Source organism: Pyrgilauda ruficollis, unplaced genomic scaffold (assembly GCF_017590135.1).
Source record: "Pyrgilauda ruficollis isolate IOZ18807 unplaced genomic scaffold, ASM1759013v1 scaffold10, whole genome shotgun sequence".
Lineage (NCBI taxonomy): Eukaryota > Metazoa > Chordata > Aves > Passeriformes > Passeridae > Pyrgilauda > Pyrgilauda ruficollis.
In genome coordinates, this window is record NW_024508101.1 from 1,713,123 (window position 1) to 1,774,070 (window position 60,948).

The 60,948-nt window shown below is 44.6% G+C and overlaps 3 protein-coding genes across 5 annotated transcripts; 2 read left to right on the forward strand and 1 right to left on the reverse strand.

The window, feature by feature from the left end:
• Nucleotides 1–18,407: 18,407 nt before the first annotated feature.
• Nucleotides 18,408–36,601, forward strand: CRBN (cereblon). Of its 3 annotated transcripts, none has more exons than XM_041460441.1 (11): nucleotides 18,410–18,674; nucleotides 21,988–22,097; nucleotides 22,646–22,848; nucleotides 23,693–23,842; nucleotides 25,193–25,355; nucleotides 26,600–26,662; nucleotides 27,070–27,154; nucleotides 27,305–27,420; nucleotides 29,938–30,002; nucleotides 31,178–31,309; nucleotides 32,864–36,596. In XM_041460441.1, exons 1-11 carry the CDS (start codon nucleotides 18,608–18,610, stop codon nucleotides 33,045–33,047), a joined length of 1,338 nt encoding a protein of 445 aa, XP_041316375.1. In that variant the 5' UTR covers nucleotides 18,410–18,607; the 3' UTR covers nucleotides 33,048–36,596. The 3 variants fall into 3 exon arrangements, with proteins under 3 accessions (XP_041316382.1, XP_041316375.1, XP_041316367.1); XM_041460433.1 differs by having other exon boundaries at nucleotides 18,412–18,674; nucleotides 21,985–22,097; nucleotides 32,864–36,592; XM_041460448.1 differs by lacking the exon at nucleotides 23,693–23,842 and having other exon boundaries at nucleotides 18,408–18,674; nucleotides 21,985–22,097; nucleotides 32,864–36,601.
• Nucleotides 36,602–37,289: 688 nt separating this feature from the next.
• On the reverse strand, nucleotides 37,290–42,661 carry TRNT1 (tRNA nucleotidyl transferase 1). The gene is made up of 7 exons (XM_041460459.1): nucleotides 42,403–42,661; nucleotides 41,418–41,611; nucleotides 40,768–40,906; nucleotides 40,435–40,561; nucleotides 39,995–40,188; nucleotides 39,576–39,826; nucleotides 37,290–38,419 (listed from the first exon to the last, which is right to left on the reverse strand). Exons 1-7 carry the CDS (start codon nucleotides 42,545–42,547, stop codon nucleotides 38,171–38,173), a joined length of 1,299 nt encoding a protein of 432 aa, XP_041316393.1. The 5' UTR covers nucleotides 42,548–42,661; the 3' UTR covers nucleotides 37,290–38,170.
• Nucleotides 42,662–44,707: 2,046 nt separating this feature from the next.
• Nucleotides 44,708–59,984, forward strand: IL5RA (interleukin 5 receptor subunit alpha). The gene is made up of 11 exons (XM_041464406.1): nucleotides 44,708–44,768; nucleotides 47,118–47,251; nucleotides 48,424–48,569; nucleotides 49,069–49,207; nucleotides 49,871–50,003; nucleotides 50,078–50,268; nucleotides 51,236–51,381; nucleotides 51,811–51,949; nucleotides 53,188–53,284; nucleotides 57,703–57,784; nucleotides 59,892–59,984. The coding sequence occupies exons 2-11, from the start codon at nucleotides 47,182–47,184 to the stop codon at nucleotides 59,982–59,984; spliced, it is 1,236 nt and encodes a 411-aa protein (XP_041320340.1). The 5' UTR covers nucleotides 44,708–44,768; nucleotides 47,118–47,181.
• Nucleotides 59,985–60,948: the final 964 nt, after the last annotated feature.

Below are 60,948 nucleotides of genomic sequence, written 5' to 3' on the forward strand. Positions count from 1 at the left end.
GAGGATTCACACAAACCAGGGCTCTGTTACCTCCAGGACCCTTTGGAAAGTCAAATCCTCTGTAAGAAATGACTATTTTTATTAATTATGTGGTCCTGGCACTTATGGCATGGATTTTGGGACCTGCTTCTCCCAGTGCCCCTCAGCAGCTGGAAGCTTTGGGGGCTTCAAGTGCTGCCTGTATCAAACCCAATCCTGGTAATCCAAGACCCAGCCTGTGTTGTGCTGAAATTCCCACATCCATGGCTGGAATTCTGCTTCCATTCCCATACCTACAGCTGGAATTCTGCTTCCATTCCCATATCTGCAGCTGGAATTCTGCTTCCATTCCCATATCTACGTCTGGAATTCCCAAATAAATGGAATGTTTCTGTTCCCATATAAATGGCTGAGCAGGGTGATAGGAACTGCTCAAGGGGCTCTTGGCAGTTGCTCTGCTCCCATCTTGGGAATCTCATTCTCATTGTGTGAAAATCAGGGACTGGGAAAATAAAAACTTAAGGGTTTTTTTTGCCTCTTAATGACAGGTAAAATGAGGGGAATAACGAGAGGAAGAATGACTGTAACATGCAGCATGTGAAGAAGACATTTGCATATCCCTCTCTCTTTTGGGTGGCTCAAGTGGACCTGTCTCCTTTGATGGAACAGGTACTGGGATTGGAGTTCTGAGGGAGATTTCATGGATTCAAACCCTCACATGGGTTTGAATAGGTGCAGGTATGGGTGCCCTGCTGCCCCTGGGCATTCCTGGCTCCACAGTCTCTCCAGAGGCAGAACCCCTGCTGTAATTCCCAGGCTGGGAGATGAATATCCCTTGGCAGCTTCCCACGAGTCCATATTGATCCGGGCAGCACTGCCCTTTTGTTTTGTGCTGAACAACCCAGTGTTTGCAACTGAGACCTGTCAGGAGCTGAGGGACTTAACAGGGCACGTTGGAAGGAACAGGGCCATAAATTTCCCAGGAATTCACGCCGTGGTTAACGCTGGGGAGGAACAGGCTGCACACAAACGGCCCTGCCATGCAAATCCCGATCGATGCGCTGACAAATATCCTGCTGCATCCTGCTGCCTCACTCAATATTTCTTCAAACAAACGGAATTCAGGAGGCAGGGAAAGGCAGAACGTTCCACCTGAAGTGGTGCATGGATGGGAGGTATTGTGGAACTAATCAGGAGTGGATGGATGAGCTTTGTGGCTGCCTCGCTGTTTATTTCCTATCTCTGCTGCTGAACTGTATTCAAAGGGCTCTAATTGAAAAGGGGGCTGCTTGACATGTAAAGCACCTTTTCTCCTCCAGTGTGTGTGTTCTGAAAAGGCAGTACAATATCTTTTCCTGGGGATAAATGCAGGAATTGACAGGAATCTAGGTCAATACATTGATGCAGGGAACAAGGAACTCTTCCAGAAATTTCCCCTCAAGCCCCACAACTCCACCAGGCACTGCCCAGCATCTCCACCTTTCCAAGGGCTCTTCTGGAGCATCCAGCTCTCTGTGCCCTGCATCTCCCTCAGCTCCTCAGGTGTCTCCAGCTCTCTGTCCTCTGCCACTGTCAGCCAGCTCAGCCTCAACACCCCCTGCTCCTCTGAGCAGAAGAAGGTGTCTGCAGAGGGGCAGAGCCTTCCAAAGCCTGGCCAAAGTGTTTTAATGTTGGGTGTCTTTGCTGGTTGGTGTTAGACAGGTGGGAAAATCAGGAAAAAAAGGAGATATTTGATGTGCAAAAGGAACTGTAAAGTAGGGTGCCCAGAGAAGCTGTGGCTGCCCCATCCCTGGAGGGTCCAGGGCCAGGTTGGATGAGACCTGGAACAACCTGGGATGGTGGAAGGTGTCAGGGGGTGGAACTGGATGAGCTTTAGCTGGAGGGGACCTCCCCACTTATGGACACTCCAGGAGGGAGCTGTTTTTACTGGAGAGGGATTCTCACTGAGCTCCCACTGCTGTGTGAGCTGGGAATTTGGGGGAGGTTTCGGGGGGGGGATGACAAATGCACACTGCAAGGAGAAACTTGGACTGACACTTGACAACTCCTCTGTTTTGTAAATTCCAGCGGAATTTGAATTGCATGGCATTTTTTCACTTGCTAATGTTGCAGACTTGTTATTTTTCCCTTTTCCACATGTTTTAAGCTTATGGCATTGCGTAATTTTTTATAACTCTGTCCTTGGGAAGGAACAAGCAGAGAGCAATATCTCAGGAATAATTCCCTTGCAACAGCAATCTGCTTTCGCCTGCAGACAAAAATAATCCAAACCACAAAATAATCCAAAACAATTAAACAGTTTTAATTTCCAGTCGTGTAAGAGCTGGTGCTTCTGGAAAGGTGATCTTTAAACCTGTGGTGAACTCAGGTGCCTCCAGAAGAGCTCTGTGGAAGCTCCAGGAGCAAAATACTGGAGCTACAAGCTTGTTTGGAAATACTTCATGGAAGAGCAACTGGAGTAACCAAAGCAGGTTTAATCTGAAAGGACTTTGGGGGGATTTGGTCCTGGGCTGTTTGAAGCTAAGGAAGGGCAGGAGAAGCCAAATGTTTGAGGAGGGCTGGAAGGGAATATCAGGCAATGGCAGGAGATGGTTAAACAGTAAACAACTGCTGAAGGCAGGGATTGAGAGTTGTAAAAAGAAATTAATGGGGGGGAAAGGGGTTGTAATGAAACTCTGAGAGGATGTGGTCAGCCTGGGCCAGTGGGATTAAGTTCTGTGCCATCGGGGTCAGTGGCTCATGGGACTGTCCCCAGCTCCTGAGGCAGGTGACATGCTCAGGCAGAGCCAGAAGCTGCTCCAAACTGGTGGTGGAAAACACAAGTAAAACTGAAACTCAAGAATGTTTTGGTGGGGAGGAGGAGAGAAGAAAATGTGGGTTTTTTTCTTAATGCCAGCTGGTGCATTTTCTTTCATGGAAGAGGAGGAGGAAGAGGAGGGAGGGAGGAGGTTGATTCTCCCATGGGAGAGGAGGAGGATGGAAAGTGCTGAGGAAACCATTGGATTTCCTGGCATGATGTGATGGGGGAATTTGACCATCCCTCGATAGCAACAAAAATGTCTTTGCACAAAATTCCATTTATTCCTGGTTCAGAGTAAGTCAGGAGAGCTGAGGGAGCTCTGTGCCCTCAGAGAGGAGTGGGAATAGCACAGGTGTGGCCTTTAGGGTCTTTGGAGGCAGGACAAGGTGAGAGGAGCATCCCTGCTCTGCATCCACCCCACGAGGTGAGGCAGGGACACAGAGGGACAGCACAGCAAAGCTCCCTGGAGCTGCTTTCCTTCTCTTCTCGTCATTGCCCTCCATCCCCACTGCAGGAAATGCTCTTAGGACACTGAAAATAAGCAGCATCTCTTTTCCTACCATTCCCAACAGCAGGACACTCCCAGTTTCTGGGAGCCTCTGCCCTTGCAGGAGTGCCAGGCCCTGGAGGTGCCCCCACACCTCTGCTGCTGCCTGGCCTTGGCATCCCAGGCTCCTGGCAATCCCCTCCAAATGGGGCTTTTCCCTCCATTTCTGTAGGAAAAGCCCCATTTCCCCTCCCTGCCCTGACTGCAGCTCTCCTGTTGATGGCCCCACTCCCATCTCTGTGCAGTATAAATCCCACTTTAGCTCTGTGAGATTCCTCTGGGCTCTGTGGGCTGCTGTGCAGTCACTCCACTGCTGCTGGGAGCATTTGGAGCCCTTCCTGTTATTTGTCTTTATTCTAGGGAATAAATGCTCGGCATTTGCTGCCCAAAAAATCCCCCTCAGCAGCAGAAATTAGTGCAGGCACAACAGGCAGAGGTGGAAACACTCTGGAAATGCCACACTGGCTTTTCCCAAAGGACAGTGGTGACATTTTGGATTGACAGGATCCAAACCACTGTGGGAGTGCTTCAGGCAGCACAGTGAGGGTGGGGTGTCCCTGCTCCTCAGCTTCCCAGCACTTGTTTTTCTGGATCTTCTGTGGCCAGGAGATTCCCCCCAGCTGCCACTCTGGCTGCTCTCTGGTGTTTTATTTAGAAAATTAAGTTGTTGTGCAGTGTCCAGTGATGGTGTTTAACCCTGGGATAACACTTAAATGTGGAACAGCAAAGCTGTTCCTGGGAGGAACCTCTCACAGTGAGGCGAGAGCACACTCATTTACAAAAGTACTTCAGTAGGAATTAAAATAAAATTTCCATTTTCTACACCCTCATTCTGATCCTCATTGTCATTAACTTACTCCAAACCCCAATTGGTATTTCAAACTGGAGTAAATCATTCTGTCTTCCAATTAACTTCCATCCTCCAGACAACATAATGGGACTGATTTCATTCAACTCTGTGGTTTAATAAACATCTAAACAATTCTTTATCTCTGAGCCACGCAGAAATGTGCACTTGTGGTGTACTGAGCACGAGGTAATGGGCAAGAGGAAAATTACTGGAGAGAATTCATCTTGGGTTTGGTTTCCCAGCTCACCCTGGGAGCAATGGGCAAGGCCAGGGAATGAGCTGCTCTCCCACAATATTTCCTTGGAGGAAGTGCTGCACTCCTGTTCCAAACCCTGGGGTTTTTGGCTGCCTAAGCAAAGGCACTGCAGGGGTCAGCTGGAGGCTCAGCAGCCCAGAGGAGGCAGGGATGCAGCAGAGACTATGAAATATGATTATTTCCATCACAGAGACAAGGCTGGGATGCTGGGATGCTGGGACAGGGGCTGGAGGACTCGGTGTTCTGGGATCAGCCATGGGCATGTGCAGAGGGCCCAGCTCAATTTGAGGAATAAAAGCCATCAAAGCGATGTGAGTTGAACAATACTGAACAGAAATGTGCTGTTAAATTATTCAGTGTTTAAAAACTGAGAACGTGGCTGAAGGGGCAGAGTTCTGCTGCCAGTGTCCCAGCACAGGGCAGCAACAGGACAGTGACCCCACTGAGGGTTCTGCTAAGAGGGGCAGGTTTGTACAACTGGCCCTGGGCACAAGGCTGGCAGCACCTTGTAAAAAGTGAATTATTCTGCTGCTGTCCCTGCAGAGGGCTCTGTGTGCTCCCAGGGTCCTGCATGGCCACTGTGGGACAGGGCTGAGTGCTGGTGGATGACCTGGAAAGGGAATGTTAACAGTGAGGAAATGGCATTGGGCCTGATTTTTCCTTTTGGATATTGTCTCCAGGAGAGCTTGAGCAGATGTGCAATCAGGGAGGAGAAAGAGTGTGGTGTCACTTATCACAGAATCAGAGTGGTTTGTGTTGAGAGGGACATTAAAACTCATCCTATCCCAGTGGAAGGGACACCTTCCCCTCTCCCAGGTGGCTCCAACCTTGCCTTGGGCTTTTCCAGGGATCCAGGGGCAGCCCCAGCTGCTCTGGGAACCTGTTCCAAACCAGCAACTAAACTGATGGCTCTTGAGTCTGGAATTTCAGCTTCTGTGGCCTTTTCCAGCCCAGCCTGTGAAATGAAATGGGCTAAATCCTTTCCAATAATGAATGTCTTTGAAGAAGACCATCTCCTCAAAGGATTCCTGGGGCAGGGAAGAAGAAAGACTGGATTCCTGAGCTCTTTGCTAATTACTGGCCTGGAGCTGGGCTGTGGTGTGTGAGCCCCAGGCTCTGAGGTGGAAGGTTCTGGTTGGCATCACCCACGATCAGGAGCCTTGGGCTGAGCACTGTGGAAATCCTTCTGCTCCATTTTATGCCTGACAGCAAAAAGGAGTGTTTATTCCTGAAGTAAGGAACTCCAGCCCTGCCTGAGCTGAGGGAAGGCATCTGCAGAGGCCAGGCTGCAGTGGAATGCAAACAGGGCCATATTGGCAAAAATGAGGAGTTAATTTAGTGGTGAATGCTCTGATGTTTTTTCCCAGATGTGTTTGCAGAGCCATTAAGAGCTGTGTTTAATCTCAGCTCCATTTGCAATCTGATGCACATTATGCTGCCTCCACACAGAGCAGCAGCAGTTAATGGCACTGGATGGCTCTGCCCCTCCAGGAGAGGCTGGAAGAGCTCTCTGTGTCCAGGCTGCTCTTCCAGGGCACTCTGGAGCCAGCTCTGACCCCAGCCCAGGGCTGAGGCTGTTCCCTGGCTGTGTGTGCCACACTTGCACGCCAGCATTTGGGACTGGATGAAAATTTCCCTGAATTAGTAATGACGTTTTTTAGTTTTAAGGGACTCAAGCGCAGGCAGCGCTTTAAAAAATGAATTTTAGGTGATTTCTTTCTGCTTGGATGCTCAGAGCTGCCTGAATATTGTCTGTTAAAGCTGCTGCAACTTGTGTCTCTAATGGAGGTGCTCACGCTCACTAAACTGTTTGGCAAACACTGGCTGTCGTGGCTCATCCTCCTGATTAAATCCCATATTTGCATTTCCTTGGATATACAAAGAAAAAGCAAATCAGCAATGAGCAGCACAGTTAGAGCAGGAATAAGCAAACAGGGATAGGGGAATAACTGCTGGTCTGGAGATGCCACACTGCAGAGCCAGCCATGCATGCAGGGCCTGTGCAGCAGAGCATCCCTGCATCCCTCAGAGCATCCCTGCATCCCTCAGAGCATCCTGCATCCCCCAGAGCATCCCTGCATCCCACACAGCATCCCCCAGAGCATCCCTGCATCCCTCAGAGCATCCTGCATCCTTCAGAGCATCCTGCATCCCTCAGAGCATCCCTCAGAGCATCCCTGCATCCCTCAGAGCATCCCTGCATCCTTCAGAGCATCCTGCATCCCTCAGAGCATCCCACAGAGCATCCCTGCATCCCTCAGAGCATCCCTGCATCCCTCAGAGCATCCTGCATCCTTCAGAGCATCCTGCATCCCTCAGAGCATCCCACAGAGCATCCCTACATCCCTCAGAGCATCCTGCATCCCTCAGAGCATCCCACAGAGCATCCCTGCACCCTTCAGAGCATCCTGCATCCCACAGAGCATCCCTGCATCCCTCAGAGCATGCCGAGCCACCCGGGGATCTGGGTGCTGCCAGAGGAGCAGGGTGGCCCTGCCCATTCCCTGCCAGCTGTCCCTGGGGATGCCCACATGGACACGAGCACTCCAGCTCAGCAGGGCTCAAGTGGAAAGTGCTGTGTGGGGTTTCTTTCTTTGTCCTTTTCCTTTATTTCATCAGAAGGATGGGAGGCAAAGTTTGATGTTTTAACACTTGGCCTACTATCAGCTGGGGAAATCTAGCAGATGTGCTTCATCATCTCAAAGATATGAGCAATCTCCAGCACTCTGGTATTAATGTGGGGAGATTGACTCAAAGTGTTTTGCTTCAATGGCTCTTAAGAAATTCACAGTTCATTTCCAATCATTAAAATAATTAGTGCTGTGCTCTTCCTCCTCTGAGGACAGAGCTGTAGGGCCAGCTGCCCTGGGTGGGAGTGAGGGCTGAGCTCCCTCCTCAGCCTGGCACTGGGACCATGCTGAACCTGCCTGGGGGACCCAGGGGAAGGCCCAGCTTAAAGGAGGACTTGGGGGCTTAAATGGCTTTGAGGGGCCCTGGCCCCAAAGGAGCACATGAAAAACTGCCCCATTTGTTCTAATGAGGCTGCTCCTGTGATAGAGAGAGTGCCATAAATAAGTGATTACAGGACTGAGCCAAAACCAATCACAAGGATTAGATCTGACTCTTGGGATCAAGAGAAGTCCTTGGTTTTACTGGAGGCAGGGGAAAAAGTCTGTTCTTTGATGGATCTCATTTCACTCTACAAAGAGGGCTTGGAAAATAGGAGTTAAGCCAGTGTTGCTGCTCAGGGGAGGGGAAGGATGTCAGGCACAGGGAGCTCTAGAACTGCACTTCTCTTTTAATATTGTTTCTGTAGCCAATTCTTATCTAAAAGTCTTTAATCTTTTTGGGAAAAGCAGAGATATTCTTGCAGTTCTGGTGTTTGGCAGCAAGATCTGGAAGGTATTTCTGTAAACAGGCTTGAAATGGATAGAATTTGGCTCAGGAGAATTGCTGAGCCAAAGCTTTTCTGTGCATTGGCAGTTTGGGGAGGTGAGGTTTGTAGGGTGGAGGTCTGCACAGTTTGGGATGGGCAGGAATGGGGTATTAGAGGCAGGGCAGTAGAACCACAATGCAAAGGGGCTTCAGGAGCATGCAGGGGGCTGGAAACCTGTCAGCTGTTGGGTTTGAACTCAACGCAAACATGAATCAAAATGAAAACCTCTCTGTTTGCCCCATGGCAATGCAGGATTGCCAGGACCAGGAGCCAGAATGACTCTGGAATGGGGGAATGGTTCTAAGCTGAGGAGTTCCATTGGATATTTGGGGGAAATCCATGGGCAGCCCTTGCACAGATACCCAGAGCAGCTGTGGCTGCCCCTGGATCCCTGGCAGTGCCCAAGGCCAGGTTAGACATTGGGGCTGGAGCACCTGGGACAGTGGGAGGTGTCCCTGCCATGGCAGGGGTGGAAGCAGAGGATCCACTCACTTTGAGGATTGAAGAATTCAGGTGTTTGGGTAAGTTTCCATTCACTATTCCCTTATTTAACTTGGATAAGTGTCACCCATTGGAGCTTTAGGAAGCCAGGCTGTGAGTGTGCCAGGAAAATAGGAAGCAATAAAAAAGGCTGTTGAGATACTTATCCAACGCTGAGGGAATTTTCAGAACAGCTGTAGTTGAGTAATTATGAGCAGAACCCTTGCTTCCACTGAAAATAATGTATATTAGATTATTCCCTAATGATAAAGATTATTTAAAAGACAAAAGCTATAGAATAATAGACATTAGCAGATGTATCTATTTCCAAAAATCCCTGAAACCAGACTTAAATCTTGGGAGTTATTCCTCACCTTTAGCAGAGCTCTCATCAGCTGCAGTGTAAGCCCCAGGGCTGACACTCCAGATAAGTACATGATATAGTTGAGCCCTAAAACTCTTAACAGAAAATACATCAGAACTTACTGTAAAATTTCATGGAGGATTAGAGAAAATATTAAGTCAATAGTTCTTTAGTTATGAGGGGCTTTTAAGGTAATCAATACTTTCCAGCCATGTTAGTGCCTACAATGATATAAGATGACATTAATATCCAACTTTTCTCTCTTTTTTTTTTTGGTGTATTTATGTATATCCTTCCTTTAGTCACTCCTGCTATAATCAATAGCTATACAAGGAATAGGGTTATTTTTAAATGGCATCAATATTGATTCACCTGAAACTGCCAGTTTCAGCTGGAACTTGATTTCAGGTAAAAAACCCTCACTTTTTCATACAAAGGGATTACCAAGCTCCCTAAATCTCTGGAGCACCCCTGCCTTTGCTTCTAGTGAATTCCACATTTAACAGTGTGCTAATGCAGCAGAAACTATTTTAGGATTAATAAATCCTAAAAATAGGATTAATGGGATTAATTCTAAAATTTCTTTGGAGTTACATGACATTTTATGTCCTCAAAGCATTGTGCAGATGGTAATTGAATTTAATTGATATCATTCAGTCCCCAAAGTTATATGCGTGCAGTTATTAATGGTTTAATTATTTTGCCAATGGAATAGATTCTTTGCTTTTGATTCTGCTTCAGGAGATCCAGACAGTCCTTAGGCTGAATCCTTTTTATTCAGGTGACTCAGTTGGTCCAAGGATAAAATTTTGCCCAGGGCATCCTCATGCAGGGATTTTCCCCCTGCTCAGCCCGAGGTCTGGAAGGGATGATTCCCTCCCAAGCAGTGGGCTCTGCACGTGGAATGTTTGGTAAATCCAGGTCAGGCTGTTCCTTCAGCCTGGGCAGGGATCTCTTGGAACCGTGGGATGGTTTGGGTTGGAAGGGAGCTTAGAGATCATCTCATTCCAGCTCCCTGGGACTGGGGCGCTCCATCATCCCAGGCTGCTCCCAGCCCTGTCCAGCCTGGCTTGGACACTCCCAGGGATCCAGGGGCAGCCACAGCTGCTCTGCTGCCTCCCCACCCTCACAGCAAAGGATTACAATTCAATTAGCATTAGAATTAAAGAAATAAAACGATCTCTGAAGAAAAAGCACACTGGCCAGTCCTCCCTCTGCAGCCCTGACCCCAGTGCCTCCCCAGGCTGGAGCTGTGACAGGGACAGGGCTGCACTCAGGGGAAGGATTTTCCCTGCAGCTCTGGGAAAGCTCTGCCATGATCTGAATTAACATCTGCAGTGAATGGCAGCAGCCTTTGGTTGTTTTGTAATTAACCAAACCTCCCCTCCGTTCAGGAGGGAGCTCTGCAGTGTTCCTGGGTGTTCCTGACTGCCAGGGGGTCTCGGGGTGACACAATTCCAGCAGGGTGCTGCATGGGGCAGTGTTCCTGGCTGAACCTGGCTTCTGCCACTTCCAGGGAAGTGCAGGTTTGTTCCATGGGGCGTTTGCTCAGCTCCCAGCAAGTGCCAGAGGGTGAGGAGAGGATACACTGAATTGATTGCACCCAGAACTGCCTTCTTTTGGCTGAATTTAAATAACGTTGGACTACCATTTTAATCTGGTTTTCAACCCACTTGTGTGGCTGAATACAGACTCCTACAGCAGTTGCCAGCTGGAATTTCCCCTGGAAATTAGCCCCCAGATGCCTTAAGATCAGCCAAGCTGTTCCATGTACAGTTTGTCCCTTTCTGACCCATTCGAAGAAGATGGAAGGAAATCTCTTGGGTTTGAAAATGAAAGAAACTCATCTTTAGAAATATCCCTGAATCCACTGCATTTAGAAGCTTTATTGAGAGATGTTGCAAAACTATTCCCAAAAATGGTTGGAAAGAGCAAGAGAGTGGATGCAGCAGGAAACCACTGAACCTTTTATGCTCAGACCAATTGCCCCAGTGGCTCTTAGGGCACGGAGCACTGGATTTGGAGTAAATCAGCCACAGCACACTCAGGGAGTTTCCAGCAGGGAAACCTGTGAGTTATGCCCAACTTCCTGGATGGTTAAAATCCCATTGTGTCACCTGTCACTTCTGCAGGAAGTGCCTTTTCCCTGGGAGCTGTAAGGATCTCTGGGATGGGGCAGGGTAAGGAGTCGATCCTGGTCCCTGTGCCTGTACGAGGAGGAGCACTCAGGGGACACCTGGCTCCTTCTCCAGCTCCCAATAAATAGGGCATTAAAAGGGAATTACTGAGTTTTGTATTTGAGAAAGTGGTTGGTTTTCTTCCAGTGGAGTGGCAGGCCCTAATGATGGAGGCAGTGCAAACATGTCTGGTCAGGCCTCTTCTCATTTCAATCCCAGCTTATCTGGGGGAAGAACAAGCCATAAAGAAACCACAGAAAACACTGAGCTGCCCTCCCACAACACATCATTTGTAAAGCTTTCACTCCAGCTTTCCAAAAGGCCATTTAGCTTAATAGTCTGTCCCATTTTTCATTTCCTCACGCTACAGGTGCTGGGGGGATGATTTACAAAAGAACAATGGAATGACATTTTACCTGACTTTGGAAATGAATTCCCAGCAGTCCCACGCCTTTTGTGCCTTGGATTTGCCTTCCATAACACGGAATGGGTGGTGAGATTCTGTAACAAAACAATAGGAGATTTAAAATGAGAGAATACATCCAATTTTCCATCCAGCCACGATCTTCCAGAACCATTAGTAAATTGTTTGTATGTCCATATTAGTAATAAAAGATGAATCGACTGATTGAATTTTCAGAAATTTAGGCAAAGGCCAAATGAATTGGCCTCCATTCTAGTGTAACTAAATGCCAAAAAAATTACATGTACAATATACATTATTTAAAAAACGCTCTGAAGAATACATGCCTGGCTGTATAATACATATTTCGACAATCTATATATTTAAACCCTCTAAGAACCTACAAAATTTGAAAGATATAGAATAGAATGAATGAAAAGGGGGAAAATCTATATCTCAGTTTGGTTGTTACTGTTCTTATTTCCACTGATCGTGGCAGGTCATTAAATGAAGGTCAGCTCCTTGTGGAATAGTTTGTTGGCTTCTTCAGGATCTTAAAACTTGTGAGGTGTGAAATCAATGCCAAATTTTCGGGCAGTATTAAGTGTTGTAAAATGGAGAGCTTCCAGTGATTCAGACCATTGTAGGAAATCACCTGTTGGGTGAATGGCCCACAAAATATGATTTATTGCTGAAAATCTCCTTAAACACTCAGCCCTTGGAGGAAATGAACTTTAAGTGGGACTTCTGTAGTAGAACTTCTGCTTTGATGAATTTGTCATGCTTGGTGGGTAGTGATATTCAACTAATAGCTTAATAACCTCACTATTTACAGGCAATTACCCCCATGAAGGGGCTCAGATGGGATGAAAACATCTGTTTCCTTCTGGAATCTGTGCACATCTGCCCTTAAACAAAGTGAAAATTTGGTGTGAGAACTCTTAAGGACTGAATTGCTGAGGTTTTTCTGCAGTGCTACCTTCTCTGCAATTAGATAACAGCTTAAAATCTGATTACTGAGTTATTTTTTACCTCTCAGAATGCAGAGGCACAAGCAAAGTCTCCGTTGAGAGCTGATTTGATGCCAGTTAAATATTCAGGTAGTCCTCTGAAGGCACTGGAAATCAAATACCCGAAACATCTTGTGCAGAGTGAGAATTTCCATGTTTCTGAATGTGTATTTCCCTGCCATTCCCAGTGGAGGTTCTCACTGTTGCTTTTCCCAAAGCCCTTTCAAGCTGTTAGTGAGTTCAGAGTTTCACTGGGACGTTCTCTCAGGCAGGGGAATCCTCTTGATGTGCTGGTTATGCTGGTAAAGAGAAAATGCAGCTCTGTGAGCAGTTTTGTACCTGAGAGAGGCGATCTGACAGAGGTTCCCTCACAGCAAGATCCTTTTTTCCTTCTAACATACACAAAATTGGCAGCTGGAAAGATTTGAAATGTGGGGGAGCTGAGGAATCTGAACATTTCTAAGGCTTTTTTCAGCTCCCAAAGGGATTGGGCTGTTCCAAGGGGATGGAGTGTCGTGGTTTAGGGCAAATTTGGGAGAAAACCTCCAGAGGGGTTCCTCTAGAAGGCAGGACATGGAGATTCAGGGTCTGCTACTGGGAAAGGCCACAGAGAGCACTGGGAAGGTCATGGATCTGCAGGGCTGGAATGTGTGTGACATCAGGGCCAGGCTGGACAGGGCTTGGGGAAGCCTGCGCTGGTGGAAAGTGTCCCTGCCCATGGCAGGGGCTGCAATGAGAGGATTTTTAACATTCCTTCCAACCAAACCATTTTATGCTTCTATGAAAATGAGAACTGCAAAAGCTTAAGAGCACACATAGAGAGTGGATTCCTCTGCTGCCTGAGGCAGAAATCCAGCAGGCTTTGCTGTTTATGACCATTACATGCAGTTTATGACCATTACATTTTAGCGTGTATTTTCTTCCCCTCATCTTTGCAGTGCACCCAGCTTTGGAGTGGAGTGATGCAAAACTCAGTGCCACTATTAAAAAGAGCTGGGGAATGATGTTAACAATTGTTATCTTTCAGCCCCAGAAATGGAGAACCCTAACTAAGCAGCCTGCAAACATGGTGTGCTCAGTCTCTACTAAAGTTTAGTAAGTTATCATGTGAACAAACCCAAAAAGGCCTTGATTTCCAAGCCTTTCTGTGTTCTTTCCCTCCCTGAGCTTTTCACTGCCATCATCTGCAGAGGTTACTGGGCTTCCTCCTCAAGACAAACTGCAGGCAAACTTCCAGGATAAATTCCCAAGATTAAGGCCAATATTGTTGTAAACGTGGCTGTATTAACTCTTCTCAAGCTCCCCGAGTTCCAAGTGGTTTTCCTGCATGGATAATGGAAGGAGCCTGCTCTAAATCCACAGTAGAAGAAAAACAGTATTTCTAACTCATACTTAGTGCTCTGTATTTTAAACTGAAGTGAGATTTATGAGCAAGCTGCCTCTACCTAAATGTATATACACCCATTTACATGATTTTACATAATATATGGGAACAGTTTGTTGGGTAATATACACAGGGATAAAACCAACACTGTTTGCACTGAGTGAGCTCACTGCAGTGAGCTCTGCATAAACTCCTCTTCAGACAGGGCTACTTGGATCTTCCTGGGAAATAATGTCCAGAATTATATATACATTGAGCTATAAATACATTGAACTTGCTGACAGACCCAGCAGGGACAATGGAGAAGGAAAAAGCAGTGTTACAGCTTGTAAGACTCACTGGAACCATTCTTGTTTATGCTGGTTAAAATTTTGGGACCCCATTAACAAGAAAATGTGATAGAAAGGTTAAAGGAAATACCAAACCCTTACCTCTGGCCAATCTTCTTTGCAATGGATACAGGAGGTCTGTGCTAACCTGCACCTCAAAGCTACAGGCACATCTCAGGTGATCTGGGAGCAGGGTCTGGCAGCCCTGGATTTACAGAAATATTCCTGAAGGATCTCTTTGCCTGGGTGTCCCCTTCCACAAAGTATTACAGAGTTTTCCCCTCACTTTTCCTTCCCTTTATTGAACCAAATTTGTGTTTATAGCCCCATTTGCTTTCCCTGCCATGCTGTCTGTCACTTGTGTGGAATATGGGTTTTGCACACTTGCCAAATAGTTTTGTTGCTTGGCCAGGCTTCTCTGGCAGGAGAATTTGCCTCTCTGCATAGTAATGGCCACGTTTGGCTAATGGGCCCTTTGTCTGGGGCCTCCTGCATATTCAGAGCTGCTCCTTTGTCACCAGCCTGACCCAGGCAGCAAATATGAACAGGAATTGTAAATATGCCCTGTTCTCACTGGGATGCCAGTCAGCTTCCTGGGATAAACTGGTCCTCTCCTGCTCTGTAACTGCCCTGCAGTTGCCCAGGCTCTTTTATTCTAGAAAAGTTCTGCTCATCTCTGATTTTTATGCTTTTGGAGTCACCTTCCTCCATGATTTGTGCCCTCTTAGAGTACACTTGACATTGACATGGGCAGCTCTGGTGGGTTTGGGATGGCACAGCTGGTAACTGGTGTGTGCAGAGCTGGCAGCTCAGCAGCTGGCCTGCTTCAACAGGTAAAGAAGGAATTTTTCCCTGTTTGCTGGGGACTGGCAGGTAACACGTCTCCCTAATTTGTGCAACAAAGTGGTGACAAAGGGAGTAGCAAGTCCAGCTGGTCACTAGGAAAGCCAGGAATTTCCAAGGCCATGTGGACATGACAAGTGTCTTCAGTGCTGGGGCTGCCTGGATATTGGTAAGAAAGTGGCCTCGTGTATTTTTTGTAACTGGTTTTTTTCATGTCTGAAGTACAGATTTCCTTTCTGTCCTATAGCTGCTTTCTACTGTCAGTGTTTAATTAATTGTCTAAAGGTGGGGAGTCACTTTTTATTTTGGAATACTCGGAGAGATTGCTTGGTTCTGCCTGGAATAGCAGGTTTGGGTGGACAATGAGTCAATTTATTGGCAGGGCAGAAATCAATGGCACAAGTGCACAGAACTTTTACCAGTTTAATTAGACTATCCAGACTTCTTTTTAAACATCCCGGTAAAACCAGCACGTGTCAGAAACACAAAGCTCCTATTTTAAAAGTGTAATGTTGCAGATCAAACTTTTCCGTTGCTCGGAGTGAATCCTCTAAAAACAGAAGCCCCAAAGCTCGCAGAGCAGCCCAGCTGAATAATTCTGCCAGAGCAAACTGCAAAAGGGGATGTCACAGCACCATCTAGTGCCTCTGCTCCCGGCAATATCGGGAAATTTTGAATTTTCCACTTCATTCAAGGATGTAGGTGGGGAAGAGAGAGTGCACTGGCTGCTTAGACATTGACAACTTCTTTTCTCAACCAGTGTGGAGAGAAAACGGAGCTGAGGGATGGAAAGGAGCTTTGGAATTTCACACGGGAAGATTTTGTCAGCAGAGCTGCTCTTCGTTCCTCTTATTTCATCTTCTCATCAGTGACACAGCTTTCCTCCTGGGGGTAGTCAGGAAGTGGATGCAGGAGCAGGAAAATGGGAAGAAAAGTTAAATAAGAAACTGGCCAAATGGCATATTTTGGGGAGGTAGAGTTGTATTTTTGGTAGAGCAATGATCTGTTCAGTGGTGGCTGAGCAGAGGAGGCTGGGGGTGGTTTACAAACTCCTTGTGTTGAGAACTGCACCTGTGATAAGGCAACAAGCACTCCATCCTCTGCTTTCCTCATCCCGAGTATGGATGAGGATGGGGACTAAATTAACACTAAATTAAATTCTAAATAGAGCTGCATTTTAATATGCTTTACATTCCTGTCCCTTTGTTTCTTTTTCTTCTGGAAAGGTGATTTAACATCCTCTGACTCCAAACTACTCAATGGTTAACCAAGAACAACTTTGCAGTTATTCCCAGCCAGCCACTGGAGATGAATTTGGGGATGAAGCCCCTCTAGGAAACAACTTCCAGTTCTCCCAGTCTGAGTTTGGGAAAACACCTTGTGCTGGGAGTGAGATTAATGACTCTTCAAACTAAGCTTTTTGTGATAAAAAATATAAATATTTATATGCTAAATGAGTTTTCTAGCAGATTGAATTTAAAACCCTCAAAATTAATTATACCTTAAAGCATTTAGTAAATGTCTTGATGGTGATGTGGAGCTTAAAAGTGTGACTCAAATATACCCCCAGCAATTTAATAAAAAACCAAGATAAATAAAAATATTTTAGCATATAAAATTAATTAAAATATTTATAATAATATTTCTTAATAAACTCCTAGTGTTTGGAGAAGGGGCTCATAATTTTTTTATTCTTTAGTTGGCCAGCCTGACAATATTTTTTTTTTAATTATGGTGAATTATCAGATACAATACCCTGCAATTATGTGTATTACACTGAAAGAATGCAGAAGAAAAATATAAATATTTATATGCTAAATGAGTTTTCTAGCAGATTGAATTTAAAACCCTCAAAATTAATTATACCTTAAAGCATTTAGTAAATGTCTTGATGGTGATGTGGAGCTTAAAAGTGTGACTCAAATATACCCCCAGCAATTTAATAAAAAACCAAGATAAATAAAAATATTTTAGCATATAAAATTAATTAAAATATTTATAATAATATTTCTTAATAAACTCCTAGTGTTTGGAGAAGGGGCTCATAATTTTTTTATTCTTTAGTTGGCCAGCCTGACAATATTTTTTTTTTAATTATGGTGAATTATCAGATACAATACCCTGCAATTATGTGTATTACACTGAAAGAATGCAGAAGAAGTTATGGAATCATAACTTAATCATTTAAGTGATTATTGTATTTTATAAATGTTTAATGTATCATCACGGGCATGTTCGTGCTCATTTGGCAAATGTGGTATTGATTGTTGCTCTAAAGGCCCATTCAGGTCAGTATAGATAATGATTGTTTGGGAATTTTCTACCCATGATGGTAAGGAAATTACAGTGCTATTTGTCTTTTCAATGTGGTTCTCGAAACTGCTTTAATTCTCATTTTAAAAAATATAAAAATTAGTGTTTTGCTTGCTGGCTAATCATGGGTTTGCTTTGTCGCTGATGCAGGGAGAATATTATTGCTGAAGTGAAATGGGAGACACTGAAAAGCAGAAAGTGCAGAATTTTTCCCTGAATAACAACAAAAGCCTTTTTAGGAAGAAAACAACAAACAAGGCTGAGATGAGATAGAGGAATTGTGAAGTGCTCAAGAGCACCGTATGGGTTTAGTGGTTTGTAACAAAGAATGCAATAAAAATTTCAGCAATAAAAATACAACATTTTATTAGAGAGAAATCCCAGGGCCACGATACAGCTTTTTTGAGGGTTTTTAAGGGGGAAAGAAATGCTAATGAATGATGAGACAGAGGGTTTGTGTGAGACTTGGGCAGCAGAGGCAGCTGCAGTGAACTTTTCGGGGTATCAGCCAGGTTTGCATCCCATGAACCATTTCTGGTGATGCCACCAACCTCACACCAGGACAGGACCCTGCTGGCAAGTTTTAAGAGCACAGGGCACAGAATTGTGTCCAGACAGGTCTGAATATCCCCAGGTAAGAGACTCCACAGTCTCTGAGCAAGTTTCACTGCACAGGGAGGAAGGTTTTCCTCATGTCCAGGTGGAACTTCCGGGCATCAGTTTCTGCCTGCTCCTCTTGTGCCATTGCTGGGCACCACCAAGAGGAGCCCAGCTCCATCTTCTTGGCACTGTAACTAATAAATTTAATAACTAAATTACTAAAATGTGTGTGCACGGATAAAATCCCCTCCCAGCCATCTCTTCTCGGGGTCGAAGAAGCCCAGCTCAGCCTTCCCTCACAGCAGAGATGCTCCAGTGCCCTCGGCACCTCCCTGGCCTTTCGCTGCACCTTCTCCAAGTCAGTCTTGTGCTGATAGATTTTTACCTTTAAACCCAACGGTTTAGTTTCTTTTCAAGCCATTTACCCGCGAGGTTTAACCCACCGCAGATTTTATTCACACCCAGCCCCTCTCCCATGCCCACAGCCCGGCCATGAAGCGCTCTGGGGACTCGCCGCCGGGGCGGCTCTACCCCCGTCACCCACGGCCGTGCCCTGTGAGCAGAAGAACCTCTGTCCCCGCCACCCCCGAGCCCTCCAGGCGGGAAGGGCAGTCCCTTCCCGGGCACAGGATCGGTGCGAACCCCGGCGGTGAGCACGGAGCCCTCACTCCGGCAGAGGCCGCGGCTCCCGGCCCTGCCCCGGCGGTGAGCACGGAGCCCTCACTCCGGCAGAGGCCGCGGCTCCCGGCCCGGCTCCGGCGGGCTCGGGCTCCTCCTCCGCCCGCCTCCTGCCCCCGCCCCGCTGCCTTCCCAGCCTGCTCTCCGGGTAAACAGCGATGGCCGCCGAGGACCGAGGCGGAGAGCCCCGAGATAACATGGGGAACCACCTCCAGCTGGTGCCCGGTGAGGGCCGGGCCGGGGGCACCCGCGGGAGGCACCGGGTCGGGGCTCGGCTGGCGGGGCGGGGAGAGGAAGGGGAAAGGAAAAAGGAGAAGAGAAGGAAAGGAAAGGAAGGAAGCGGAGGCGGAGAGAAGAGGAAGGAGAAAGGGAAGCGAAGCTAAGCGAAGGGGAGGCGGGGAGAGCCGCGGGCGGTGTGCGGGGCGCTGAGGGCCGGCGGTGCCGCGGGGCTGTGGGCGCTGCCGGCCCGTGCGAGGCGGCGGAGGGCGAGCCTTGGCCCGGGGGGCCGCGGGCTCCTGCGGCCTCTGCTGCTGGGCTCCTGCAAATCCTTCGAGGCCGCAAATATTCCATGGAGGCCGTAAATAGATGTTCCGTCGGGGCCGTGGATGTGCAGTGCAGGAAGGGACACGGGTAGCCGCTGGGGTGAGAGGCGCCGTGGGGTTCCCAGCAGAACGGGCAAGGCAGGCACTGCTCTGTGCATCGAGACCTCTGTGCAACCCAGAGCCCGAGCACCATCGGTGTTCTTTTAGAAAGCCTCTGCTCCGTTTTCCAGTGAAAATAAGCAGGGAAGCAGGGGTGCTGGATGGAGAGCATTGCTGGATCCCATGTGCTGCCTGGCTTATCTGTCACACACACCAGAGCAATTCCTCACCCTGGGAATTATTGCATAATTATTGCATAATAATATGCAATATATGCGTAATTTTCTGTATGTGGTGCCTCCACACTGACAGGAGATAGAACGTGTTGGGAAGCAGCTTGTGCTTAACTGGAGAGAAGTATTATTTCAGAATAAGCATAAGGGGAGAAGGGAGCAGGAAATCCTGCCAGGAGCCAGTGGCATTTCCCATGGCAGGAAATTCTGTGAGCTCTTTAGCTCTGTATGTTTTAAATAATAAAAAACTATTTCCTGAATATTTTAGGAAATACAGCCTTAATATAAGGTATTTTCTGAATATTTTAGGGAATACAACCTTAATATAAGGTGTTTCCTGAATATTTTAGGAAATACAGCCTTATTATCACCATAATATAAGCAATTTTCCTGAATATTTGTGGAAATACACCTTTAATAGCACCTTAATAAGTTATTTTGTGAATATTTTAGGAAATACAGCCTTAATATAAGGTATTTTCTGAATATTTTAGGGAATACAACCTTAATATAAGGTGTTTCCTGAATATTTTAGGAAATACAGCTTTTATACAACCTTAATATGACCTATATATAACCTTGTCCCTTTTCCTTAAATGAGGTCCATATTTCCTCATTTCTGCACAAAGGCACTGAGAGTGGATTGGGTTGTGCTAGTGAACCAGCGTGAGGAAAATGTCATTTTTTGTTATGCAGGGGAGCCTTCAGCGCTCGCTTTTCCCTCCTTCCTGTGTGCTGGAGGTGCTGCTAATCCTGGAATTTCAAGATAAATAAAACCCAGTGTTTGGGGGTGTAAAAGCTTCAGCTTGTTTTGCCAGCTGAGAGGGAGGAGGAGAGGGAAGGGGTTTCTGTGTTTTGGGCTGCCTGGTGCTGCTGCAGTGAAATGAGTCATCGCCGTCCCTCAGCCAGCACCACACAGCAGCCACTGTGCGCTCTTGGCAGCAGCCAGCAAAAGTTTGCAGGGCACAATTCTTTCCAATCAACTGCTGCTAATTCCTTCTGCGTTCAGAAAAACAAGTGGGACAGCCTCTCCCTGGTAAAACTGCTAATGATGGATGCAGCCGGATGGGAGCACATGGGAAAATCAGAATATTTTATTTTTTCCCCTTCTCCATCCTGCAGTGATGCCCCAGAACCAAACAAAAATTTCTTGCTCTTCCTCTCCGTCAAACTAAGCAAAATAGTGGCTGTTTTGTACATCTTAAAACATTTTGTAATTGTTCATGGTTAGGGTTGCTAATTGAATATTATAAATTTCATATAGATGTGGAGTATTTTTAACAGTCATTAGGCAGATGGTGTCTCATTGCTGAAAGGGCTGTAATTAGGTACAATACCAAAGAGAGTCTGTAACCTCCTTTCCTGTCGTGCTGGATCATTTCTTGCTGAGATAAATCCAATATAGGATGGATCTGTAAGAGCAGGTTCTGTAAACTGTGAACTATTTAAAAAAAAAAAAAACATAAGTGAGGTGAAGCAAAATAAGACCAGTGACTAAACATTTTGTGGGAGCATTTAACAAATGTGCCTAGAGGGCAAAGAGGGGAAAAAAGGTTCTCTAAAATCAGCTTTTAATGTCTTCTGCACTGTTCTCTTGTACTCCCACTCTCGGAAATAGTGAAATTGGTGGTGCTCCCATTTCTGAAGGAAAATTCTTTGCTTCTGTAGCATGTTTTTTTTGTTTTTTTTTTCTGAGATTTCCCTGCAGAATCCTTCAGGATGAGAGGACCCCTCCACTTTTTATATTTTCAGCTCTGGACTATTTTTTAAGAAGATATTAATTGCAAAGGCAGGCAACTAGACTGGCTATTGTAAATTTTTTTTTCCATGTTGTAATAGCTTTCAAGGTCTAAATGATGTTTTTCAGCACCACTGGGGTTATCCATTACCCAGCAGCTCTTGGTGTAAGAATCCTGGAGTCTGGTTTATGCTAACGTGTAGTTTAGGCATAACATGCTGTATAAATAAATGTTTGTGTTCAAAGAAATAGGGTCAATTAATGCAGTGACTGATTATTTCATTGTCCTCTTGTCTGCAAATTACTTTAGGATTGGCTGAGGAATGGGAAGGCAGCAGTAGTTTTTAAATGCTGCTTTGTATCTGAAATCCCTCAGAGTCTTGTGATCGGCATCCTCAGGAGTTGCCTTTGCTGGGTTTGTGTTTGGTGTGCACACAGCGGAGGCTGACAGCAATTAAATTGTCTAAAATACCAGCAAGTGACTCTGCGTGAACACGGAGCTTCCCATTGCTTCTTACTCCCTTGCAGTTTGATTGTTGAGGTTTGTGCAGCTTCAGACACTTTAGTCAGCATCCTGCAAGGAATGAAGTGATCTGGCATCCTGGTGTGCAGACAGAAAACCTTTAGAGCTGAGATGAGGAAGCACCACTGTAGTGAAAGCCTGAACTGACAGCTTTTGTTTATTGTTTTCTTCCAAGGAAAGCTGTTCTGTAGGCTTTCAGAAATAAATTGCCAGCTTTTGACCCTTTCTGTAGCATGATGATTTTGCTGTAACAACAAGAAAATTATTTCCTTCTGGTTTACTTCCCTGTGCAAAGCTGTAGCCTGGGAATATTGAATGCATTTCCCTGTTTCTCAGGATTTTTCAGTATCTCAGTCTTTGCTGATTGATTCCTATACAATATTCTGTATGTGTTTCTTAGTAGAGAGTGAGGAAGAGGATGACAATGAAATGGAAGTGGAAGACCAAGATAGTAAAGAAGCTGAGAAGCCAAACATCATTAATTTTGATACCAGTTTGCCCACATCACATACGGTATGTTTTTATACATTCATTAAGTATATCCTGAAGGGATTTGCATGGGGCTTGTATAGTTTTAGTGTAATGTTCTTAAGCCACAAACTTCATTTTATTTTCACAGAATCATAAGATCATAAAATGGTTTGGGATGGAAAAACCTTAGAGGGCACCCCCTGGGCAGGACAGCTTCCACTATCCCAGGTTGTCCCAGGTTGTTCCAAGCCCTGTCCAGCCTGGCCTTGGGCACTGCCAGGGATCCAGGGGCAGCCCCAGCTGCTCTGGGCACCCTGTGCCAGGGCCTGCACACCCTCCCAGGGAGGAATTCTTCCCAATATCCCATCCATCCCTGCCCTCTGGCAGTTTAAAGCCATTCCCTGTGTCCATGCCTTGGAAAGAATCTCTGTCCATCTTCCCCTTAGCTCCTTCACATACTGGAAGGCCACATTAGATCACCCTGGAGCTTTCTGCAGGCTGAACAACCCCAGAGCAGCTCCATGCCTGTGCTCCCCGTGGTGTCCGTGTCCTCCCTGACCGCCCCCCTTCCCTGACCTCCCTCCTTGCAGTACCTGGGCTCGGACATGGAGGAGTTCCACGGCAGGACGGTGCACGACGACGACAGCTGCCAGGTGATCCCCGTGCTGCCCCGGGTCATGGTGATGCTGATCCCCGGCCAGACGCTGCCGCTGCAGCTCTTCCGCCCCCAAGAGGTTAGCATGGTGCGGAATTTAATTCAGAAAGACAGAACCTTTGCTGTCCTTGCATACAGGTAAAAGCCACGGGCGGGTTGCTGGTGTGTGCAGCATGTTTTTAGCACAGTTTCTGTGGATACTAAAGCAAAAGCAGATGGTTGCGTCAGTTCTGTGCTCGATAACAAGCTGAAATTGTTTAACAGAAATTGTCTTCCAGTGTGTAATGGCAGTGTAGGTGCTTGACAGCATCTCGTGTTTGTGTGGAGGAACAGCAAGTGCTGATCTGCGTCCTTGTTTGAGCATCTTCTTCTTTTCAGTAGCTGTTTGTTCCATCTTGTTAAAGAATAAGCCTTGACCTGAAATGTGGAAGTCATTCTTGTTTTGAGAGCTGTATTGTTGCTTGTTTTGTGTGTGAACTAACAAGCACTGGCAAATGTTTCACAGTGGAGTTGAGAGACAGGAGGTGATAGAAAAGTGGAGAAGAGAAAAGCTGATTAGTGCCAGAAGAAGTTGGGAATGTTCCTCCCTCTTCCCCCTGCAATTTACTATGGATTAATTGTGTGGGAGGTGGGAACAGTTCCTGTTATGAAGTCAATCCAAAGAATGTGTGCTTTCAGTGCTTTCAGTGTCTGCATTTGAAATGCTGACACACTGGTGATCCCTGTGCTCCCACAATGTCACATCTAGACCCTAAAATATAATAAAGTTTCCTGGCAAAAAAACCCAACCTACCAAAACAAGAGAAATTGCTTTCTAATGGAAATATGATTGTTGTGATTAATTAAAGGTATTTCACCAGAAATTGCTTTTTTGATCAGACCAATCATGTACAGTCAGTGCAGGCAGAGTGGAGTCTGAATGAGCAGTGCTGTTTGGAGTGGGTTAATTAATTGAATTAATCTTTAATTCTGTTACTCTTAGTAATGCACATGAGAGGGAAGCACATTTTGGAACGACAGCAGAAATCTATGCCTACAGAGAAGAGCAGGAATATGGAGTTGAAACAGTCAAGGTGAAAGCAATAGGAAGACAGAGGTTCAAGGTGCTTGAAATACGAACACAGTCAGATGGGTAAGAAAATGATGCAGTTAATTCTATGCTCTACTTTCATAGGGGTATGCTCTTATTTTCTCTCTTCCCATCTGAAAGCTGTGATATTTAGAGGCTCTTCTGACTAGCTTTAACATATTAATGCCTTTTTCCATTTCTAAAAGTGATCAATATCCTGAACACCCAGTAAGAACATGCTGAGTCTTCTTTCATTTTCAGCTCCTTGGCACCATGCCCTGCACCATGGCCAGAGGTCCAGGCTCCAGCGTTGATCTGGGAGGGTGTGACAATTCTTAGCACAATTTCTAGAGCTTCTGTCATATTTTCTGCAAGGCTTGTGAAGCATTACTCCAAATCTGTAAATCTAGAGCTCCTCATCTGTATCCTGCAATTCAGCATAGTGGCATTGCTTTGGAAGGAGGCCTGGGAGCAGCATTTCTGTGGTTTTGTGACCTGCAGCTGAAGCAATGAAGAATACTTGTGCAGTTTGCTCTCTAACATTTGGTTCCAAATAACAGACTCTGAATGTTAGAGCTTAGGAAAAGCCCTCCTTGGACACACGGTGGCAGTGCTTGGACAACAACAGCAGCAGGAGCAGCTTTGTTACTGGGAACTCACTGTCCAGAGCTCCTTAGCAAGAAGAACATTTCCATAATTCTTGGTGTTTCTGATTTCTGAGTGCTTTTGACAGAACATAATCTTATAATTTATTTTAAGTTACCAGTTCAGTGCTGTCCTTACGAGAAAATTAGAAATTTTGTGATGGCACACCCCTCAATAATTGTCATTAGTGACACACCCTCAATATTTCAGGATTTCTGCTGCATAATCCTGGTAAAACATGAAGTCTTTCCTGCTGGACAGCATTCTTAGTAGCCTCAGCCATTTGCTGAGGTCTTTGTGGAAAAGGTGACCTTTGATGCTGGGATATTAAAATCTGATCAGTGTCTGTATCCTATTTCTGCTGATTCTGACCTCTGGCTGAGCACAGAAGCTTTTGTGGCTTGAAGATAGCCAAGTGCATTTCAGCTGAACTGAGATATTGAGATGGAAGAGCTGATTATTTGTACCAAAAGTAACTTGAGGAGACAAAAATCTAAATCTATAGTGGATTATGGAACATTCAGTTGTGTTGCCACTGCCAATCTGTCTGTATTTCTGTCCACCACAATCCAAACAGATCTGTAGTGCTATAAAATAAAAAAGTTCTGATGGAATGGATTGTTGAAATTCTCTAGGACTGTGGAGTGATTAATCCATTGCACCAGCCTGTGTTGCCATAAGCAGTAAAATCCATTTTTTGAAATGCATGTATTAGAAAAAACATTTTCAAAATATGTGTACACCTCATCTTTTTGTTTCCTTCCTCAGCATCCAGCAGGCTAAAGTACAAATCCTGCCTGAGCGAGTGCTGCCTCCCACCATGTCAGCAGTGCAGCTGCAGTCTCTCAGCAGGTCCCACGTGCTCCCCTCTTCCAAACCCACTTCCTGGCAGGACAGAGCCATCAGGCAGTGGTGGCAGAAGTACCAGAAGGTGACAAGTTGTTCTACAGCTTTGGTTATTCTGGTTTTGTATTTTTTTGTCTGAATTTCTGATGGTGTCTTGAGAATCAGTATCCAGCTCCATCTGTAGAGGAGGAAGCACAGCAGGGAAGGCAGATTCCATCATTCTGCTTTTCATGGAATCCCACAATGGTTTGGGTTGGGAAGGTCCTTAAAGCCCATCCATCCACAGGCAGGGACACTATCCCAGGTTGCTCCAAGTCCTGTCCAGCCTGGCCTGGGGCACCTGTGCCTCTCTGGGCACCCTGTGCCAGTTTATCTCTGTATTTATTATTTATTCCATTGTTTTGGTCATCTTCTGTCTCTGTAGAGATCCTTGGAACTACGTCCAGAAATTAATACAGTTCTGTTAACTTGACTCATGTTTGGATTTGCTTTTTTCTTTAACGGTTTTGAACTCTTGTACCGTCAAAATCAATTTAAAAACTCATTGATAACAAAGAGCTCTTGATTCTCAGAGTTCCTGACCAAGATCATGTGAGTTAATGAGCCCAGAAACTCTGGGCTGTGGGGTGGAAATCCCTTCCCAAGGCTGACTCTGTCAGGTGAAGCTGAAATGAAGTGAACCCACTGTAGGAAAAACCTGGGATGCAGAGCAGGGCAACTGTCCTGTTGACCTCCATCTCTCTGCTGGTGTCATTTGTAAATGAGAGTTGCTCTCAAGGGGGAGATGAAAATTGAATTTGTACATATTTGTAATATGAGCTCCTCTTTTGAAAAGCGGTTATGTTGTGTGCTGCTTTTTAGACTTTTATTAACTAAAGCTCTCCATTTCTGTGTTCAGAAATCACTGGAGAAAATTGCTTAATTAAACAAATGACATGACACTGGTGGAAATTTGGTGGTTCCAGGGACAGCTGGTGGAGACTTAGGAACAGATGCACTGTTAATAGCACTTAAATTTTCAACTGTCTCCATTTCAGATGCACACACTTTTGAAAGACATAATTTTTTATTACTAAACATCAGAAATACCTCTAATGCACAGACAGGTTTTGTGATAAAATCCAAGTATTGTCCTGTTCAGAAGGCTTAGCCCTCAGTGCATCTGAAAAGGGGTTTGGAAGCTTCACAGTGAAGTGCTGCTCCTGATGAGGATAATTTTCTGTATCTTTAAATAATCAGGTCTGTCTCCCCTGTTTTATTTGTTTCAAAAAAAGCTGTTCCTAAAATCTGCTTTTGTTAAAGAATAAATATTTGTGGCTTTGGTTTCAGAGGAAGTTCCACTGTGCAAGTTTGACATCTTGGCCCCCCTGGCTCTACTCTCTCTATGATGCTGTAAGTTCACCCTTAAATCAAATAACCTGCAGAGAGCTTTATAGTTGTAATATCTAAGTATGGGATAATAGAAAAGCTTTAATTTTATTGGCTCATAATTTTCATTTTACAGCATTTTATATTCAGTGAAAAGATCAGGAAGGGCTTCCCTCACTGTGGTTGTTCCCTCCTTCCTAGGGCAGATGTCTGGGAAGGATAAAGAGATTCTGGTTCCTTCTGTGTTGTCTCAGAGCAAAACCAGTTAAAACATGCAGCTTCAAAGTGATTCTTTAATTATTCTTTAATTAAAAACTACTGTCCACTTAGGGAAAAGAGCTTACTCTACATTTTGCTTCCCTTTTGTTTTTTTTCTAAGAAGAAAACAGCAATACCTGTGTATTTAAATTAGGCTTTTCTTCCAACAAAAGGAAACCTTGATGGAGAGAGTCAAGAGGCAGCTCCATGAGTGGGATGAAAACCTTAAAGATGAATCTCTTCCATCAAACCCAGTAGGTACGAGCTTTTATGAACCCACAGTTTTAATTTTTTTTTAAATTTCTTAAGAGACCACAGCTTAGATAATTACCTGTGGTAGAGTAAATAGAAACACTTGGATTTATTTCTCTGTTAATTCTAACAGACCTGCTGCTTTCTCATTTCTAGATTTTTCTTACAGAGTTGCTGCCTGCCTGCCCATTGATGATGCTTTACGTATCCAGTTGCTCAAAATAGGCAGTGCTGTGCAGAGGCTCCGCTGTGAGCTGGATATCATGAACAAAGTGAGTAGTTCCTCTTTATTTGCCATCAAATTGCCAAAAAATAGGAGTGACTGTTACAATCTCTTCCAGAAATGATGGAATTTCCAGCTGATCCTTCCAGAGGATGAGTTTGGGTGTTCTGTTATTTTTTCAAAATAATGCTCGAAAGGAAAATGATGTCTTAGTGCTGGATTATGTTTGGCTGCAAGAAAAAGCATATGATGTATAATATATAATACAGAATATACAATATACAGTGTGTAATATATATAATATAATCCAACATATATAGAACATATAATTTGTATAATATGTTAATAATATGTAAATAATACTATATTATATTAATGATATATTAATAGTAATATTATATTATAGTAATAATATATATTATATAATTATATTTGCTTTTGTTAGAAGTATTTCAGTGTGGCCCAACACATTTTTAGCCAAGAGGTGGTGCTAGAAGTCCAGTGTTGTTAACAACCATCACAGCCCCACACTGACACCACGATCCAGCATGGAAATTTGTGGATTTTGTAGCAAAATCTTTGTAGTATTGAGCATAAATCTAAAGATTGGGCTAAACAGATTTTTTTTTTTACAAAAGACATGTATTTATTTCTTATGCAATTCCTTGTTAAGATTTTCAGAAATTTGTTTCCTTTCCCTTCTTTCCATTGCCATGACCTTGTAATGTTCTAAATGTTCTATTTGTATGTAGTACAGTTCTTTGTAATAATTTATATTTTCTAAATAACACTCTAGTGGACAAACAGCAGTGGGAATTTTGCCTGTTTGCCTAAAAAGTAGTGTCATTAAATTCTTGCCTGTTTCTGGGGAAAAGTGAACCTGAGGGTCATTTTAATAGTGATCCTCTTCCCATATTCATGCACCAGAAATGTAAAGAAAGGAGACAGAAAACATCTCTTCCAAATTCTGAGACAAAATGGGCAGGTGTTTGCCTGAGGCTGTAGTCAGACTAAATTTCACTTGTCTTCTCTGAGTTGAAACTCTGAAAACACCCTGATACTCAAGTGCTGCTGAGAACTGTTCATGTTCAGTTATTTTGTGTGTTCCATAAATTCCAAAGAGACAGGAAAACTTAAATTAGCCTCATAAACTCAAGTTAAAGTTGCTTTTTAGCCTATATCCAAAAGGTGTTTTCTTCTTCATCCTGTGACATTTTGGTCTGTAAATGTGTTTAGCTGTTCTGTCTTAGTGTCAGAATGGGGAGTGTATTGTGGTTATTTACAGTTTATTTAGCAGCATTTTTATCCAATCCAGTCCTTTTTATCCAGAGTTCTTTAGGATGCTCTGGCTTGTTCAGAATTTAATTTCCAATAATAAAACTGATCCATTTTCCCTTGATACCAGTGAATTACATTGTACTTTTGTCAACAATATTGTGTTTTTATCAGCTTGCCCTGTTGTTAACCCAGGTACCAAAGCTTATTTTAGGGAGTGTGCCTGACTCCCAGGTGTAGAACTGTGAATTCCTCTTGGAGTGCTAATTACAGTCATTAGAGAGGTTTGGAAGTGGAGCCATGGGATGAAAGAATTGGACTCAGTGCTGTGTGAGCCTTGGAGTGCAGCCTGGGAGTGAGGTGGGGAAGGTCCCTGGCAGGAGAGAGAGGCCAGGGCAGCTTCAAGGGGGGCTGTGGAGGATCTGAGCAGCAGAGCTTCCTCATCTCCAGGGAGCAGAGTGGGGCAGGACCAGGGGCACCTCCAGGAGAGGAGCTGGAGCAGCTGAAATCCAACAAAAACCTCTGAAGGGAGCAGAGGAGAGAGGAAGGAGTGCTTTGAGTGTGTGGTGTCACAGCTCAGAGGGCTCAGGAGCACAAACTCCAGGTTTAAGAGCACTGTCCCTGAGTGCAGCATTTTATTCCAAAATCCTGTGGCTCATTTTGGGGGAATTGCACAGGCATTACCCTTAAAAAGATGTACAGTAATGCACGTGCTGAAAATGAATGGGAGTGTTCTGCTGAGCTGATTTAAATGCTGCTTTTCTGGGCAGTGTCAGTGATGAATTGTTTGGTTCTACTTTGTAGAAAATGTAGAAGATGGATTAATCTGTTACAATCTCCAGGAGAGAGATCAATATGTTTTACCTATTTTTGTGAGGAAATTAAACCCATTGATCTACAGTACCCTCAAATTTAAGAAAGACTTAATGATTGCATTTGTCTCATCTGCCTTTTCTGTGCTGTATTGCAGAAGAGCAAAGGTTGTTTTTTCTAAATTAGCCTTTAGAGACCTTAAAAGGCTGGCTCATTTATTATCTTTGTGGAGTCAGATCCAATTCTCTGTGTGTGGACCTTTCTGTGAGGGGATGATATGAAAATTATTATGTCTTTTAGATAACAATTAATGTTTAAATAAGTGAAATGTGTAGAAAAAATATCCCACATCAGTAACTGTAAAACAATTGGTCCAAAGTCTACTCTGATGGAAAGGAAGAGACATTTTTTATTATTTCCCACTGCTGACAAGCATCTGGAAATTAATGAAATTACCCTCTTTGTTTCTCTTTCCCAGTGCACATCTCTCTGTTGTAAGCAATGCCAAGACACAGAAATAACTACCAAGAATGAAATATTCAGGTGAGTTTATTACTCTTCATCTTGGGCAGCTCCTAGGTCAGAAACATGAGCCCAGCAAAGCAGATTAAGCAGGGATGAGTCTTAAAACTGCTGGGTTTGCCACAGCTCCAATAAAATTAAAGTAAATATTTATAGAGAGTTTATATTTGAGCTTTTTTAATAAAAAGTTTGGGAATCTCAGCATTTCCAGGTATATTGGAAGAGAAATTGGTGTTATGCCACACCCCCGGCACCTCACACGGAACAATTTGAAATATAAATGTGTACATAAAGACTTTTTCATCCTGGTATTTCTGAATAAAGTTTTTGATATCCCAACTTTTATTTCTCAGCACTTCATTTATGTGTCAACAGGCCACAAGAGCCAATTAAAATGCACTAATTAGGGGATGTAAACAGGCTCTCAGGATGTTGGCATGCAGGGAAGCATGCAGGGTTCCTATGTAAGCCAATAAATGTTGTGAACCCTCTTTTCTTTAAAGAATTGAAGGTTATTCCTGATAGCTGGCCCCATTCTTTATTTGCCCTGTACAATATCTCCCATGTTTAACAACGATTTACATTTCCCAAATAATTGCTGCTTCTGTCAGCCTTGTCACTGCTTTTAATCTTGATGAACTCCCACCAGCCCATCCCCTGTGATAATGGGAAGGTTAAAAGATGCTTTGGGTTAACAAAGACTCCCCACAGTTTTTCTTTATCAGAGTGATAAGGAGCTGATGGGGTAATTAAAAGCCATTTCTTCTCTTCTAATCAAATAAGGGATTGCAGACACCACAATTCCTGCTGTGTCAATATGATGAACTTTTAACAGAAGGTGCTGAGAAGTTGGTGCAATAAATGAACATCTTTGCTTACTTTTAAAGTTACATTTTCCTTGCTTTTCTTGGAACTTGCTGTTTAAAGTAACACACAGGATGAGTCTGTCGTGTATTTTCTGCAATTCTAAGCAAATTTGAGCAATGATATTTTAAATCAGCATCTATTTTCTAAATTATTTTAAATCAGCATCTATTTTCTTTCAGTTTTTGATGCTATAATTGAAGGCACTTTTTTTTTTCCCCTACAAAAAATGGGGATTTTTTGCTCTGTTGAAATATTTTAAGCTTAGCTGGCAATTTTTTTTTTTTTTAAATTTTTCCTTGCTCTCTGACAAAATTCCTTTTGTGTTGCAGCTTATCCCTGTGTGGGCCCATGGCAGCCTATGTGAATCCCCATGGATACATCCATGAAACCCTCACTGTATATAAAGCCACCAACCTGAGTCTCAGTGGACGCCCCTCCACAGAGCACAGCTGGTTCCCTGGGTAAGAGCAGCAATATTTTATTAGAAAATTACCCAAATTGGCTATTTCTGGGAGGGTGGAATAGTAAATATTGAGTTTTTTTGGCACACATCATCGTTTTGCTCATATAAAAAATAAGGAAGTAAATTTAGACTTAATCAAAATGCACAATAAAAAGGAAAACTCACCTAAAATATTGCAGAATTTAATACTTTTAAATGGGGAAATACTACAATTTTAAAACATAGTCTAGAATTTAAACTGATTAAACCAAGTTGTCTGGAAGTTTCTTTGTGTGTAGTTTTGTTTAAAATACAACTGTTTTCAGCATTGTTTTCACACAGCTTTAGTGCAAGTGAAACACAGAATATATAAATGTATTTAGTTTACTGAAATACATTTTTATATCTAAAACCTGAATAAGTGTTACATTAAATTAAAAATTAATAACATTTGTATTGATCTGATTATCTTTGATTTTATTTTAATAATTAATAATGAGTCTGCCTCTCTGAGACAGTAACAGAATTAAGTGTTTAGATGTAAAAGTTTGCCAAATAAATAACAAGTCTTGCATCCAGGATTTTTTCCCTGGAATATCACAGAGTACTGAGCAATGACTTGGAGGATGTCTGGCACTTCTGTCACACATTTTAACATTAGCTGAAGAAAATTTGAGACTTTTAATATCTGGAGTTAATATTGCTCATCCTTTTGTGTTTTCTCAGCTCTTCTATGATGGCTTTGAAATATTCATGTTCTGCCTCATAAAACTGTTAGAGAAAAGCTCTGCTGCTGTGAGATGTGCAGCAGTCCTTGTTATTTGAAAAGCAGGGCAAAAATCACTTTCATTGCCATTAAATAATTTACTCTGAGAAGTTTTGTGACCCCTCTTCAGGGCTCTCAGCATTTCTGGGACAATAAAAAGCTTTGGTTGCTTCTTCTCTTTCAAGAGGCAATAGAGGGCTTTGGGGGTGGGATGTTTGTGGGGGTTTTGTTGTCATTTTTTGAAGCTCTGCAGGGTTTTAGATGGGAACTGGGCACTGGATTCCTGAGGATTCTTTGGAAACCCAGCTGGGGATTGTCACCCAAACCCAGCTGGGGATTGTCACCCAAACCCAGCTGGGGGTTTGTAGCTATGGTATTTTATGAAAAATCCTTTGCTAGGATTTTTCTCCCATTCTAGCTGAGAAGCCTCAGAAAAGAAATGTAAACGATTAACTATCTGATAGCTGTGGAATGTGGTCTGAACACTGTTTACCAAGAGGAGTTGTCACCCAAACCCACTTTGGAATTGTCACCCAAATCCAGCTAGGGGTTGTCACCCAAACCCACTTTGGGATTGTCACCCAAATCCAGCTAGGGGTTGCCACCCAAATCCACTGTGGGATTGTCACCCAAACCCACTTTGGAATTGTCACCCAAACCCAGCTGGGGGTTGTTACCCAAATCCACTGTGGGATTGTCACCCAAGCCCACTTTGGGATTGTCACCCAAGCCCAGCTGGGGCTCGTTGCCTGCTGAAGCATTTCCAAAGGCTTTTCCCTCACGCTGGCTTTGCTGTGCCCTGGGCAGGTACGCCTGGACCATCGCTCAGTGCAGGATCTGCGGGAGCCACATGGGCTGGAAGTTCACGGCCACCAGGAAGGAGCTGTCCCCTCCCAGGTTCTGGGGGCTGACGCGCTCGGCGCTGCTGCCCCGCATGCCCGAGGACGCCGAGGACTCGGAGCGCGGCCGCTCGCCGCTGCTGTGCCTGTGACACCCCGGGGATCCCGCTCAGTGCCGCTCCTGCTTCCTCAGCCAGGAACCCCGGGAGCCACGCCGGCACCCCAGGGAGCCAGGCTCACCCAGCTCCCCGTGCTGTTCCTGCAGAGGGGGTGCCAGGAGACACCAGGAGTGAAGGTCCACGTGGGACACCAGGACTGGACTTGTGTAATTCCCACTCGCAGTGAAGGAAGGGGGATGGAAACTAAAACCAAACTAAAATCCCAATAAGCAGAGTCTGATTGCTGCAGTATTCCTGGGATGGTAGATAGCAGCCACCTGCTGTGGAGTGTTGGCCATAACACACTTACACGTGGTTTGCTGAGAATCCCTGTTTCTCACTCTCTAAGTCCTTCAGGTTTGCTGCTTGTGCTGTTTCTCAGCTTTTTGCTGAATAACTGTGGAAGAGAGAAGCAGCCTGAGCGTTTCTGAGTGCTGGAATGTGCAGAAGCTGGAATTGCAGCTGCCTCCCAGGATGGACCCCATGGGGAAGTGTCTGTTCCTTACAAGCTGTCTCATCTGTTTAGTCCATTTGACTTTAGAAGTCTTAAATTTTAAACTGTTGATAGGAAGTGCACAGGACAGAGGGTAAACAGCATTGTCATGTTCTTTTCAGTGTGCTTCAATCACTTCCCCAAATTATTCCTGGTTAATTTACCAGTGGAGGTGTCCAAGGGTTTGGGACAGACTCTCTAACACCCCACTGAGGTGATTTTTAAATAGTACTTCTTGTGACAAAGGGAAGGAAAAATGTCTTTTAATTATTACATTGTACCTTTAAGATCATAAAGTAAAATTTCACGTTATCACCTTATACAGAGCAAAAGTTTCCAAATAAAATAGGAATACAGGCAGTGCTTTTTTCTGGGGAGGTTTCTTTTTTTTGGTTTGGTCTTTATTTTGTCTGTGCTCCACAAATTGGGTGCCAGTCTGGGGCAGTTTTTGCCACTGATTTATTGTTTTTTTTCCTCTCAGAATGCACTTTGGTGATGGCAATGGAGATTTTTTTAGTGCTTGTGCACATAAACACTTTTTTTTCTTGTGAAGCTTTTATCATTCACTCTCTATTTCTTCACAGTGATGTTAAATTAGTCAAGTCTAAGACATGAGGCACTGGTTGCTTGTTCTCTGTCAGGCTCCAGGCAGGTGTAGCAAGGACAGATCACTTCAGCTGAGGGCCAAGGCCAAGCCTGGCACACCAGGAGCTGATTCCCATGGCAGTGTGGTACCTCCAGCTGGAAAAACACCCCAAACCATGGATTGCTGCTGGGTATTTGTCATGCCAGGTATGTGGAGTTTAATTGTGTAACTCAGGTTTAGTTCTTTGAAACTTTCTACCTCTGTGCTGCTTCTGTTCTTCTTAGACACCTTTAATTCCATGCTCAGTTCCACGTGCAGTGCCCTGGCGTGGCAGTGAACTGTGAAAAGCAATATTTGGGATGTGGCTCTGAGCAAACAAAGGGTGATGATGGCTTATTGTCATCCAGAAAACACTCTGGGTGTTGATAATGATTCATTATAAGCTTGGAAAGCCAGGCACTGGTGTGAGAGGGAGACTGGATGCTCTGTGTTTGTGAATCCACTGGAACCAGGCCTGGCTTTCCCTCACCCAACACATCTGGGCTGGATATTTGGTTTTTTCTTTTTTTTTCCCCTCAAAGTCCCTCCTGTCTGTTGCTCCTGTGGCCCTCAGTGGGGCTTGGTGGTGGCAAGAAGTTGGAGGGTGCTGCCAGCACCTTCTGCTGCCTTGGTGTGAGCATTCACTGGGGGCTGGCAAGGGCAATTTCAAAAGGATTTTCTCAGCTGTCACTGAACTTGTAAAGGTTCAGTTCTTCGGGGTTTTGGCCGTGTCTTTTGGATTCTCAATTAAAAATGGCAGTGTTTGAATCCAGAATAAGCATTTTTTTTGGTGTTTTGTGTGTATAGTCAAATGTAAACTAACATAATCGAGGTAAGTCAGGAGTAAATTAACACTAATTAAATTTCATTGTTGATGATGCTGTTCCATGTGCTAAATGTGTGCAGTGTTTGCTATATTGAGTCCATGACACTTCCCAGGTTGAGTCCTGTGGTGGTGAATCCAGTCCTTCCTGGGAGCATCCAGCACTCCAGGGTGTGAGTTGGGGATGGTTCCTTACACTGCTTCATATTTTCCATGCTTTTCTCTGTTTTGGAGAGAAAACTGTTGGTGGGAATTAGGGGAAAATTTGCAGCATCGTTATGGAAAAACACAGACAGCAACTGCTCAGAGAATCAAAGGAAACCAGATTTGATGAATATTTACATTTACCCCCTTGATTGGCTGAGTTACTTCCTGCAGGAATTAATTACCCCAGTGGGCACGACTGAGGGATGACAGGATTTACAGCACTCACTCATTGGCAAGCCATCACTGCAGCATCACCAACACCCCAATCACAGCCTGTAACTTGCAAGTTTTCATTTATTTTAGGTTCATTTTGACAAATAGGTAGAATCACTTGTACACTGGGTTTAAAATATTTCAGATACTCATTTGTTTTTTATTAATGCTCTTTTTGGATGTGTTGCAGTTCATTTGTTCCTCTCTTTGTCACCTTTAATTGCTCTGTGAACTGCTCCAGGGGTAGCCCAGTCTCTGCTTTAACTCTTCCTTCTCTCTGCCTTTTGGGACAAATTTTCTGACAAATCTTGTGGCTTGCAAATATTTGCAAAGAATAAAATTCAATTTGTTTCAAAACTCACTTGGTTTTGCTGATTGTCGGGGTGGGAAAAGGAAACATTTGAGTTTATGATGAGTTTTTGGCTGCAAAAAGTGAAAGTTTCACTTCCAAGTATGTGCTTGCTTGACTGGCCCAGGGCAGAGAAGATAAGGAATAACATGGAGAGAGGGGAGGTTGTCAGGTAATTAAAACCACTGTATCATTTAATTAGTCAAATAATCTCTTGCAGAACTTCTTTGACCATGTGTGTATCAAACTTCATCTCCTTTCTCCCCATTTGCTATTTAAATAGCTCATACTCTAAAAAGGAGAGTTTATTTAAACCCAGCATTTTTGCAGATCTCAAGCTGGCACTGCTTGCCTAAAATACATGAATATTTTTTTATTTCATGTCTTTCATTTTCCTAGGGGTTAATGTTTCTTGAAGATAAACAGAAATGCTCAATAGACCAATGGGAAACCTCAAGCAGGGGCTGATCTTTAAGAGGTGTTGGAACACAGGTGCTCCCTGCACTGAATTCCAAGCAGGGCTGTTATGAAGGTACTTGAGAAATAATCTGGTTTTGCTGTTTTGTAACAGGATCCTCTGTGTTATCAGTGAGGGATGGAGGAAATGGGCTTCCCCCTGCTTTTAGTGACCAGCTTGGCCAAATAATCTCCAATTAAACCCATCAGTTTCTATTTACTAAGAATTAAACTGGCTTTGAAATGATTGATTTAATAGTGCACTCTACAGCATCTATACTGTGTAGTAAATAATTCTGATTAGTGTCTTTTCAGGCTAATCATTCCCAGCATCAATTTAAATAAATCATTCCTTGCTGTTCATATGCATGATTTGGGTTGTCATCCTTAATCCTGGGGGACAAAGTTGTGCAAAGCTTCCCTGGGATCTGAAAATCCTTTAGCCATAAAGCAGTGATTAAATCTGGGAGCAGGATTGGAGCCAGGCACACCCAGCCCCTCTCAGGGCTGGCAAACAGCTGGAATTGAAGCTCAGCACTCATGGGAAGACCTCCCTGCTAAACTTTGTCCAGAGTATCTATTTGGTCCATGCCAGGATCATAAATTTCAAGATTTCCTTTAAAATCCTCTCTCCACAGGGAGTAGGACCCTGACAGCAATGTTGGGTAAAAGTGTTCATATTTTCCATCTCCACAGCCACAGCCCTAAAGCTGCACTTTGGTGAAATCTTGAAAGGACTCCCTACAGCCCTGAGTTTTGTCACACCCTCCCAAGATTTCAGTAGTTCCAGAAATTACACAGAAGAGGCTTTAATTTAATCAATCACCTCATTAAATTAAGCACCATCCTGTTCTTGTGAGATTTGCCTTACTAACAAACAGCACTTTCCCTCTTCACTCCCTGGCTCCCACAAATTCCCAGGCACCTTCAGGAGAATTTACTTGAAGGACCAGACATTCCAGGAAAATCAAAGGCAGCTGGGAAGCTGTGTGAAAGCCCAAAATGCTGATTTTTTTCCAGCACTGCTCCAATGTTGCCATCTAGTGTTGCAAAATGATATCCAAGGAAAGTGAAATCCAAAGGATTTTATTTGTTACCATGGTTGTGTAGGAAAAGTTCAACCTGCAATAAGATTTATACACACAAGAGCTGCTCCAAGAGACTTTTTAACAGCACACCAAAAACCCCAGGGATAGGAAGACATTCATAAAGCTCAGGAATAGCTCTGCTCCCAATTCCCAAATCCCCAAGACAAGGAGCTAGATCTCCCCTTGTTCCTGTTAATTAACATTAATAGTTTGTCTCACACCTGAAGTTGAAAATACAATGTAGAACCTTCACCAGCTTGCTGTGGATTTAGTTTACTCAGTGATAAGTTACTGAAAAACTACTGAAAATTCATGATACTCACTCAGCCAAATCATCCCTTTAACCTAAAACTAATTCTGGAAAATAAAAACAGTCCTAGAAAACAGCCTGGTTTTCCATGGCAAGGCTGTTGGGAACTGCTGGAGTGAGTTTTTCCATCTGTTATCCAGCTTTAAGTACAAAAAGAGTTAAGGTAGAGCCCATTATTTCCACACATTCTCCTAGGCACATAAAAACCCCTCCATGATTTTATCTAGAGGATGCAAACAACCTTTTTGGGGGATTTTGTTTTTTTTTTGATATAGACAGTCAGAAGGAAAAAAATCTTGCTGTCACCTCTCGTGCCCTAAGTCATGATAAAATAGTAAATATTTATCACTAATAGCAAAGAGAGGTTGAGAAGGTGAGATTTGGCAAACAGTGTTTTACATTATTACAAAATGAAACCTCTCCTTGCAGAAGTTAGGAATTAGTAACGAAAATGTTAAATGTGACAGATGCCCAGTTGGCTGTGAGAGGCTCAGTTTCCTGGGAGCTCAGTTCCACTCAGATCAGGGCACAAACAGTTCTGTTATTATTCACTTTACAGCTTCTTCAGGCAGCTCAGCAGTTCCTCTTTATCCATGTGGTACCCACTCTTTTTCCACTCATCCCTCAGCTGCTGCAGTGCTGTCCCAATCTCCTTCCCAGAGGACACCCCCATCTTCCTGAGATCGTGCCCACTGACAGGGAAGGAGGGCACAGTCCATTCCTGCATTTCTTTCAAAAGCTGCTCCTCTCCTTGGTACTTCAGGAGCTCAAAGATCTTGGAGTTGGTGTTAGCTTCCCTAGACTAGGAGAAAAAAGGAAAAAAGAGAGGCTTCAGTATGAAACAGCAGAACCAGCTCCAAGTGTGCTCAGCATTGTGCTATTCCCATTGCTCCTCGTTAGGTAAGACCTTGGCCAAGCTGGGATTATGGGAGCAAGGCTCTCTCCTGCCTCACAGGTGTTAAAACTGAGTCTTGCAGGCTCTGGGAGATCCTTGGAGACTCCCTGAATCCCAGGTAATAGCTGTGATCCCTTATCCATCACCTTTCCTGAGGGAGACAGGCCTGGCCCTGAGGACTGGTCCTTGCCCTCAGTATCAGCAGAATGCAGCTGGAAATGACCTCACTGTGCTGTGGAAGAACATCCCAGGTTGCCTAAGGAACATCACCCAAAATCACTCCAAAAATCACCACAAAAATCCCAAAAATCACCCCAAAAATCCCCCAAATCACCTAAAAATTCACCTCAAAATCACCTAAAAATCGCCTCAAAATGACTGTAAAAATCCCCAAAATCACTCCCAAAAATCACCATAAAAACCCCAAAAATCATGCCAAAAATCACCCCAAATCACCTAAAAAATCACCATAAAAACCCCAAAAATCATGCCAAAAATCACCCAAAATCACCTAAAAAATCACCATAAAAATCCCAAAAATCATGCAAAAAATTTGCCTCAAAATCACCTAAAAATTGCCTTGGGAAGAACACCAGGAATTGCACTGATTTTCCATTCACAATTCAGAGCTGAATTTCACAGAAAAAAGCCAAATTCTCCTTGAGGTCCAGCTCCTGTTTCATATTTCAGCAGGACAGCACAGCAAACTGCCAGTCCCAGGTAAGGTCACAAGAAACTGAATGTGACATTTTTCACCCTGACTGACTTTTAAATCAGTCCAAAAATTGCTCCAGAGCACAGGGTGCTCAGAACTGCTACAACACAGCAGGTTTGTTTCTGAGGAATGTCTCACAATGAATTCAGCTCCCTGTGAAGCCCCAGATGGAGCAGTCTGAACTCCACTCACATCCATCAGGAAGTCCTGGTATCTTGCTCCAGAGCAATTCCAGAGCACAGGGTGCTCAGAACTGCTACAACACAGCAGGTTTGTTTCTGAGGAATGTCTCACAATGAATTCAGCTCCCTGTGAAGCCCCAGATGGAGCAGTCTGAACTCCACTCACATCCATCAGGAAGTCCTGGTATGGTCTAAGTGGTTCTGGCCCTGAGCCTTTGGTTAACTCCTGCCTGTGCTTCACCAAGAAAAGGCCAAGGTTCTTTTCTTCCTTGGAGATTTTCAGCCTCAGGTCCAGGTTTGTGACATCATCCTTCCCCTTGAACAAGGACGTCAGGACAGTCATGGGTTTTGGAGACAGATTTTGGATGTTTTTACTGACTCTGGCAAATTCCTCTAAATTTCCATCAAGTGGTAGCCCTAAAAACACACAAAAAGTGCAAAGAAGTATTAACAAGAAAAGTAGGTGTTAGCACAGGATACAAATAAAATCTGATTTCTGTGTAAAGCCAAGTTGGATCTCATTTGGCACAAAATTCTTTCTGTATAAGATACAGGAATAGGAAATCAAACTTCATTTCACTTTACCTATGTACTGGGTAATATCCAGCTCATACATAAGCTGAACCAAATGATTGACATGGTTTCCAAGAAGAATTTTTTTTAGTTCCACCCAAATCCTTTCTCCTGATATTCCAGCCAAGCCTTTGGCATTTTCTTTAATTGCTTGCAGTGTAATAGGTTCATGATCTCCAGGTTTCTCTGCAATTCTTCCATAAAATCTGCCAAATAAAACCCCTGGATGTTAGTTTAGAACACTTACAACTGTAAGAATAATTAAAAACAATTAAAACAAAATAAAAACAAAAATAATTCTTACAATTATACAACTTATTCCACTTATAATCATAAAATCATTGAGGTTGGAAAGGAAATATGACAATTACAACTCTTTTTACATCACTGGTATCTTTTTGTTTTTGAAACTTTATACAGTTTATTTATCAAGGAAAGGCAAAACCACTTACCTGAAGTATCTCAGGATTCTTAAATAATCTTCTTGTATTCTCTCAGCTGCCTTCCCCACAAATCTGATTTTCTTGTTTTTCAAGTCTTCATAGCCATTAAAGAAATCATAGAGTGTCCCATCCAAACCTAGAAAACAATGAAAAACCAGAATATCAATTTCCAAATGTGGCTGGCACAATGAACCACTCTCATTTGGAAACGAGAAGTTGTGTGGTTTGAGCTGGTCTGCCAGATCATCTCATTTATTTGTACAGACTTTTGACACAGCGACAGAACTCAGCGACAAAACTCAAATCCACTGCTTCACCCATGTAAGTGTTTTTCAAATTTACCTAAAAACATGGAGTTGACAGTGAGGTCCCTCCTCTCAGCATCCTTGTGCCAGTCCGTGGTGAACTCCACCTCTGCGTGCCGCCCGTCGGTGACAACGTCTATTCGGAGAGTGGTGATCTCAAAATTCTGTTCATGGAGCTGCAAATCCCACAGACAGCGTTACTTCAACACAGCCTTGACTTGCCATGACATGAAATTAAATTAAATGCGAAAGCTGCTCATTTTTTTAGCCCTGTGTTTGTGTCCAGCGGGCGGACACGTGCACAGCAAAGTGTGCAGGGTTTGCATACAGAGCTGAGAAATAGAAACTTCTGAAAATAAGCTTGACATTATTTATTTTCTACACAGCATGCAGAAATCTTCCTGCAGGAGATGGACTAAGAGCAAGGTAGAGGAAATCAGGAGCAGGAAACATTAGGATCATGCGTGAGCAGCCAACATTATTTTTTCTGGTGATGACACAGCAGCATGAACGGGTTACTTGCATTAAAATATGATAATTACTTGAATTCTACAATGAATAATCAAAAAAAATCACTCCAGGCTTTAAAGCAGGGTCTCATTTAAACTCTTGCTGTGATACTTGAACAAATAAGGAGCAAATTTTCTACTGGACATCCACAGACGGGTAGAAAAGATCCAAACCAACCCTGGCAGTGATGGTTCCGTGTTTTTCTCCTTTGTTATTGATCAGACGAACCCCAGCTGCTGTGAACATTTCCTTCATCTCTGCTGGTGTGGCTGTGGTGGCAAAATCGATGTCTTGTGGTGTCACTCCGCTCAGTAAATCCCTCACAGCCCCTCCTGCTATCCTCAGCTCATAGTTCTTCTTCTCAAACAGTTCTGGGAAGGGAAGGAAAACCAAACAGCAATAAACCCACAGCACAATCAGCCAGAACCTGCCTTCTCACTAAACTAAGATCATAGATGTAGGAATAAACACTCAAATATGCAGAAACCGGCAAATAACTCACAGCTTCATGCAAAATGCACTAATTTGTGGCACAGCTGAGCACCCACAGGTATGTTCCCTGTCATTCTGATTTATTTTTCTTAAATTTTTTTTAAAACTTAACTATCGGCAGGTCTCTAATTGGTCCTGGGGACCCTGGGCTGGGGATCATTTTGAACAGTCAGGGGCTGACAAGGGAAAAGAATTCAGATTATTTACAGCAGAGAACAGTGAGCCATGAGCCTAAATTTCTCTAGGAACAACAGAGCATCATGGAATAGGCCTACAAAGGGAAACACGAGATCTGTCCTGTGCCTGGAGACTGGCTGAGGGTGTTCAGCCTGAAGAAGGCCCTGGGAGCAGAAAAATGCTCTTTTTACCAGGACACGGAGCAACAGGGCAAGGGGGAAAGGCAATAAGGTGAGGAGGGTAGGTTCAGGAGTGAGGTTTCCCTGGGAGGATGGGGAGGGGCTGGGATGGAATTCCCAGAGCAGCTGGGGCTGCCCCGGATCCCTGGCAGTGCCCAAGGCCAGGCTGGACACTGGGGCTGGAGCACCTGGGACAGTGGGAGGTGTCCCTGCCATGGCAGGGGTGGGATGGATGGGCTTTAAGGTCCTTCCCAACCCGAAGCACCCCGGGGCCGCGTTCAGGGACATTTTCGGGGCCTCCTCCCCGCACTCACCGGCCACGCTGCGCAGCCCCGGCGTGAAGAGCGCCTGGAACTGCGGCGCCTGCAGCCTCATGGCGCCGGTGCCGCTCCCGCCGTGCCGCCGCCGCAGCAGCCGCAGCCCGGCCCTGCGGGGCACAAGCCAGAGCTCAGCCCACATCCGCGGCCACGGCCGCCCCTCGCTCACTCACCGGGGCCCAGCTCCCGCATCGGCGGCGCCGGGCGATGAGCTCAGAGCGGCGCCGGATCGCGGAGCGGCACCGCCCCGGGGCCGGGCTCGGTGAGGCGGCACCGCCGGGGAGCGGCACCGCCCCGGGGCCGGGCCGGGCCCCGCTCCGCCCCCGCTCCCTCAGCGGGAGCGCCCCGCCTGCGCTCAGCCGGCAGAGATTCATAAAAACCTCACGGAATCACAGAAGCACAGAGTTGGAAGAAACCGTCAGGGTCATGGAGTCCAACCCAGCCCCAGCACCTCAGCTAAACCCTGGCCCCCAGTGCCACATCCAGGCTTTGTTAAACACCCCCAGGGATGGTGACTGCACCACCACCCAGGCAGCCATTCTAGAACTTTATCACCTTTCTGAAAAAAACCCTTTTCCTGATATCCAGCCTGAATTTCCCTTGGCACAGCTGCAGGCTGTGTGCTCTGGCTGTGTCAGTCCCTGCAGACAGAGCCCAGCCCAGCTGAGCACAGGCACCTTTCAGGAGCTGTGCAGGGTGATGGGGCACCCCTGAGTCTCCTTTTCTCCAGGTGAGCACCCCCAGCTCCCTCAGGGCTTCCTCTCAGGGTTTGTGTTCCCAGCCCCTCTCCAGCCTCGTTGTCTCCTCTGGATGAGCTCCAGCCCCTCAACGTCCTTCCCAAATTGAGGGGACAGAACTGGACACAGCACTCAATAAAAGACCTAAAATATTTACCGTGGCTTTGTCTCAGTTAGAGAAAAAGAGTTACAATGGGAAAATGACTTGTAGCAGGAAGGAAAATACATAGTTTGGTAATGGCAAAATAACTGGGATGGAATTCATGAGTTTCTTCTTGCCCCAGTGAGAAGGAATTTGGTAGCATTTAAATGTTTGAATCATTGAAATTACAAAGTCATCATTTTGGAAAAGCCCTCTGAAATCGTCAAGTCCAGCTGCTCCTCAGCACTGCCAGGCTCACCACCAAACCCTGTCCCAAAGTGCCACATCCACAGAGCTTTAAATCACCCCAGGGATGGGAATTCCTCCTGACCCAAAACCCCATCCTGTTCTATGGAGCAGATATCAGTGATATGAGTGATAATTGATTATTTACAGCTATTAATGTGCACTTGACAATGTCTAAATGCAGTTGAGATCTTGTCCACATTGAATTACACCCATTTTCACCAATTTGGCAGGAGCTTTAATTGTGTCCTGAGCCCCAAAGCACTCGCCCCTCCAAGCTTGTGTCACCTGCACATTAATAACTTGGATGCCAGGTTGTTAATGAGGGTGAGTCATTAGCCTTCTTCTCATCCTTCCTATAACTCCATCACATACAGCCCCACTTTCTGCAGGGTTTCCCTTGGGCTGGATTCTGTTCCCTCTCCTGTTTGTGAGCCTGCAATACCATCACAAAGTCATGGAATGGGCTGGGCTGGAAGGAACCTTAAAGATCACCTTGTTCCAACCACCTGCCATGGGCAGGGACGCCTTCCACGAGCCCCTCCAACCCTGAACGCTTCCAGGGATGGGGCATCCACAGCTTCTCTGGGCAATGCAGAAGTTATCCAACCCTACGGATCTCAGCTCAAAGCTCTCAGCACAATATTAGGAAGCTGGTTTTGCTCTGGTACCGGTAACTTCCCAAAATGCTGCATGGCTGTATGGCCAGAGCTTTGGACAAGATGGCATAAAAAAACCTGGATAAAACATGCACAATTTCCCAGCAATGTTTGGGTTTGATTTTCTAGGGGAAGAACACATTGGGATATCAGCAGCGTGGCTGTAGATTATTTCCTTGCAGTCAGTCATCACATTCCTGCTCTTGAAAAGTCATCAGAGAACTCAGACCACTGTATATAATTAATGCTCAGTAAATAAAATAACTCCATTTCTGGGCTGGACCGTGCCTGTATGGAGCCTTCCACCCCATGGAAGCAGAGAGGCACAAAATGTGAATATAGATAATGAGGGGACTTGGACATTAAAAACACACTCTACTGTAGATGATGTGTCATTTTAATGAACACAGTTCCCTTTTTCGAGGCGTGCTTATCTCGCTTGTCCTCTGCCATCTCCTCTGAGGTGCCAGCTCTGCTGGGACTTGGAAGGCAGCAGTTATAAAAGAAACCCGCAGGGAGAGCACCCAGGGGACGGGGAACAGACAGACCCAACTCTTGACAGGACTCTGAGATGCCCAGGTAACCTCCCGGGGTGTCTGGTGAGCTTTGGCTCTGCCTTGTGCGTGCTTCTGAACTGCAAAGGTCCTGCTTTTTAAAGTCAGTTTGCACTGGGAAAAGCACCTGGAATCTGCTGCTTCTTTGTTGCTTGTGAGGTATTGGGACACATCATCTGTTAGGGGAGAAAGTCATTACTTTTAGGAGGCTGTTTTTTGTGCTTTGGATTTCTACTGTCCTTCTAAAAGGAATATATTCCTTGCACAAAGGGAATATCCCCTTTACTCTCTGCTTATTACTTATATAACCAAAACATAATCAAAACTTTGTCCTGAAAACTTACCATATCCATTTTTGTGAGGAGCACAACCCTCCTGTAGCCTTCTAGTTACAATCTTTACTTGCATGCACTTATTTTGATTCTCTTTTCAGCAATTTCTCCCTTGAAGCAGAGTATCACAGACTGCAGTTTGTTCTCAGGGGCTGTGGTATTACACAGCTGCAGAAATTCACCTTCCAAAAGCTGGGCTTTCAATCTTAGTCTGGCAGCAAGAAAAAGACAAATAGCATTTTGGAAAACACAGCAAGAAAAAATAAACTGAAAAGAACAGGATAATAATTTAGGACTCATCTGAATTACAGTAACATTTTATATCCAGTTTCAGTTCAGTAACATGCTACACAGAAAATGTAAGATCTAATACATGCAAATACTTCTAGGAAAAAAAAATCTTTAGGATCTTTTTGAAAGTATAGGGAAAAGAAAATCAGAATCCTTAACTTTTTGTGGATAAATTTAAAAAAAATCCACAGGTAGCCAAACCCACTTTAAATAAACACAAGGGAGAGTCAGCTGTTGTAGTTATGATAATGCCTGAAACCAATACACAGACATTATTCAAGTAGATGTGAATGCTAAGCACTTGCAAAACATGAGGCTTTTAAAAGATTTTTTTTTTTTTTTAAATAAGGTACTGTGGTTATTGCTGGTTTTTTAGGAAAAAAAAAATGAGTGAATACTCTCAGCAATGAAACTAATGAAGCTTCTTTCCCAAAGTTGTTTTCTTTATTTTCAAGGATGTGAGCATAATGAATTTTTACTTCTAAATGGAGAAAAAAGTATTAGAGTATTTACTAGTCTCATCAGGTAAATTAAAGGAAGCAGCAAAGAAAGCCTGATGACAGTAATTTGTGCAGGCATAAATGTGTGCTATAAAGAATATTTGTCCCATTGTCTGTGACTTGCTACATTTCGGGAAAACCAAAATGCCTGGCCAAGATGTCATTCCGTAACCCAACGTACACAAAATCAAACCCTGGCTCCCCAGGAATAATCCATTAGCAAACTCCTGAGTTTCAGCTGGCCATGTGCACATTTGGGCTGTCAGGAAAGCAGAGAGGCACAAAATGTGAATATAGATAATGAGGGGACTTGGACATTAAAAACACACTCTACTGTAGATGATGTGTCATTTTAATGAACTCAGCACTCAGACTGCGTTTTGAAAAATAGTTACTGTACAGCAGAATTATTCCAACTGTGATCAGTGGGAGTGCTTCCAGTCCCTGGGTTATTCCTGCTCATTACCATTGGAAAATATTATGTTTTCCATGTGAGCAATTGCTGTAGTGCCCCAGGGAGGTGCTGAGATTGGGCTGGGGGGGTGCATTTCTCTTCAGTAAGAACATTTTGGAAAGCTGCTGTTCTGAATGCCCATTTTTATATTAGGTTATACATGAATGATTACACAGAGTTTTGGGGGTTTTTTTTGGTTTTTTTTTTTTTTTTTTTTTCCTCCCAGTAATTCATGAAACAATCCATTGGAAAATGCTGGGTTTAAGCATTAAAAATTGTTGTTCATTGAAATCCGAAATGAACAAAGGAACAAAGCAGTTTCTCTTACACCCAATAATTAACAGTGGAGAATTAGCCTTGAGGTGAGCAGTGACTGTGTCTTTAGAAAGCTTTATTGGAGGAGTAACTAGACAGTAAATCCCAGTAAGCAGCTATTTTATATAGAGTGGGAGCTAAAATATGGTTATTTCTGTTCTTGGAGGAAATGGGACTCTCCCCAAAGCCAGTCTACACGAACCTGACTCACCTTCCATGGAGAAATGCTCTAATTCCACGGGTGCCCTGAACATCCCCACATGAAGGTTTGAAAGCAGCAGCTTTTCAGAGAGGGCTGGCAAAGGGAGCAAGATGAAATGTGCTCTGCGTACCTATATTAAATTTAGGTCTCACAAGAAGCATTTTCCTGCAAGAAAAGAAGAGTCTATCCCTGCAAGGCAGCAGTGTCACTGCTTTGATCATGGGGATAGATCGTGATCCATGGGTTGGGCGTTTAACCCTTGGCTTGTGCTCATTTTTAGCTCCTGTGAAATGGTGCCAAGGCTGGTGTGCTGATGCCTGGCTGTGCCCATCCGCCACCCAAAGATGATGGCCAGTGGGATGTCAGTTTTCCTGCTCTTCCTCTGGACAACAAACACACCTCAAGGTGCAGGAGGTGAGGAGCTTCCTCAGGGCAGTGCCCTGGTGGGTGCCCAAGGTCCCTCTTTGTGCTGGGCACTGTTCCACACGTGGGTAAAGCAGTCCCTGGTGTGCCATGGGCCCCGGAGCAGGGGTGACCATTGCTGTCCTGCTTCCTGGGACTGTGCCCTGTCCCACATTGTTCCCAGCTGGTGCCTGGTGTGCTGTGGGAGGAAAGAATCTCCAGTCATGGGGAAACAACTTGTGTTGGGGTTTTCTGAGCTTTTTTGGGGCAGTTTTCCTATTGCAATGTGAACTCCTGGGCATCAAAGGCTGGAATCACAGGAGAGGAGAAGTGGGGGCTGATCATGGAATCGCAGAGTGGTCTGGGTTGAAAGGGACATTAAATCCCATCCAGTTCCACCCCCTGCCGTGGGCAGGGACACCTTCCACTGTCCCAGGCTGCTCAGAGTCACATCCAACCTGTCCTTGGGCACTCCCAGGGCTGATGGCCCTCAACTGCCTGGGGTTTGGCAAATAAGGGAGAGCAGGCTCTGAAGAGCTGGAGGGGAGCAGATTGATTATTTCACTGCCCTGCTATTTATATGCTAACATTTCCCCCAGCATGAGATCCTCCTCATTTCCAAGAAAGCTCCAGGAATCCTTCTTGCCCTGTCATCTTAAATTATCCTTCCCATCCTTCTGTGTTTTCTTCCATTTGTGCTTAATTCCTCTGTTCATCATTTTGGCTCTACTCTCACATGCAACTTCTTGTGGCTGTCAACCTTCTCTTTGAAAGCCCCCCACGTTGCCCTCTCCAGCAGGCTGATGTGGGTGAGAATTGTTCATGCAGCTGATCACTCCATCAGCCCCATTTCTTGTCTCTGTGACAATGAGGACCAAGATGAAAACTCTGAACCTAATTAACAAGCCAAATGTAATATATCACAGTAATTTTCAAGTCGAAACTGTTGTAAAAATTTCATTTTTCAAGCTAAGTTTTAATAAATTCTTATTTGATGGGATTTTGGTTATTTAAAGTTTTTCTTTTTGGTCAAATATTAGAAATATTTTACAAGGAGCTATTGAGAGAATATAATATTGAGATTAAATTATTTGCGTGTATTGCTCACTGCTTGCAAAGAGGTATTGCTCTAAACAATTCACTGGATTGGACACTGATGGATATTTCTGTTTTCTCTTTTCCAGTTCAGGTTTTGCCACCTGTTAACTTCACCCTCACAGTCTCTGCATTAGCACAAGTGCTGTTACACTGGGAGCCAAACCCTGCTCAGGAACAAAACAACTCCACCATCAGATATGATGTGAAAATCCTGAGCCCTGAGCCAGAAGAGGTAAGAGAAATAAATAAATCAAGGATCCTAAGAAGGCTAAATCCCTGCTGTTCTCTTTTATCTAAACCCATTCTTTGGGAAGTGCAGAGATTCCCTCTCGGCCATCCTTGTGGACACAGCTCTGCTGGGATGAGCTGTGGGCATTGCAGTTTTCACCTCGAGGGGAGATGGATCCTGCCTTTAAGTAGTGGCTCCCCATTCAACTCTCTGAACTCACCCCAATGTGTGGCTCAGTCTTTGCAGGTCCCTTATTTTGCCTCCCATCCCCTGTGGTTATTTGGTATTTTCTATTTCAAGTATGACACCTGTCAGCCATCCTTGTGGACACAGCTCTGCTGGGACGAGCCGTGGAAATTGCAGTTTTCATCTCGAGGGGAGATGGATCCTGGCTTTAAATACTGGCTCCCCATTCAACTCACCCCAACGTGTGGCTCAGTCTTTGCAGGTCCCTTATTTTGCCTCCCATCCCCTGTGGTTATTTGATATTTTCTGTTTCAAGTATGACACCAGGAGGACTCACAGCGTGCGAACAGCGGCGCTTCACAACGGCTTCTCCGCCCGCGTGCGCACCTTGCTCCTCCAGGAGGACCTCCAGATGAGCAGTGACTGGGTGGAGGGAAACCTCCCACCTCTGCCAGGTAAGAAAACCCAGGGAAGGCCTGGGGTTTGTGTTCTGCCCCAATCTGTGGGCTAAACAATAAAAGGTGACAGGTTTAGTTCTTTAAAATAAAAGTACAATGTTTTCCGCTCTACCTGCTACAAAAGGATTTAGTCCAGACCTTTCCGTACTGCACTAGAGCCTGGAGTACAATCTGGAGGTGAAAAATGTCAACAACACCTATAAAACTTTCTAACAACGCCTTGCTAAGGCTGAGTTAACCCAGCGTGGTGCACCTAGGATATTGTTGCCTTGTTCCACATGAAATGCACTGTTCTGTGTGGCACAGCTTTACTCACTGCTTGGGAATCTGCATCCTTCCCAAGCCACAGAGCTGTGTGATGAGGAGGAGAATTGGATGCAACAGACACAGCTACAATGGCCCAAACTGGAATAAAAAGGGAGAAAATTACACGCAACAGACACAGCTACAATGGCCCAAACTGGAGTCAAAAAGGGAGAAAATGAGATGCAACAGACACAGCTATAACGGCCCAAAGTGGAATCAAAAAGGAGGAGAATTGGATGCAACAGAGACAGCTACAATGGCTCAAACTGGAATCAAAGTGCTTTAGCAACAGGAACTTGTTATGATTTTTGCAGTGAGGTTTTCTTTCTGCTCTGTAATCCCTTGGCTCTCCAGGTGCTGCAGGGACCTCTGTCACCAACCTGTCCTGTGTCACCCATGTCACCATCTCTGGCAATGTCCCTCTCCATTGCACTTGGCTCCCTGGCCAAGGGGCTCCAGAAGACACCAAATACTTCCTGTTCTACAGGTTGGTGTTTGCTGCTTCTCCAGCCAGCAGTGAATTTCTTTAAGAGCACTTGTCTCACCAGCATTTTAATTTAGGTACGAGACACACACAGAGGAATGTCCCACTTACACCAAGGACAAGAGGAGCAGGAATACTGAGTGCAGATTTTCAAGTACTCAGATTAAACCTGGTGAGATTGACAAGCTCATTGTCATTCACATTAATGGCTCCAGCAAACATGCTGCAATCAAGCCTTTTCAGCAGTTATTTAACCAAAATGCCATCGGTGAGTAGGAATACATTTAAAAATATCAAAAATGTCTGGCAGGATTGTCAAAATGTGAGGAAGTTCTGTTGGATTGAGTGGTTCTTGATGCAGGTGAAAGGATGTGCTGATTTTGTATAGTCACCTTAACGGAATTGGAAGAAATAACTGGATTGTTTTAGTTAAATTTGATTTTAATAATCTATTTGAAATTATAGAATGGCAAAACTAAAAGCTAGTAAAGGCAATTAGTTATTCTGTTTGTTAGCCAAAGCGTTATTTCCAATATTAATTTTTGGTTGATTTAGCCAATATACTTTAAAATGCTGTTTTTATTACCCTTAATTTTGCAGCCTTCCTTTAAAAGGAGTAAGACACGTGGTGCTCAAGTTAACCCTGTCCTGTAAAGGAAGGCATTAGTCTGGAATAAAAGGGAGTATGATGATTGTCTGTCATTTTTCATCTACACAAATAATTTACTTTCCCGCACTAGTTCCATACATTTTTCTTTTTTTAAACAGGTAACAGTTCTCTTTTTCATGACTTCACTAAGAGGAAAAAAAAAAATCACAGATTTTTTTCTTAGAAATCATCCCCATAACAGCAGCTGAATTCCTTGGAATTTTTTGCATTTTTGAATAATTTTCCTGGCTACATCTGCATTTTCTTTTTTCTAGAAATGAAATTTTTCTAACTATTCCATCATTAATTTAATACTTTTATGGAAATTAATTTAATAAATTCCTCTTTCTCCAGTAACCTGATTTTCCAAAACTTTTAAGTGGATTTTCCAAACTGTTTTCTTATAACTATTACCAGCAATGTAGTTATTCCTCCTAAATCCTTATCGTTTCAATCCAAAAAGGGAAATAAATTCAATAATTATAGGTCCTCCTTTGAAACACTATCAGGTTATAAAATGCTCCAGGTTTTTAGTATTTAAACTTGTCTCTACAAATAACTCACCTGTATAGTTTTCTTTTTGCAGAGAAAGTGAATATTCCCAGAAATATCAGCATATCCCTGGAGCAAAACGACCTCCTGGCCATGTGGGAGAAGCCAATTTCTCCTTTCCACGAGGAATGTTTTGAATATGAATTTTATCTCATCAACCTGAAGTCAGGTAACAAGCAGGTAATTGCTCCTCCAGCATCCAAGATTATCCAACATTCCTGTCCTCTCCAGCTGGAATTTGCCTTCCTCTTTTCCTCAATGCCTTTTCAATCTGCAACAAACCATCCCCAAGGAACTTGGGAAAGCAGGACAAAATTGGATTTATTCAGCTAATGCATCTGGGCTCAGAACAGGTTTTACCATCTTGAAAATGCTGCACTGAGAATCTGCAGGAAAAATGGAGAAATGAGGCATTTCCCAGGAATTTTCCCTGGAATATTGGTGTGTTAGGACAAGTGGCCCCTATAAAAATGGGGCTCTTACCTCCAAAGCAAGGCCAGCAGCTCGCAGTTAATAAAAACAATAAAAAAGATAAACACGGTGTGAATTTGTTTTTTGAATGGTTGAGTGTTAATTAATCTCTGAGAGCACCAATTGTGTTCCTGACAGATCCTGAAGATCTCCTCCAACAGTTTCTGGCTGCGGGTCGATGCCAGCAGCAGATATTCCATCAGGATCAGGGCCAAGCACAACCACCTCTGCCGTGCCTCAGGATTCTGGAGTGACTGGAGTGAAACCATCTATGTTGGTGAGAATTCCCATTATTCCACTGCTGGGGAGCCAGTGCTGCCTGATCAGGAGCCTGTGCAACACCCCAGAATTCTAATAGGAAACAGGAAAACAGGGGTTTGAAGGAAAAACCTGACTTGTTAATGCCAAGGGGATTTAAATCAGTTCCATTAAAAATAAACTACTTGCAAGAGGATTTGTTTTAGGCAATGCTTTGTGAGTATTTCCAGAGATTGCTTTAAACTCAAGGCCTTTTCTTGCATCTCTGCAGTTTTTTCAGGTTTTTCTCTACCCTCAGTGTGATGTTCATGCTGGAAATAAATATGAGAGGCCATTGATTCACTGAAATTATCTCACCCCTTCAATGCTGAGGGAAAAAAAGAGCATTCTTTTAGCATTCCCACTGCTGGGGAGCAAATGCTGCCTAATCAGGAGCGTGCCCAACATCACAAAACTCTAATAGGAAACAGGAAAACAGGGCATTGAATTTAATTTACCGAAACTATTTCAGCCCTTAAATGCTGGGAGAAAAAAAAAGAACATGATTTTAGCATCTTTGGAGCCTGATCATTTGCCCCAGGCTGTTTTGTATTTCCTGCTTGCTGACCAAGTTGTTGTGGAAATAACAGTTCCTTTATCACTGCACGTTATCAACTGTTTGTTCTTAGACATCCTCCTTTGCCCTTATCTTTGGAGTTTCTCAACTTCCTTGTTTTTACTTAAAAAATACTCCTGTTTACTACATTTCCCCTCTTGTACCATGAATTCACATTTTCAGTGTTTTGCCTCCTTTCTCCAACACATCTCCTTGACCTCCCCACCTGGCTCACACAGCAAACATGAAAAATCCACAAAACAAAATTGCTCTTCCCTAAAAATTTATTTAAATCTCAACCATATCCAAGGACAGGACCACTTCATGCAGTTTTTCCTCATGGAAAGGGGTTTTTAGGGGCTTGTTGCAGTTCATTGGCACAATACAGGTTCCTGCCACTTTCTCAGCCACTTATTCTCTCCTTTATATCAAAAGAAAAGAAAATTGTTGTTGAAATCAAAAATTCAGTGCCATGGAATCTCTGAAATTGATTTCTTATTCTAGGTATCAAGTCTTCAAAATCTGCATGTTAATTTGTGACCTGAATACAACCACATTAAACAGCTAATGAAATATTTACAATATTTAAATTCTAAACATGTTTCAAATAATCTGTACTAAAATAATACATTTCTTTTTTTTTTTTTCCCCTTGAAATTCAGGGCAAAATAAACCAGAGAATTCCATAGCCTGGATTCTCACCCTGCTCTGTGTGTCCACGTCCTGCACATTGCTGCTTGTTGCTATAATATGCCAAATGTAAGTATTAGCATTTTTGTTTTATTACTATATAACCAAGGACAGGGTATTCAACAAGTGTGGGGAGATGTCACAAGCCCAATTCTGAAGAAAAGCTGAGCTTGCCTAAATACACAAAGCAAAAATAATCAGCCTCACTAATCAGCAAAAACATTCAGCAAAATTGGTGGGGTAAGAGAGTTATTCAATTTAATCTTATACAACAAACCCATATATTGAGTGAGATGAATTTGTTAAAATTTGTTAAAATCTGTTTGTCCTTCTCTCATTTCTTCATTAAATGCACCTGACTGGGTCAGTGATTTCCCCAGAAATCTTCATTTATGCCTGGTCAGAGCTGCTCAGAGCATCCCTCATGGCCAAAATATCCACACCTCTGGTGTTTGCTTTGAGTATTTGAAATATTGAATTTATTTTTAATTATACTCTGGCTCTGGATGCTGTATAGCAAAGGCCAAAACTCCCCAAATGCACAGTGAGGAAGCACAGCTACACTTTGGATTTGTGTCTGACAGTCAAACCATAAGTGATGAATTAAAGGCTCCATGTAATTAGAAGTTTCTCCCTGAAACACACAGCAAGCAGCAATTACCAGTCCACAATAAACACATCTCCCCTTAATGGAAGTGCTAATTCCTTATTAATTTCTTTAATGCCTTTTTATTTATTGCTCATCCTGATGTATTCTTGGCTGTTTTCCTCTGCGTGCTGTGTTTCCTTTATCCAATAAAGGTGTACAGGATGCTCCAAGAGGATAACTGAGATTAACTCTGCCTGGGGGAGCTGTTCTCAGGGCAGCTGAATGAGCAGGGCTCTGCTCAGGAGGGTTCTGCCAGAAACAGCACAGGGAATTTATTCCTGTGTCACACGCTTGTCCCCAGCTATGCAGCCTTGATGTCTCACTGAAAATCCCCAGATTTGTCTTACTTACATGATTCTGTTATGGATTGAGCTGGAGCTGGAGGTCCTCCCCTGCTCCAGCATCGTCTCCAGCTCTCGTCTCTCTCTTTGGGACAGCAGAACCAACACCAGTTAGCAGCAATCACTCTGCTCCATGTTTTCTGAGGAGTTCTGACAGCATTTGAATATTGCATTTACCCCTTTTGGAGATCCTGCAGCACACACAGGGGGAGAAATAAATCCAGGGTACCATTCTACTCAACCTGGAGATGCTGTACTAATGCATTGTATGATTTTAATCCAAATTTCAGGGAGCTTTTCCAGGTTCAGCTGCTTGCTGCTACCTTGGTTGCTCCCAGGAGTTTCTCTCCAGTATAAAATTCCCTGACACCCAAAGGCTCATTACTTTCTCGCTTTGCCAACATGATGAAAATTTTACCTCCCTGCTAGTCTGAATTTCATGGAGCTGCTCACCTTATTCCACCTTTCCTTGCTGCTCCTTCTCCAATCCCCAGCCTGCCCTGGGAGGATGGGAAAATGTAAGAAGATGAAACACAGGGTTGTACCTGCAGATATTAAAAAAAAGAAAAATCGAGCAGGTTTCCTAGATCACAGTTTCATTAGTACTCTCTGTTTTTACTGCTCTTGAAAATTCATGAAGTGCACTCTGCGATTCAAGCCACGGAATCGTTTCAAATTTCGTGCGATTCGCAGCCATTATAAGGAATTTCATTACAGCAAAGAGCTCCATAAATTTTTCTGTGTACTTGCAGGCATCAGGGTTAAAGCCCCACCATTTGGGAGGAGTGCTGCAAGGCAAAGGGGCCCTCTGGGACAGTTTGGGCAGGCTTTTCCCTTCACTCACTTGCAGAGGCTGATGGGGTTAGAGTCTTGATAAAAACCAAAACTGAATGTTCTCCTGGTTTGCTCTCTGCCTGTAGGAGCGAGCAGCTTCCATACTTCCCTAGGAATAACATTTTCTCCTGGAGGTGAGCCCACAGGAGGATGGTGTCAGTAACTTGCTCTCAGTGCCCTCCACACCCCAAAATCAGTGTGGTCATGCAGGTACCCCCCTCTTCTGCACCCCCCAGCAGCCCACGAGCAGCAGTCACCAGCCAGCTTGAGAAAAACTCCAGGGGGAATCTCAGGGGAGGCACTCTGACACAGAGTTAAAACAAATAGTTCCTCAATCTCATCACAGAGCACGGAGAGCTTGTTCTCCTGCTTGTTTCTCTTTGTTTACCTCCAGCCTTTCCATGTCACAGCCTGTGGGAAGAATGGAAATTTCAGAAAAGCAGACACAGCACAAAACCCAGACCCCAAAATGCTGATTTAAGGCACAAGGGTCCCATGGGGTGTGTCCAAGGCCTGAAGGTCCAAGCAGTGACAATGGAAAAAGGCTGTGCCTTAACCTGTGTAGACAAAGATACCTGGGATGCTTTTTGTGACAAGATCTTTAACCACATAACTCTGACTTTTCAGTAACCTCCAAAAAAGAACAGAACCATTCTGAGGGCACCACCCCAGCAACTCCTCCCTGCAAAGACCTGAGGGGCAAAGCAACCCCCATGGACACACTTCTGCCTCATTTCTCATGGGCATTTGTGCACCTTCCTTAAGTGCTCCCCTTCCAGAAGTGACATGTAATTTATGCTTTTTGCTGCCTCAATAAATAATTTTGACATGGTTCCATCAAAATCTTTTCTTGGCAAACAGCACAACAAGGAACACACCAATTCCAAAGAGAACCAACTCTTGTTGGGTACTTTGCCCATCAGTGGCATAAATCAGAGCTGAAAGGAGCTGCAGGTGGAATGCTGTGGCCTTTTGAGAAGTTTGTGAGAGCTGGTGAGGTGTAGGAGCTGCCCCGGGTAAGGGCACAAAGGCCTGACCCTTAGGAGGAGAGCTGGGAGGAGTGGAGGTGATGGAGGTGATGCCAGGTGCTGCAATAACAACACTGGCACTCATCCTGCCCCACTCCTGAGCTCCAGCAGCAGCCACTTTCCTGTCCCACCCCAGTGGTGGGGAGCAAACAGCCTGGCTGCTCCTTTGCACCCAGCAGTGGCTCTGCTGTGTCCAGCATTTCAACACAAAAAAGCAAATGTTTCCCCCAAAACACCTCACACCCTGTTTTTCCTCCCCATATTCCCATTTGTGGCTGTAGGATTCCCTCCCCCAAAGCCTCATCCCCTGCAGCAGAGGGAGACATCCCACAGCTCGTGTCTGTGGGGTGAGCAGTGCTGTGGCCCTTCCCTTCCCCTGATAATTAATGAAGCATCAATGTCACCTTCAAGGCAGCAGCAGCTCAGCCAGGAAGGTTTAGCTCCAAGCTGATAGACAGAAAATATTATTCCTCCTCACCAGGAGAATAGTAATAGGATAAAGGTAAATTTGACAGAACTCAGAAAGCTTCTGGAAGAAGAATAGTCCTAAGAACATAAGCACTGAGCTAAGAAGACATCAGCCAGGGGGATTGTCACAAAATAAAGGGGGCAGAGGAACAGATCTGCCCTTGGTGCCTGAACACATCTCTTTTTCCTCCAGAACAGACCCTGGACACCAATTCTGGGCTGAGCCCTCTTCACTCAGGCCAAGTTCCCATTGAAACCTGCCCCTTTTGGACATGGTGCTATCCAGGGCTGGAGACAGCGAGAGTGTTTCAGCACCTGGAATGTGAGAGCTGAGCTCTGGCATGTACCAAACACAAGGAAAAATTCCTTCAGCTGTCACAAAAATCCCTGTGCTGCGAGCCCAGCCAGGCCAGGGAGTGGCAGGCAGGGAGGGGGTCTCAGGGGTGTGAGCAGGATGAGTTATCACAGCACTGAGCAGAACCATTTGCTGTCAGCTGTCCCTGGTGCCCTCCCCTGCCTGCTCCCAGCTCCCTTGGCACACAATTATTTGTGGTTGCTCTCCTGCCACGAAGCACTGGCAGTTTATGTCCAGAAACCAAAGCCTGAGCACGAGGCAGCTCGTCCTGCTGTCCAAAGGAGGTAGCTGACAGCAGAGCCCTTGGGAGGAGCAGCAGTGTGAACAGAGATCAGAGCAGTTCATTTCTGCCCAGACAGCCCCAAAAGCCCTGGCACCGGATGGGGACAGCCTCCCCCACCTCCTCCTGTCACCTGCCTGTCCCAGGGCCCAGAGGTGTCCTGTGAGGAGTGGCACAGCTGCCCAGCCCCAGTGGGGACCATTATCTGTTCCAACCCTAACTGCTAAGAATTTTAAACTTGTGCTAACAAACACTAACCCCCCAAAAACCACTGTGTTTAACCTAAAACCATAGGAAAAAAACTTCCAAAATTAAATAACAAAACTAAAATTATAAGTACATAATTTAAATAAAAGTGTATAATATCACATAATAAAAAACTTGAAAGTTTAACTTAGCAGTTAAGGTTCCAACAATTATCCCTGCTGCAGGCAGGGCTGGCTGCTCCTGGGGCTGAGCACGTGCTGCTGCTTGGGCCCCTCATCCCCCAGGAACAACAATTCTCTCATCCCTCCACTGCTGTTTCTTACAGAAACCACGTCTGGAGTAAACTGTTCCCACCAATCCCAACACCCAGCAACAAATTCCGAGACCCTTTCCCAATTGACTACGAGGTAAAATAACATGTTTTTCTTTTTTAAAAATTTTATTTAAACTAAAATGAATGCTTTTGTTTGTGTGCTGCTTTTTCCCTGTAAGGCTATGCACAAAGAGGGTCCTAGAATCATTAAATCTCAGAAAGATCTCCAAGACCATTAAGTCCAACCCCATGGCCACTAAACCCACTGAATTTAGCAATTCCTGAGGCTGTTTTTGCCATTCTCCCTGCTGTGGCAGATTCTCACCTTGCTGTGTGGCCACTTCCTTTGCCCACGACAGGTTCCTGTCTGCTGCAGCTCTGCATCTGGCTTTGCTTGCAGATGGTGTGGTTTGGGAAGGGTTAAAATGAACAGAAAGGTTAAGCGGTATCGTCCAGGTTTTCCCTTTTTCCAACTCCATTCCAGACTCTGGGAGAAATCCAGCCTGGGCTTTCTCTTTTGCCAACTCAATTCCAGACTCTGGCACAAATGCGCTCCAGGTTCCCCTCTTGCCAGCTCCATTTTGGACTCTGCCTGAAATCCGGTCCGGGTTTCCCCCTTTGCCGACTCCATTCCACACTCCAGCTGGAATCCACTCCAGGTTTCTCTTTGCCGGCTCCATTCCTGACTCCAGCTGGAATCCGCTCCAGGTTCCCCTTTGCCGGCTCCATTCCGGGCTCCAGCTGGAATCTGCTCCGGGTTCCCCTTTGCCGGCTCCATTCCTGACTCCATTCCGGTTCTTTGTTCCCGGCACTGAATTTCGGGCTCACCTGTGGCTCTGCCCTCTGTAGGAATTGCGGTTTCTCCCCAGCCGGACCGAGACTGCAGGGTGGCTCCTGGAGAGCTGCTTTTGTTCAGCCTGACAATTCAAAGTGTTTTGCTCCTGCTGTTAAGCTGGACTTAAGCCTTTCTGGGTTTGCTGTTATTTCTGATAAATACATTTATCTTACAGATGAGATAAACCCCTCATTGTCTGCTCAGGGGAAGGGCTGCTCAACACCTTGATTTTCATTTGTCCCCTTGGAACAGGGATTTGATTTTTTGCATATTGTTCTTACTCCATGGTCTGGTCGAGGAAACAGGCTTAGAAGATTATCATATAATGTTTGTTTTTAATTAAATGGTGTAAAATACATGAGAAATAGCAAATATTAATGCTGCAGCTGGAAAATGTGAGCTTGCAAAGGCAGGTTCACGTTCTCATCAGCAGCTCTGCCTTGTTTTCAGTCTCTTCACTCCAAGTGAGCTGGCCGTGATGGGTGACAGCAGCAGAGGCCTTCTGCTGGCACCATGGCCACAAGGCTCCTGGCACTGGCAAAGAGGGCTGAGGACATGACCCAGGTCCCTGCTGAGGCCACCAGGAGAGGGAAGTTGTTTGTTGGGGACACTCAGTTCCTAAATTCGGTGTAAACAGGGCTGAGATGACGAAAGCCCTGCAGGTGGTGGAGCCCTGCACGTGGTGGCCCGTGGGAAGCTGCTGGTCCCTGCTCTGTCACCTGCCACCCTGCAGGGCCTCCCAGCAGCTCAGCCACTGCTGCTGCTTCCTTCTGCAGCACCTGTTTGTGCAGCTCTGCCAGGATGTGGCCCCATAAATGGCTTTGCTGCCATGTATTCAGAAAAATTCCTGTTCCTCAAACCATGACCCCTCACTGCAAAAGTGACCAGGCCCTGGAGAAGGCTCCCCAGGGCAGTGGTGGAGGCACCATTCCTGGAAGAGCTCAAAAACCACTTGGTTTTTGGACGTGGCCCTTTGGGATAGGATTTGGTGGGTGTGGTGGGATCTGATTGAAAGTTGGACTTGATCATCTTGGAGGTCTTTTCCAGCCTTAATGATTTCATGATTCTGTGCCCTCCAGCTCCTCCTGGGCTCCTTGTCCTTGGCTACAGAGCACGTGTGGCCACTGTGGTAAAATGTGACAAATTGTGGGGAATTTGGGGGTGCAGGGCTGGAGGGATAGAGGATGAGCAGCTCTGCGAGAGCTTCAGCCGGAGGGTGAAAATCCTTCTGTTGAACCCAGTGCTTCTGAGCTCCTCAACCATGAAACATTTTGGGTCAATCCCTCTCTAAATGCACCAGTTTGAACTCTTAGCTCTCCCCCAGCCCAAGCCACGCTCCCAGCTCCAAGGGGTGTTTGCTTTGCAGAGAGCACGGACCTGCCCCAGCTCCACGGAGACCGAGGTGGGCAGCCTGGCTGAAGGCCTCTCCTGCAGTGTCCTCGATGACTCCGTGTTCTGAGAGGCACCACAACATCACCCACCAGCGCTGGAGAGGGCTCTGTGTCACCTCTCTGTGTCCCTGTTCCCAGCAGGGATGAGAATTTGCCTCCACCAGATGCCTTGTTACCAAACAGAAAGTTCCAGCTCAAGCAGGATTGAAGCTCATGGCACAAGGGCTGTGTAGGGAAAAAACAAAAACAAAAACAAAAAAACCTTGCAAAAGAGCCAATGGATTCCTTTTTTCTGGTTGGCACCTTAATCTTTCGGATGTTTGTTTTACTTTGCTCTGACAACTGGAGATGCAAAACTGGGTTTGGCACAACTCTGTGGATGCAGCAAGGTGATCCTGGAAGTGACCAAGCAGGGTCAAACACTGGGAAAAGAAGGAAAAAGTTGTGAAGCACCCAGTGCAGTCACCCCCAGTGCTGCACAGCAAGGCCACCATGAGAGCAGAGACACTCACCTAGCCTTTGCTGCTACGCTTTGTAACGAAACTGTGAATTTCCACCTGAAAAACATCCCTGGAAATGCAATTCCTGGGTCAGGGCAGGTATGACTGTGCAGCCAGACCACCCTGCGTGGGGACAGTGCATGGCCAGAGTCCTCTGCATGGCTCAAAGGCACCTAACCCTGCTTTGCAAGTGACACAGCACCATTTTGGGAGGCTGGGGAACACCTGGGATCAGCTCAGCTGCCCAGAGCACGGTGCTGATCACACCAAGGTTGTGGTTTGATCCCCATAGGGACCATTGGACTCAATCCTTGTGGGATCTGTCCAAGTCAGAATATTCTGTGGTTCTCTGATCTGTCTCAGGACTTTATAAAACACCAAAAAGTTGTGGGGGTTGTAGGTTATTTAAGACTAAAGTTTGTTTGCTTGTGCACCGACTACAACTATGAGCAAAGCTACACTGTGCCTGCTCCTTCTGTACACTCAGGTACCACATTTGAGTATAAATCATATATATATATATATAAAATCA

What these genes read in the sequence shown, in the direction of transcription:
- TRNT1 (XM_041460459.1), bottom strand. Translation starts at nt 42,547, where the DNA reads ATGTGGGCTGAGCTCTGGCTTGTGCCCCGCAGGGCCGGGCTGCGGCTG. An exon ending in TGTCAACTCCATGTTTTTAG is followed by an intron (nt 40,562 to 40,767) that starts GTAAATTTGAAA and finishes ATTGTTTTCTAG; the next exon opens with GTTTGGATGGGACACTCTAT. An exon ending in AGAATCCTGAGATACTTCAG is followed by an intron (nt 40,189 to 40,434) that starts GTAAGTGGTTTT and finishes TTTATTTGGCAG; the next exon opens with ATTTTATGGAAGAATTGCAG.
- CRBN (XM_041460433.1), top strand. Translation starts at nt 18,608, where the DNA reads ATGGCCGCCGAGGACCGAGGCGGAGAGCCCCGAGATAACATGGGGAAC. An exon ending in TTTGCTGTCCTTGCATACAG is followed by an intron (nt 22,849 to 23,692) that starts GTAAAAGCCACG and finishes TGTTACTCTTAG; the next exon opens with TAATGCACATGAGAGGGAAG. An exon ending in ATACGAACACAGTCAGATGG is followed by an intron (nt 23,843 to 25,192) that starts GTAAGAAAATGA and finishes TTCCTTCCTCAG; the next exon opens with CATCCAGCAGGCTAAAGTAC.
- IL5RA (XM_041464406.1), top strand. Translation starts at nt 47,182, where the DNA reads ATGATGGCCAGTGGGATGTCAGTTTTCCTGCTCTTCCTCTGGACAACA. An exon ending in TGAGCCCTGAGCCAGAAGAG is followed by an intron (nt 48,570 to 49,068) that starts GTAAGAGAAATA and finishes TTCTGTTTCAAG; the next exon opens with TATGACACCAGGAGGACTCA. An exon ending in GAGTGAAACCATCTATGTTG is followed by an intron (nt 51,950 to 53,187) that starts GTGAGAATTCCC and finishes CTTGAAATTCAG; the next exon opens with GGCAAAATAAACCAGAGAAT.